Source organism: Neovison vison, chromosome 1 (assembly GCF_020171115.1).
Source record: "Neovison vison isolate M4711 chromosome 1, ASM_NN_V1, whole genome shotgun sequence".
NCBI lineage: Eukaryota > Metazoa > Chordata > Mammalia > Carnivora > Mustelidae > Neogale > Neogale vison.
Window position 1 is genome coordinate 298776646 of NC_058091.1, and position 72089 is coordinate 298848734.

Here is a 72089-nt window from a genome sequence, read left to right on the forward strand (position 1 = left end):
TGGATAAATAATTAAAATATGTTTAGAGATAATGAAATAGATGATAAAGACTTTAGTTATGTTTACATAGAATCCTCATGCCAAATTATTTCCTTGGTGATAAACTATTTAATACCCCTTAGAAGAAGCAGTCACTTAAATCCTTTAATATTTTCATACTGTAAGTCCTGTATCTTCCACAGAAGTTCAAAAATAGGTATCAGTGTTTACATCAAAGACAAAATAAGTAGGTAACATATTTATTTAATTATCTCTTAACAAGATATATATTTGTCATATATATGTCATAAAAGCATAAATTTTTTAAAGATTTTATTTAAAAGACTTTATTTGAGAGAGAGAGAGAGAGTTAGAGAGCCCAAGTGGGGGAGAAGAAGCAGGCTCCCCCTCAGAGTAGGGAGGCTGACATGGGGCTCAATCCCAGGAACCTGGGATCATGACCTGAGCGGACGATGAGCCACCCAGTGCCCCAAAACACAAAAATTTAAAATTAAAAAAATTGATATATCCAAAGAAAACCACAACTATGGTCTGTAGTATTTCTTCCTTCATACTTGAGAAAGCACTGAATAGTACATTTTAATCCTTTTGTTTTAATTTTAGATTATAAAAAGTTTTATGGTATATATTTTATAATGTTTCTAAAACATTTAAAAAATTGTTCAACTCCTGAAAGTGTTGTCATTTTTCCTCATTGTCTTCCAAATTGCATAGCTAAAATTTGTCCCAAAAGAGCATGATTTATCACATTATTTGTAAGCTTAATAGTGATACTATATCTGCTTTTTCTATTATATAAATATGTTAGTTCAAAATTTATAGATTTTTATGCACTTATGAATCATACTTAAGCTTTATTTTATATGAAAAAATTATGGAAAGGCACAGAATAAAACAATACTTGTGTTTTTTGTTGATTTTTACAGCTTCTTTCTAAAAGTACAAACTATGTGCAGTTAAATTTATTTTTTAAAATAATACATCTTATTACTTTTAGAGTATTTCCTGTAAAAAGATCCTCACAGAGTGGCAGGTGCCATGTCTGGCCAGGAGAGTGACAAGAAGAAATCCCTGAGTCAGCCTAAGAAGAAGTCCAAGGAGATGGATGAAAGAGAGAAGACATTCAAGCAGAAACAGAAAAAGGGACAGAAGAAACTCAAGGAGCTAAAAGTAAAGGTCATGGCGAAGGGCTTCCCATAGTGTTATTAAGAAATGTGGCAAGAAAACAAGCTGTTTCTTGTGCTTGAGGCAATGATGATCCTTAATTCCATTCGTGTTTAAACATTTGGCTTTCCTGTCAGAGCATCTACTGCCATCTATAGCTAGAATGAAGGGTTGTCTTAGATCTTATTGCACAATTAAGAATAAAGTCTTTTAAGAAAATTAAAATATAAATAAATAAATAAAAATAATAGAATTTTATACTCTCTCTGTACGTAGTTCTACTATTCTCAAATTCTTGTAGAAAATCAGATTTGCATCCCAGAACCATTGGAGACAGCCTTTTGATTTGTGTGGCTGATGCCATGCAATTTAGCCATAGTAAAATGACTTTCTTCGACTCTCTAACTTCGGAAAATATTCCACTGACATCCTTTTGTTCTGTTAAAAAAGGATTGGCAATGCTTGTATTATTTGAAATTAATAGCTCAAACCTGCCATCATAGAAGAAAAAGTAGTAGATGCCCTTTGAATATTTGGCCCTAGATGTCCATCACAGGAGGCCATTAATTTAGTTGCATTGTTACTATACTCAATTCTTGGTCTTTCTGCGGAGGCAGCTCGACAAAGATTTTAATTAGTGCCAGTCAAAATGGTGATTTTGTGGTATGAGCATTTTGAGGACTAAAATGTATTTAAATATAAATTTATACTACATCAGTTTCAAAAATATCTAGCAGATGGCAACTTGAATTGAATATCCAATTGACCTAGACTTGGGCCGCATGCCAAAGACTTATATTTTTTCAAAATGTACTAACAATTTAGGCAAATTCAGCCTTTCCCTCCCCCAATATTTTTTTTTTGTCATGCTATATATTTCTAGGTTATATTGATGTATTTTGAAGAAGTTTGCTTTACAAACTTGTTATCTTCTCTTTTATAAATAATATTAGATTGTTCATTGAGACTTTGTTTCTGTGTAGGAATCACTGAAACTAACCAACATCACTTGAAATGTTGATGCTATATCCAGTGGAGTTTAACACACTAGTGTGTCTGAACTTACATGTATATACACAGAAACATGGACATACTGGTAAAATGTTTCCTTTTTTTAAAAAAAAATACCCATTGTTTATTTCCATTATTTTCACATCTCTATAAGGTTCATAATAATAGTTTGTACATCTTCAATACAAGTTTGTTTTCAATTTCACATAGCATGGTTGTTTCAAGGGGAAATCCATTTGTAAACTATTCAGCATAACCTTCAAGTAAGTGTGCACCATATGAATTTGATACTAAGTATTAGGAATAATTTTGAGACACCTTTGATCCAGGATCATCTTAGGCAGAGAAACTAAATTCCAAACAGAAATGACATTTGTATAGTTTCAGTAAGAATAGTGTCACATGCAAAAGAAAATGCTACCTAAATTAGAAAATAATTGTGAAAGTTTTGAGAAAGAGACAGAGGGAGAAAAGGAGAGATGGAGAAAAAAGAGGAGAGGGAGAAAAAAGAAGAGAGAGAGAGAGAAATATATATATATATATATATATATATATATATTTTTTTTTTTTTTGAAAGAGATGGAGGAGCAGGAAAATAGGGGAGGGCCAGAGTGAGAAGGAGAGGGGGAGAGACAATTTTAATCAGGCTTCATGCCCAGTGCATGGCCCTATAAAGACACAGGGCTCCATTTAAGGTCCCTGAGGTCATGACCTGAGCTGAAATCAAGAGTCAGACGCTTAACTAAATGAGCCACTCAAGTGTCCCTCTCCCCAAAAACAAGATTTTTAAAAGAGTTTAAAAAGTGTTTAAAGAGATGGCCTAGAATGAAGAGAACCTATGTTATAGTCCTACTTTTCTGACCTATAAGCCTGGGGCCTGTAGTAGAAAAATGCCTCCCCTAGGATGTTAATATGCTAATACCTGAGAAAGACTCTAGCCATTTCCTAGTTTTGAAAGAAACTAGTCCTGACCTATAAGGGTTCTCACACTCTCCTCAAAACAAAGAAAAAACTGAAGGAACTGTAAATCAACAGCTTTTGTCAGATCTATAAGAAAACTGAGGTCAAAGATAAGCCACTATTAACAAATTGCTGAAGGCTCAATGTAGACTACTTGAGATTTAAAAACACCAGGGGCACCTGTACTCGAGATGTCAGTAATACATTATATGTTAACAAAATTAAAAACAACAAACAAACAAACAAACAAAACACCTGGGGCCAAGTTTGAGAGACAGGGCATACATTCGTGAGTTACGTTTCTTCTGATCTTCTCAAGGTGAAGATCAGAAGAGAGGCAAAGTAATCATTTTGAAATACTCCAGACCATTTTCTTCTCGTTATAAAGGACTACCCTCAAGCTCAGTGGGTTGGGCCGCTGCCTTCGGCTCGGGTCATGATCTCAGGGTCCTGGGATCGAGTCCCGCATCGGGCTCTCTGCTCAGCAAGGAGCCTGCTTCCCTATCTCTCTCTCTCTGGCTGCCTCTCCGTCTACTTGTGATTTCTGTCAAATTAATAAATAAAAAATCTTAAAAAAAAAAAAAAAAAAAGAAACTATTTTCACCAGAGCTTAAAACTATGGGAAAGGGAAATTCCCCACCTGTGAAGGTCACAGCCCTGGAACACTGGTTCAGTAGAAGACAGAAAGCGAATCATAGGATTAAGGAATGCACCTTCTTCCCCACATCGGATCAATAGTCTAGAAATAGTGAGATAGCTGATAGGTGAAAAGAAACTTACCAGACTGAGAAACAAGAAAAAGAATGAAAATAACCACAAAATATTCAAGAACAATGGGACAATTATAAACAGTGTGATATGTGTGTAACGAGAAGAGAATAGCAGAAGAATAGAGGAAAGAACGGAAAGACTATCTGGATAATTAACAACTGAGAATTTTCCAAAATTAATGAAACAAAAATTCATAGATTCAGCAAGCTCAGAAGAGAGTACGCAGAATAAATAAGAACATATTCGTAGGAAGGCATATGAATTCAAACTGCAAAAAACAAATACAAGAAAAAGTCTTGGAAGAAGCTAGAAGGGGAAAACTCACGACTTACCTACAGATAAACAAGGAATAGAATTACATAGGACTTGTTTTCGGAAACCATGCAAACGAGATATCAAAATATTGAAAGAAAAAAAGCACACACACACACACACACCAATTTATATTTCTTTATTCAGCAAAATTATTATTCAGAGAAGAGAAGAAATGAAGATTTTCTCTGATTAATTGGATCTAGATAAAGAAAAAAACGGTAAAGAAAAATTTAAAAGTTAATCATAAGATATTGTTAATCTAACAGGTAAATTATTTGAAAAAAAAATCATAGAAATGTCTTTGGTTATTGGAGCACCTGGGTGGCTCTCTTGGTTTAGCGCCTACTCAATTTCAACTCGGGTCTTGATCTCAGGGTTATGAGATGGAGCTCCCTGTCTGGCTTGTGCAGGGAGTGGAGCCTGCTTGGGATTCTCTCTCCCTTGTCCCTCTCCCTCTGCCTCTTCCCTACTGCTCGTTCTCCTTCTCTCAAAAAATTTTTTTTAAAAAATGTATTTTGTTATTATAGATTAGATAGATAGATAGGTAAAGTAAAATGAACAATGATATTATAAGGGACTGAAGGAAGAAATTGGGACCACACCATGAAATGCTACAGTATTATTTTGTACTCCAATTATTTATAAATATATGTTGCAAACTCTATGCCAAACAATCACACACACACACACACACACACACACAAAGGTGGAAGGCATCCACAAACTTTGGACCTATAGAAGCTAGAAAGTTCAAAGAAATGGATTCTCCTCCAAAAACAAACTACCAAAACTTTGATTTTTAGCCCATGAGGACCCATGTTGGAATTCTGACCTAAAGAACTATGAGACAATAAATTTGTGTTGTTTTAAGCACTGAGTTTGAGGTAATTTGTTGCATAAGACACTAATATATGACCTTTGTCAAATTACTTAGCATCTTTAATACAATTCTCTTCTTTTGCAGAGTAGGTAGTTATACACATTCATATCAATTTCCTATAATTCTTGCAGATTATTGCTGTATACAAAAGACTCCCCTTGAAAAGAATTTTTTTTTGTTTTCCTCTCTTCATCTTTTACATTCTATTGTCCTTCACACATTTCCTTCTAAGACTTAAGCATTCCTATGTAAGATATTGTACTTGAGATTTAAAAACAACCATGCTTCAGAATATTAAGATATAATAAAAGTCAGACAAAAGCAACTATATATAACCTTATAGTTACATTATAAAAGTGCAGTCAAAAGATATGGTGGTAACAGAGGGGAAAAAATTTAAGTCAATATTGCAAAATTATATCATTTTCCCAAAAAAGCATTTTGAATTAAAAAAGAAAACATCGGGGTTAGAATAATATGAAAGATTAAATTGAATAGACCATCTTTCCAATCTTCTTTTAGCTTTAAATGAGTAAAATTGGGAATACAGATTTCTTTATTTTTCAACCTTAATGGCAAAGGGGGAAAAATTGACAGAAGAAGATATTTCACAATCACTACACAACTGAGAAGATGAGAAGAAAGAGACAAGACCACTCTGTAGAAGTTCTGCCCAATAGAACTTTCTGTAATAATGGTAATATCTTATGCTTGTGCTATTGAATACAGTTTCCACAGTCACTGAGGCTGTCAAGTTTTCAAAATGTGGCTTGGATAACTGAGGAACTAAATTCTTCAATTTATCTATCTTTATTTAAAACTTAAGTAGCTACCTATGACAAGTGACAACCATAACAGTTCAATTCAAAACTAATATAATGATTAATATAATGATTAACTTGATCATAATATAATATATAATATAATGAGTAACTTGATCGTAAAACTAAAATCTCAAACAATGACTCTTCAGATGATTATAATCTAGATGAATTTTCTAAAAATTGAAATATTGATTTAGCAATATATTTCTAAAGAAAAATGACATATGATAGTCTTCTTCAGTTAGTCACTCAACAGGAAGATCCAGACAACCAGGTTTTGCTAAAGAGATACCTGATGGTATTCTTTCATCTTCTGCGATGATTCAGAGCCAGGATTTATGTGATGCAAGGTTGTTTCCCCTATTTTCTTTTGAAAAATTTGAATCATTTTTCATTATGTTTGTCATTATTTTTTTACTGTTTCATTATATTTATCATTTCTTCTAAAAATCTATTTATAATATGACTTGGGTTTTTAAAAAATTGTAAGTGTCCATTGGCTCAAGGCAGAAAATGGTAATGACCACTTCCATGGGTATATTGTGGTTTAACACTCTGTTTTTTTTCAAGTATTTTGGTAGAGTACCTAATGATGAGTAGCAATTTACAATTTTATTGTAGTTTATAATTTTTATATAAGTATTAGATAATCATAAAAAGTATTAGATAATCACTAAAATATAAAATGACACATTATTCTCTACAATAAATATTTAAAATTCATGATATTGCTTTCATAAATGTCCTTTCTTATGTATCATCAGTTTCTCTCATTATAGATGAAAGGGATATTACTCTAGGCTATTGGCTATAAATAATTAGAAATAATGGCATGTAATTTATGCTAAGAGAAAAAAAACACACCAAATTTCCCCACAATTCTGTTAATTTATGATTGTCAATTAAGTGAGTGAAAATAATTTCAAATGATCAACTGAAGCCATTGAATGATGACATTGGAATCAATTATTGGAATTCTATGCCATCTTCTAGAGCCCCTATGCAATAGTGACAAAGGTAAAGATATTTAACCCCAAATTCCCAAGCTTTTGACCTTAAAGTTTATTCTACAAAAAAGGTGGTATTAGTGTTCAGTGAACTAAATTTTAGGAAGTTTGATTCTGGTTTCACTATGCTTGCAAGAAAGTAATATTTAAAGCAGCACTCAGTATGTATTTCCACCACGCTAAACCAATCAATCCGGTCAAAAGAGGTGACAGAGTAATTAGGTTCTCACAATTACCAATATATTCATTTTTATGTCTATTTATTGTGCACCCAGTATGTGCAAGTGTTAAGTAGAAGCACACAAATAATGTTGGGAGAATTCTCTTGATACATTTTGAGAAATAAAAATTACTTTTTAAAAAAATAACTAAAAATATTAATTATAAAATAAATTAAAAATTATTCCTTGGGGGGCCTCTGGGTGTCTCAGTCATAAGCGTCTGCCTTCGGCTCAGTTCATGATCCCAGGATCCTGGGATCAAGCCCCACATTGGGCTCCCTGCTCAGCCAGGAGTCTGCTTCTTCTTTTCCCACTCCCCCTGTTTGGGTTCCCTCTCTCACTGTGTCTCTCTCTTTCTGTCAAATAAATAAATAAATAAAATCTTTTAAAAAAATAAAATTTCCCTTGGCTCACTTTTGAAATGTTTGATTGTCATGTGCCTAGCATTCCTCTCATATGCAGACTTATAATATATGGAGAGATCAGAATATTCCTCCTTCCAAACATCATGATGGCCAGTGAATCCATTCCTGCTAGTCTATTATTCTATGCACTTCATAAGTGAGAATCCCTAAGCCCATGGGTGGGACATTTGGCTAAACATGACAGTATGAAGGTTGGTGTATAGGTAATCAGTGGATCATCCCTAATGATAGTTATCACTGTGTATGCCACTAAATTTATGAATTCTGTAGAGTTTTCTTTTAAGAGAATATTAAAATAGAGAAGAATAAAAATAAATCAATAAAAGTGGAGATAAACTTCCTTTAATTAAATCAGCAGAAGCCACACCTCCAAAATACTATCCATCTTCCAAATGCATCAACGCCATTAATGTCAGATGTGAGAGAGAAAAGTAGAAAAAATTGTTCCACCAGTAATAAGTTTCTCACACACAGGGGAGATAGCGCAAAGATGTCATTTTTACTGTCTATGATCCCAAATAAGAGAGACAGAAACAGAAAGAAAAAGAGAAAGAGTGTTGAGGGGAGAGGAAGAATGTCCCTTGGGATTAAGATCAAGGACAAGGACTGGGCATCTAGTTGGCCCAGTTAGTTAAACATCCAACTCTTCATATCCTCCGAGGTCATGAACTCAGGATGGTGGAGTCCAGCCCCGTGTCCGGCTTTGCCTTCAGTGCGGAGTCTCTCATTAAGACTCCCTCACCCTCTCTCTCTGCTCTTCCCAGTACTCTCTCATGCTCTCTCTCAAATAAATAAATAAATAAATAAATAAATAAATGTTATTTAAAAATCTCAAGGACAAGGACAAAAGAAGGAAAAGAAACAGAAATAGCATGCATCCCAGCAGCTGCACACAGAGGGAGCTGAGCAGACATAAATATATATTAAAGCCCTATAATAACTTTGAGAAAATAGGTTATTACTACAAGTTAGTCCGAGCTCCTGTCCCCAGAGGGCAAGAGAGAAAGGTTGCTGGATGTGTACCCAAGACACAAGCTTCAACATCTTTAGACACAAATTCATTCGCAGTTACTGTATTATCATTTAACTAATGCACAGTTATTGAGAAAACAGGTATATATTATTATATTCCTTCATTGTGACTATGAGCATTTTAAATTATATTTTTATTATGTCTTGATTCAGAATCAAAGTTTTCTTATTTCTCAATGTAGATACAGATATAGATATAAATATAGATTTTAATTTTATAATTTGGAAGCCTTAAACCAGTTTTTTATGCTTTCAAACTACATATTTAATATATGCTCACTCTGGATTCTGCATTAGATGATTATATAATCATATAATATATAGATATATAGACAAATCTATCTCTATCAAATGTAAAGATAAATCTATACATAATCATAGGTGCAAAATCTTGATCTATCTAATTGGATCATATAAATAAAGTAATAAATAAATAAATGTCAGAACTTAAATGATGAGGAATAGCAAAGTACATAAATTTAAAAAGAATGAGCTACTTTCTTTTAAAGATTTAATTTATTTATTTAACAGAGAGAGAGTTCACAAATAGGCAGAGAGGCAGGCAGAGAGAGAAGAAGGAAAGCAGGCTCCTTGCTGAGCAGAGAGCTTGATGCAGGCCTTGATTCCAGGACCCTGAGATCATGACCTGAGCCGAAGGCAGAGGCTTAACCCACTGAGCCACCCAGGCACCCAAGAGTGAGCTACTTTTGAAATGAATAGCTGATAAGGTCAATCCAAGTTTTAATGCAATAGAAATAATAATAGAAATGCAATAGAATAATGCAAAGAAATGGTATTACATTGAAGAGAAAATGCACAACGAAAATTTGCAGTGTATCACTCTGCTAATAATAATATATTGGTGGTATATAAAATCTATCAAACTATATAAAGTAAAATCTCATAAAATGTAATAAACTATCAAAATAAATACAATATACTAGTATCATAAGTGTATATATATTAACCCATGAAAGATTTTGTAAAAAAGAGAACCAGTTATATAAGATGATGACAGAAAGTTCAATATATACACAGAGATCTACATATGTACACACACTCATGCTCTCACATACTCAGTAGTCACGTGTTATTTTGAAGTAGAACACATCACTAAATGCCCCCAAATAAGAATAGAATAAACTGAATTCCTTGTTCACTAAGAAATAATAAAGGAAATATTAAAAACAAGATAGCATCATTTAAACCTTCTCATTCTAAAAGAATAAAGAAAGGATGAAAAAAAAAACAAAAGAAAGAAATGAACAGAAGAGGGAGAAAGAAAAGTGAGAGACAAGGAAGGAAGAAAGGGAAGAAGGAAGGAAAGGGAAAAGATGGAATGACATGATCAATGAGGAAATTTAAGAAAATAAACAGAATAACAAAGAAAATAAAGGTGTTAACTAAAAAAGGCGATTTTTAACTAAAATATTAGAAAACAATATTTAAAAATCATGATTTTCTGATAAATAGGAGCGATGATGAATAGATTCTTTGAAAAGAAAAAAAATACCAGAAGCCAATCTATTCAAGAAAAAGAGGACAAAATAAAAAACTAAATACACAAAATTATAAATGAGAAAACATTTCCAAATACAGAGAAAATTTAAATAATTATAAGTCACTACTGAACCACATGTCAACAATTTTGAAATAAGGATTCCACTACTGAAGCAAATTTTTAATTTCAAAAAAAAAAAAAAAAGACAAAAAACTACACTGAAGCCAAATTATTATGCCCTGGGTAAACATGAAGATAAGTTGTCAAAGAAGTTGAACTGCAGAAACATCAATACCTCAAGCACAAAACCAATTTTGAGGCCACTTAAACCCTGCGTACATGCTGCCGCCACAGTGGGGACGATGCCCCACCTTCCGTGGTCACCCTCGTAACTAGCAAACAGGAGCCAGACTAGCGCGCACAGCCCCCAACGCAACCCTGCCACGTTCAGAACTTCTCAACTTTCTGTGCTCGTTTCACAGATAATAAAACATGAGATCCAAATTATTACTTCTTCAAATGACTTCTCTCAAAAATGAAAAGCAGCTATTGTTTTCCCCATTTCACAGGAAGTAAAGTGAAATTGTAATTGTTACGAGATTGCTGACAATATAGTCCCTCACCGTGAAGGTTTCAGGGAAGGTTATGTCCTCTTCAGGCTGGGAATTTTGCCTCCACCTTCCAGCTGAAAGAAGCGGGATTCACACTGGGATCTCTCCAACCCCACAAAGCCTTTGTTCCATCTGCTTTAAAGAAAAGGGGTTTATTCATAAACAAGTTGTGGAACAATAGTTTCTTTTCTCCCTGCCCTCGCATTACCCCAACGTGATAAACTAGTTTGCTGGAAGAACTCTACAGGCTTGATTTGCTTTGTTTTGGGGTATTCATAAAAGTAAGTGTATGACATCTGGAGGGAAAAGAAGTAAGGTCTACTGAAACATCATCACTAATTTGTCCCAATAAAACAACAACAACAAAACCCCCAAAACATGATGGGGCACCCACATGGCTCCGTCAGTTAAGCAGCTGACTCTTGATTTCGGCTCAGGTCAGGATCTCAGGATCAAGCCCTGAATCTGGCTCCTCTCTGAGCGAGAAGTCTGCCTGAGATTCTCTCCTCCCTGATTTCTTCATGCAACTCTCTCTCCCTAAAGTAAATAAAATATTTTTTAAAAGGTTGGTTATTTTTTTCTGAAATACCTTAAGTATATACTTGTACAACAAAAGACAGTGGGGCAGAATATAGGGAGAAAAGCAGAGTCTTACCTTTCAAAAATGCATTTTTTAAATCTAAATTTTAACTACTGTTATAATGTTGAGAGTCTACGATTGTGGATGATGAATGACAAATGGTCTTTTTTTTTTTTTTTTTTAAGGAAAGGGTTGGAAAAGTATCTTTCTCGCTTAAACTTTAATATAAATGATTATAATGTTAACAATCTCACAACAATTACAATTATTTTCCTTTAGGCTGAAAACCCCTTAAAATGTCACACATCCACTCAATATTTATGTAGTAGAAAATCTAAATAGTGTTAGAACTTCACTTATCTATGTTTTTCTCTATTCACTGCGTATCCTCTTTATGTTCAACTTATTGACTATAGAGCATGAACGCTTTTTTCCACCAAAGTTATTGCTTTCATCTCAGGAATAAGTTGTTTCTTTCCTTGAATTAGACACAGAGTTCAATCTAGATATGCCACCAATTACGGTGCCCTAACTTCATATTTGCTGCAATGTTCAAGGTTGTTTTCTTCATTCTTCCACTGTTAGTGTTTACAGAGAGAGAGTTTGTTCCCAAAGTGAAGACATTCCTTGTATTTTAAATTTGTTACAATCCATGAAGCATTATCATCTAAATGCCATTTCCTTTCCTTGTTGATTATATTTTCTTTTAAATGACTGTTCTATGATGAGGTTCACATATGGAAGTGGTTTTGTTTTGTTTTGTTGATAATTTGCATGAAAAAGAATTCTGAAACATTGATGTTAATTGGTTAACTCTAGTGACTGTAACTAGCTCACGCCCATCCTGTAGCTTTATTATACAGCAAGTACTCTGTCCTTTTATGAAGGAGTATAGTGATATTTGTCTTAAAATGAAAAATGCAAACCCTTAACCAGGTTTATATCATCATGTGGTAATATTTAAATCAATGTTACATATTTGTTGATGTTTTATTTTCATGAACAATGAGCCTAGCCAGAGCTGATAATATCCATTTGGCAACTAAAAATGAGTAACTCTCCAGGTCCTCCTAAAACTGCCAACTTTAGGGGTGCCTGGGTGGCTCAGTGGGTTAAGCCTCTGCCTTTCGCTCAGGTCATGATCTCAGGGTCCTGGGATCTAGCCTTGCATCGGGCTCTCTGCTCTGTGGGGAGCCTGCTTTCCTGCCCCCTGCCCCCTGCCTGCCTCTCTACTTGTGATCGCTCTATCTGTCAAATAAATAAATACAATAAATTAAAAAAAAAAAACTGCCAAGTTTATCATTTTTTAACTTTATGACTCAGTTTACATACATCACTGAAATGTAACCTCAGGCCATGCAGTCAAGACTTTTTCTTTTGATCACTGTTAACATCGCAGCTGCCCAGTGGCTTTGGTCATGTTGGAGTTAATACGTGTTTAGTTCAGACTTGCTATATTGGTTAACTGTGTACAACATTAGTCAGTTTGGATTAAAATTCAATAAATTGTTTGTTTGACTATAGAGTAGAAACTTTGTAAGGACAAAGATATGAATTGACGTATATGGAACATTTCAAGTCATTCCATTAATTCTGTACAATTTGCTATGTCACATTTGTGGTTTCAACTTATTTCTTTTTTTTTTTTTTTTATAAAGATTTTATTTATTTATTTGACAGAGCGAGATCACAAGCAGGCAGAGAGGCAGGCAGAGAGAGAGGAGGAAGCAGGCTCCCTGCTGAGCAGAGAGCCCGATGTGGGCCTCGATCCCAGGACCCTGAGATCATGACCTGAGCCGAAGGCAGCGGCTTAACCCACTGAGCCACCCAGGCGCCCTCAACTTATTTCAAATAGTATTTTCTGTTCAGTACCATATGTTCTGAATTTCTAACATTAGCATATGAATTATATTTATTACTGTCCCTGAAATACAAGGTAATAAAAACTAAAAAAATCTCAAAAAATTTGAAAGTGTTTCTTGAAGGTTTACTTGAAATCGCCTGTAGCAACTCTCTAAAAACTTTCCTAGGGAAATAATGATAGTTATCTGTCACAGGTTTATAATCAAAGTGTTTCCAAATTAAGTGTAATCAATAATTTTTTAATTCTCCATGGAATGCATTGTTGAATACCCTCAGATTCCAGAAAGTCTCCTTCTATTATGTTTATAATACCATATTCTTGAATGATTGAATAATGTTACTTTACTTCAAATTTATGACTTGTTCCCTAACCATGTGTGATTACTATTAACGATAGTTGGTGTTGAATATTGAAAAGAGAATGACAATTGGGGTTAGATAAGCCTAGGATAAAATCCTTGCTCTACTAATATCTCATTGAGTGAACCTCTATCAAGTTCTGCAGTTTTTGAATTACCTAATGTGCATGGGTTATTCCCAGGATTAAATTATCGAGGTTTTTAAGGTTCATAAAACCAATGCAGTACATATTTAAGCTCAATATTTTTAAAATCCAATCATAGTTCTTCTTTTTTTTTTAAAGATTTTATTTATTTATTTGACAGACAGAGATCACAAGTAGGCAGAGAGGCAGGCAGAGAGAGAGGAGGAAGCAGGCTCCCTGCTGAGCAGAGAGCCCAATGTGGAACTCGATCCCAAGACCCTGAGATCATGACCTGAGCCAAAGGCAGCGGCTCAACCCACTGAGCCACGCAGGCGCCCCCAATCATAGTTCTTCTTATTCTCCTCTAATTGGTATTACTCTGCTTCGCCTATATTGTCCAGTTCTTGAATTACTTTCTTTCCAATGTCTACTCTTCCTAAGGCCTCGCTGCCTCTACTCTTACTGCCTGCGTCTTTGTAACTGACCTTTTACCAGGTGATTATCATAGATAAGCAAGTTGGCCTAAATACCTCAATACAAAAAGTAAATATTTTATCAAGTCCTCAAGTGAAAAAAAAAAGTGTTAAAATAAACACATACATTCCCTAGAGGTATGGATATGGATGGGAAAACACTCTAAGAAATCTCAAATACTGCCATTTCTCCAGAAAGACTATTTTATGTTCCAGAAAATAGCTGCCATATATTAACATCATCACTTCAACAATTATTGTCTTATTGGACTGTCATCCCTATTTCTGAAATTCTGGTCCTTGAGGGGAGGGGCTAACTGCAGGGCTCCGATACACTCACTAATTTGTCTGTTAAAAAGTTCACTTTCTCTTAGCATGCCTACACAGCCTCTCTATTTACTGTGTAAGGCATTTTCTATGTAAGTTCACATCCCACCAAAAAAAAAAAGGTCTTGGCTATATTTAAATATTAACTGTACTAACTGTGTTTATGACCACATTCATAAGTAAGTAAACCAAAATCTTGCACTCCATTCTTTAAATTAGTCTGAAGTGATAGGAATGCTCAATTCTGCAAGTTTGTTGAAGATCCATTTCGTAACAATCTTGTGAACTACACAGGGTGGGAATCGGGCTGTAAAAACTGCCATGTTTTTTTTTTTTCTTATGAATCCAAATTAGTTTCAGAGCAGGTGATGAACAGGCATAAAGAGGAAAGTCCTTCTCCATCAGCAAACGTCTCTAGATAGTCAAACATAATGAGAAATCATGTAAGTACAGCAATTAAGGCAAGTGAGTGGTTTTAATGCTTAATGACTGGTTTTATTTCTAATTGAAGCCAAGGCAGAGTTATTGCTGTCGTATATGCTCCTGGATGACTTTTGACAGAAAGATTATGCTATGCTCTTTTTCTGACAAAATCTGCAGAACATCTTAAGTAATTGTTAGATAGAAGGGTGAGAGAAACAGTTTGGTTGGTGATCTATATAAGAACAAAGCATTTACTTCCCATGACAACTCAATGAGGTCATACTCATAATTATCATCATCATCAACATCATCGTCATCGCTCCACTATTCCATTAAAAAGATTTGATCTGGGGCGCCTGGTGGCTCAGTCAGTTAAGTGTCTGTCTTCAACTCATGTCTTGATTCTAGTGTCCTGGATCAGCCTGTGCTGGGCTTTCTGCTTGCTGGAGAATCTGCTTCTTCCTCTCCTTCTCTCCCTCACACCTTGTGCTTTCTCACTAGCTCACTCTCAAATAAATAGGTGGAATCATTTAAAAATATTTTTTTTTCGATACAGAAAATTATATAGCTATGTAGGGTCAAATATTTTCACTTTCCTTTGATTATGGCAAATGTTCATGTCTGTCTATCTAAAATGCATGTTCAAAGGAAAGTTTTTGTTTCCTCATTGAGAATGGCAAAGGGGCCTAACATTAGACTGTTGGTCTTTGTGCTGTGCTAGAATTCTCCCTGGTTTCCTTATTAGTGTCCTTGTTTTGCCTGAAGCCATAGTTCATCTTGTTTACTTTATGACCTCTGTTAGAGGATATCCTTTATTCTTACAGTGGAAGTCATTTGGTGATACACATTGACTCTTAACATTCAGTTGCCATCTATGTTTGCTCTCTGAGAACAAGGATGTTTTGAATTTTACCACGCTGTATAGTTGTTGCTGGAGATATATTATCTCTGTATCTCCTGTTTCTTTAGTGTAGGCTATTCAGTCTTTCCAGAAATGTTTATGGAATGCTTTCTACCGGTTGGCATTTGTCATATACATTTGGCCAATATAAATGAATACTATGTCTTATCTTTCTCTGAAGCTCATGCCTCATGTTTGTTTGGGGTTGCACTGATTTTGGGGTCACTTGTATAAATTTTTTTAATTCTACAAATATTTGTGTGATTCTTTGATGCTGGAGATAGAGCAGTGAAATAACACAGACAGAGTTAACATTCCAGTTTTTTAATGGGGAATTGGTGGCAGACAATTGGCATAAAAATATAGTTAAATATGCAAAATATAGTAAAATATAGTAAAAAGAGATAATTTAAGCTAATTATAAATAATATGTTGAAGATAAAACAATGGGCAAATTATTGTAAAAACAGAGTATGACAGTGTAAGAAAAGTGTAATCGGCAAGACAGTTTAAGACCCTACCCAGGAAGTTAGCAAAAACCTTGTTCGTGAGAAAAAGATACCCATAAAATACCTTAGGCAGAAAATTAGAGCCCAAGGAATAGCCAGAGCCATAAGAAAAACTGCAACATATTTTAAAAAATACCTTTGGCTATGGTGTGAAGAATTGATTAGGAGAAGCCACGCATAAAGCAGGGAGGTTGGTTAAGAGGTTCTTCTACTGGTCCAGAAGACAGGGTGGTCACAGGGACAAGTGTGGTGAGAATGGGAATGAAGCAGAGAAGAGATCGTGATTTTTTTTTTTTAAGAGTACATTTATTATTTGAGAAAGAGAGAGAGAACATGAGGAGGGAGGAGGAACAGAAGCAGGCTCCCCAATGAGCAAGGAACCCAATGCAGCTAAATCCCAGGGTCCTGGGATCACCATCTGAGCTGAAGGCAGTTGCTTAAGCAACTGAGCCACCCAGGTGCCCCAAGATCATGATGATTTTTATGGTGAAATCAGGACCTTTTGGTAGATTAGAAGTTGTATAGGGTGTTGGAGGAAAAAAAGCAACTAAAGATAGTTCCTTTGAGTCTTAATTTGCGTGTGTGTGTGTGTGTGTGTGTGCCTCTGTGTGTGTGTGTGTGTGTGTGTGTGTGTGAGAGAGAGAGAGAGAGAGAGAGAGATGTTAGTAGTTTCTTGAAATGGGGAATATCAATGATAAAATATTTTAAGGATAAAGTTAATTATCTAGTTTTGAACATATTTATTTTGAGATTCTGCTTAGACTTTTGTGGGAAGATAAGTAGATGTGTAATGTACCTGTCTTTCAGGAAAAAAAATATTGCTATAGAAATGTAAATTTCACAGTTATCCACACATAGATGGTCGCTATGGGATCAGAAGTGATCATCACCTCAGGAGAGATTTAAGTGAGAGAAAGAAACAAAGAAATGTCTTCTTGAGAATTTGAGAAATCCAAAAGTGAGATATAAAGTAAAGAAGTGGATGTCTACCTATAATCTTCAAATGGCTTCTTCATTAACTACGTGGTGAATTTCAAATATGTAACTATAAAATACAATATCCATGACAACATGGTCTACTTGATTTTTGAAGTTTCCACACCATATTCCACCAACCTGGACAATGGCTTAGTTATGGTAATCTCTTTTACCCTGTCAAATCTTCTGTCCATGATACCACAGAACCTGGAATTTTCTCCTCAAAACCTTCACTTGGAACTGCCTTCTTATTTTTCAAGATCAAGTTCAAATGCAATGTTTCCATGAAATTTGCATGACCATCACCAGTTATTATAATTGCACAATTTTGTTTTAATATATGTAACAGAGAATTTATAAAGTGTAGTTATAATTAGTTATTTTTATTTATTTCCCTAATAAAATATGCTCTGCTAAAATGAAGTGACTCTGTCTTATTCCTCTTTGATCCACAGAATGCAGATTAGTACTGGTACACTGCAGGTACCTTGTGTGAGAAATTATGGAGCAGATAGCAGTAACATTTTAAGTGGTTCATGTTCTTTACGTTCATCTTTAGTATTGAATATATGTTCTCATTATTTACCAAATGATTTTATTGTGTGTCAACACCTGACTTATCCCAAAGCTATTACTATGTAGTGGCTCTTTTAAAATTCTAATATATTTCATTTCATATATCATAGGATTCAATTGAAATTATTAAGCTTCAATGATTAAAAAATTATAGAAGAACTCATTTTCATCATTGAACAGAATTAAATAAATTTAAATATAACTTGGATTGATAATGTGCTTTAAAGCAATGAGAATGCAAATGAAGGTCACCAAATGCTGAGCAGATGAAATATAATAATCCTGGAGAAGCCTGATCTGAGTTAATAAGCATTTCTAACTATATAATACTTTATATCCTGTAACTATTATCTTCTGGTATATAAATAGTTTTATGACTGTCAACTACTTGCAGATATTTGATGACTAGTAGATAAAAATGATCAGAACAACTGGTTTTATAAAAATATGGGTTCCCAACATGTTTTAGGGTTTGAAAACTACTTTGCCTAATTCTGTACTTTAAAAAATAACTTTTTGTAAAGATTTATTTGTTTATTTGAGAGGAGGGGGCAGAGAAAGAGGGAGAATCTCAAGCAGACTCCCTGCTGAGCATGGAGCCCAGTGCAGGGCTGGATGTCATGACCCTGAGATCATGACCTGAGCCCAGGCCAAGAGCTGGATGCTCAACCAACTCAGCGACCAGGCCCCCCAAAAATACTCTTGATGTAAACCATTTGATATGATTCATTATTCCAGTAAGCTTAAATGAAGAGAAGAAAAAGATCACAGTAACTCAGCAAGTCATTATAAAATCTACATTATGCAAATTCTGATTAATGTGATTCAAATCAGTGGCATCACAAACAACCACAAAGGAGCTATACAATTTTTACAATTGTCTTATTTTCTTGTTTTATATTCCAAAGTGTCAAATAAATATATCAGTTACAGATATCTCCACCTTAAATATTAATTAATATTTTCTTGTAATAATGTAGGAAACATGGAAATAAACACCCAAGTAATCCTGATGACAATGATGGTAATGTTGATGACGAATGACCATTACAATGAGGACGATGGCTACCATGATGTTAAGAAACAACTCTCTAGCTCTTACAAGAACTAAAGACAAGTAATTGGATGCAGGTAGATTATTTGAGAAAAAGTAAGAGTAAGGAAGCAGAGATGTTGTGGAAGGAGGGATGATAAGACAAAGAAGGAAGAAAGGTCATTGCAGGTGTATTACTAAACTATGGCCAGCAGAGGTTCAATCCTACTGTGGGCTTTGTGAGGAACTGGGTAGACTACACCAGATAATTGGACTTCCAGAGTCGGAAAGGTGAAGTTGCACCAGAGACTGACCTCTTTACCCCTAGATCACCCCAGCCCTATCACCTGAGTCTTCCTTGAGTGTAGCACATCTAAACCAGCTTCCTTTCCTAAGGAAAAGCACAGAGACAGGAAAAACTGAGAGTTTTAACAGGCCCATGATATGAGACACTAACAGAAAGACTGGGAACTCTCTACCATAAATGGAGCTGAAATATGTGATAGGTCCAAGGCACATGGAATAGGGCACACATATTATGTGTTATATTTAACTATTAAGGACGATGATGATGATGGTGAAGATGATGTAGATGATGCTATTGATAATGACATATACGATTTGTGGAAACTAAATTTATGGAAAGCTTAGTAACTTGGTTAAGTTTGTAGAACTAGAAAATTGTGGATCAGGGATTCAACCTCTCATAAATTTCAAAAGCCAGTGTCTCTAGCTATAACGCTATGCATGTTTTGTTTTGATTTGTTTTGTTTTGTTTTAATGTGTAATGAGGACAAAGAGAGATGAAAATGGCAATAGTTGAGCCAACATGGCACTAATTTCTACAGTCTTAAATCAATGTAATTAATCACTTAAAACTAACCAGGATATATGTCAATAATTATTCACTATGTTGGTGGCTCTGTATTTTCTGGATTCCAGTATTTCCCAAATACAGAAAATTAGTTCTGATCATCATTATTTCCCCCAGGAATGTCGCCTGCTGGGGATTTATTTAGTGTCCTAAATTGAAGCTCAGGACATACTGAGATAATTGATAAGATAGACTCCACATAGCAGAATATTATGATTTCTCCATTGCAATTCGTAACTCCAGTATGTGAGCTAATGAGCCATTCAGAGGTTAAGTACGTCTTGTTTAACTTGACAAAACTTTTCTAAATGCATATGTCTTGATACTGTATCATTAAATACTGAAATTCTAATTCTCCCCTATATTCTACTCTTTGTTTATATAAAGCTAGTTTCAATAAAATATGGTATTAATAATAGTACAAATCACTATAAAATTGAAATCAGATATAGAATTATATTGCAGTAGTGGAAAAGAAATATGTTTTGAGAAGCTTTATTTCAGCTATGCTGATTTATTAAACCTTTGAAATTAGGATGGTTAACCTAGAAGGAAATATAAAATTCCTCTTTTGCACCTTCAAGTTAAAGTTAATGCAAATCCCTTGACAACCTTTAACATTTGGCTCTTCTCTTTCTCTGGAGGCAAAAAGTTACTATAAGATTCTCTTTCTTTTCTTCCTTCCTTCCTTCCTCCCTTTCTTCCTTCCCTCTTTTTCTCTCTTTCTCTCTCTTTCTTTTCTTCATTCATTCCTGAATACATAATCAGGATTACAAGAGGGATACAGAAAGTCTGGCATGAAAAAAAAAGAAAATAAATAAAAAAGGATATATGCTTCAGCATCCCCGAAATGCTCATTGTTTAAAACAGAATCTAAAATAGAAACATGAACAGTTAATCCAGTTCCAAAAGCTCTGAACTTCTATTTTTTATGCTCTTTCCTCCTTGGGTATAGGATCATGATAGCTAAATTGAGAGTGTGGTAGAAGAGGAAAGGAGATGCGTCTTCGCTTTTTTCTCTGGCTAAATTCTAATTTTGTGTACTCCTAGTCCTTTACCACTTCCTATGAGGCTACAGGATTCATTGTTAAATTTTACATATTTGTTTAACAAATTGGTTCTTTCTTCATCTTTTCCCATTCTTATTGCCAAATCCAGACGAAGTTATTCACATGAATGAGTAGAAGCCCAACTTTTCTGCTGATACAGTTACTTCAGACAAACTGAATAGGAAATCTCAGAAATTGTGATTCGGGTGGCAGCTGCTAGACACCAAACAGGATACTACTTATCTTTTTTAAAAATTTAGAAAATAAGTTAATTTTAGATACTGTGATATATGGAAAGTGTAAGAATATGTCTGACACACACACACACACACACGCACACAATCTAACTTAGCTCCTAATAATTGTTTTGTGTGTGTGCTAGACCAGCAATAAGAATAAATAAATGAGCAGAAGAAAACATTTATTTGATCCTATTCATTAAAGATGCTCCATGGAGCTTCATCAAATGCAGCGAAGAGAATCCCTAAGAATGGAATTAAAGCAAAAGAATCAAATGTATCTTTTTTTGATCTTGCAGTGTCCAATAAGGGCAGTCAGAGTGCTTTGCTCATGGTGAGTGCCCAGTACCTACTGGCTTTTAATCTATTTGAATTATATCTGATTATATGATATTCGTTCACTGACTATTTGTCCTGCCCCTTTGCATGGCTCCAAGATACTTATAAAAAAGTAAGAATTGGGTGCCTCAGTGGGTTAAAAGCCTCTGCCTTTGGCTCAGGTCATAATCCCAGGGTCGTGGGATGGAGCCCCACATCAGGCTCTCTGCTCCGTAGGGAGCCTGCTTTCTCCTCTCTCTCTCTGCCTGCCTCTCTGCGTACTTGTGATCTCTGTCTGTCAAATAAATAAATAAAATCTTAAAAAAAAAAAAAGGTAAGAATTGAAGACTCTTTAGCAAATGAAGATAATAGACTTTCTTAGCTTAATAAGACAAATGGATAGAGTAAAGCATCTATTAAAAAAACCCAGTTGAACCAAAGGCCATAGGTGTGATCTAGATATAAAGACATCCTAGATGTAGAGACATAAAGATAGCTTAAGTTGTAAACTGATACACTGAGTTTGTGATTATTACCTCCAAGCATTTCTTTATACTTTAACTTATAGATTTAGATATGGATATGCTGCTATGGATTTAATTTTTGTGTTGCCTCAAGTTTCATATCAAATTTCATATGCTGAAGCCTTAATCCACGGTGTGATGGTGCTTAGAGGTAGGCCTTTTGGGAGGTAATTAAGTTTGGATGAGGTCATGAGGACCAGGCCTCTATGATGGGATTAATATCCTTACAGGAAGAGGAAAAAGGCCAGAGATTTCTCCCCCATGTACTCCCCAAGGAAAAGTCATATGAGGACAGGTGAAGACAGATGTCTACGAACAAGGAATCTACTTTGATCTTGGACTTTCCAGCCTCCAAAAACTGTGAGAAATGAACGTTTGTTGTTTAGGCCACACAGTCTATGGTATTTTGAAATAACAGCCAGAACTGACAAATATAGAAGTTGGCACTGAGAAGTAGAGTGCTAGTTAACAAATAGATAAAAACGTGGAAGTAGCTTTAGAACTGGGTAATGCGTAGAGGCTCAAAGAATTTCAAGGTGAATGTTAGAACTCAGATTGCAATTAATAATGATGCCAGTGAGAGCTCAGAAATCAGAGAAGAGAGCAGTAGAGAAAATGTCCATCTTCTGAGAGAACAGGTAAATAATCATGTACAGAATATAGGTAGAAACAGGGACCCTATGGATTATTCTGATTAGAGATCTCAGATGGAAATGAGGAAAAATTTATTGGACAATGGATGAAAGTCAATCCTCATCATAAAGTGGCAATTAATTTGGCTTAATTGTGTTTTAGTGTTGCAAAGAAGATACAATTTGCAAGAGATGAAATTGATTATTTTACTGAGAAGAATTCTAAGCAAAGTTTTGAAGGAGTGGCTTAGCCTCCTGACTGCTTAAATGCCAGAAACTGGAAATGAATTGAAGAAGGAATTTTTAAGTAAAAAGAACTTAAAGATTTGGAAATTCTCAGCCTGTCCTACTGAAGAAGAAAGAGGAGGAGGAGCTGGAGCGGGAGGGGGAGGGGGCAGAGGAGGGGAAAGAGGAAGAGGAGGAGAAGAAGGGGAAGAAGGGGAAGAGAAGGATGAAGAAGAAGAAAGAAAAAAAATGAGAGAGTGTGTTCTGAGGAGAACACTGAGGTGTGATCTAGTAACCACTGGATAAGGAGATGAGTCTGGTGTGCAGCGTGGACTGATTCAGCCCCTTGTGAGGGAGCATTGCCAATTTGAATTGAAGGGGGTGGAGATTCCCTGTAAGGAAGAAAGCTGTTGGACTTAGATTCTGCAGGACCCAAGGATAAACTATTTTTCTGCTGCAGGTTGTGCTGTTTTTCAAGAAAAGGAAGGAACGCATGCAAGGCAATTGGAGATGATCCACCATTTCTGTTAAAAGGCCAAATGGATTCCAAACAAATTTAGGGGCTGGGCTAACCTCACTGCAGATTACCCAGATCTTCAATTGAGTCTTTGGAATTGAGACTTTAGAGTTGATACTGGAACAAGTTAAGACTTGTACGGCTATTGGGATGAAATGAATGTATTTTGCAGGTAAAAAGAATGTGAGCTGTGGAGAGAGAGGCAGGGGTAGAATGCTGTGGTTTGAATGTATGCCCAAATATTTATATTCCAAAGCCCTAATCTCCATTGTGATGGTAACTTGGACAGGGAGTAGGGTAGGGTGGGGGGCTGGGACATAATTTGGTTTAGATGTGATCAGGAAATTGAGAATCTCTCATGAGATTAGTGTCCTTCTAAGGACACTCTTCTCTTCCACATAAGAATACAGCAAAAAGGCATCCATAACCTGGAAGAGGATTCTCATCAGAATCCACTGGTATCTTGATCTTGGGCTTCCAAGCCACCAGAAGTGAGAAATAAATCTCTATTGTTTAAGCTACGGAGTTTATAGTATTTTGCATAGCAGCCTAGCCTGTGCTATATGGTTTTCCTTACTTGTGGAACATAAGGAATAACATGGAGGACATTAGGAGAAGGAAAGGAAAAGTGAATTGGGGGAAATCAGAGGGGGAGACAAACCCTAGAAGACTGTGGACTCAAGAGATGAACTGAGGGTTTTAGAGGGGAGGTCTGGGGGGGATGGTTTAGCCTGATGATGGGTATTAAGGAGGGCATGTATTGCATGAGTACTGGGTGTTGTACCTAAACAATGAAGGTTGGAACACTGCATCAGAAACTAATGATGTATTTAATGGTGAGTAACATAACATTATAAAGAAAAAACGAGAGAGAAAAAGAAATATACCTAAAATATAGAGTTTGATTTGCATGTCTAAAATTTTATTTAAGTGGTAGAACACTCTATATCAATACTGTTCCATAGAAATTTTGTGATAATAAAAAAATTCTATATTTTCACTGTCTAGTATGGTAGTCACTGGTCACATGTGCCTATTGAGAATTTTGAAATGTAGCTCGTGAAATTGATGAGCTGAATTTCAGATTGTATTTCCTTCGGGTAAATTATATATGTTTAAATTATGTGACTAGTGGTCAACCACAGTGAACAACACAGTTTGCATACCCCTAAGCAGTTTTGTTTTTTTTTTAATTTTAAAGATTTTATTTATTTATTTGACAGACAGAGACCACAAGCATTCAGAGAGGCAAGCAGAGAGTGAGAGGCAGGGAAGCAGGCTCCCCACTAAGCAGAGAGCCTGATACAGGACTCCATCCCGGGACCCTGAGATCATGACCTGAGCCGAAGGCAGAGGTTTAACCAACTGAGCCACCCAGGGGCCCTCTTTTTTTTTTTTTTTTTTTTTTTTTTAGTTTTAATCTTGGGAGAAGAAATATGTCTTATTTGTCATAACTGCAATGTCTTCCAGCTTGTAATTGGTCCCACACAACAGATAACTTCAATTAATATCCCCCTTAGTAGTATGCTTATTTCATATTCTAATTTGGACCAAGTCTTTCATATTTGGGCCATACCTTTTTTTAATCTTCCTATGCCCTCGAGACAACTTATTATTCTTATATTCTATGCATACTAGTCCGTAGTCTGAAGTGAGCCAGACTCTCAGGAATGCTCTCTATTTTAGGAACTTCATTGATTTCTGGCAACCTGCTTACTGAAATATATATCCTCCTGTTCAAGGACTTCAGTGGAGTTGTTATTCTGGGCTTCTCTTTGACTGGTTTGCTGAGTTGTTTATACTGTTTCTGAATACTATGTCATCTTCTTGGTTTACTCTCTTATTTTTATTATTATTATTTCTTTTTTTATTTTTTTGCTACATATATCATCCTAGTTTATTCTCTTAGTTTGCTACATGTATCCTCAAATACTTTTCTAGGTAAACTGTGGGTAAATTTTCTGAACTATAAAGTGAAAAACTTGTCTTTTTTTTCCTTTCCCATATTTGGTTAACATTTTGACTCATTAGGAGTCTTGTCCCTTCCCACCTTGAAAGATGTTGCTTCATGGTCTTCAGCCATGAAAGCTGAGCATATTTAATCTCTCTGATCCCAGTCTGATACTTGTCCATTTGTTGGGAAACTCTTTACTTTCTAGAAGACTTTAGGATATTTCTTTATCTAATTTTCTGAAATTTCACCTGGAGTTTACCTATCTATACCTATCTACACCCATTTTATCTAACCTTACCATGTTCTTTCAATTTGAGGCCTTGAAATTTTCTTCAACTCAGGAAATTTTTCTGGTACTAGCATGTAACATTTTCTGCTTTTTATTTATTTATTTTTTTAAATTCATATGTACTCTCCTGCAAATTGCTTCAAGGCCACCTCTCTTTTCTTTATCTTAGTATTTTTTTAAAATTTTACATTTCAGAATTTCTCAAATATCAGGAAATTCTCATGAATCCATTTATTTTTAAGAACAAAGAGAGAAGAGAGATGACTATATTCTACATATGTCACCAGATCTTGTCAGCTTTCAGACTTCCTTTTAGGATAATAGTCAGAGACTGACCACTATGCTTGGACACAGAGTGACAAGCAGGTTGTTTATAGGTACACCCACATTAGTTTTTCCAGTCCCCTACAGAAAATTATTTTATGTTTTATTTATTTGGGGGGGGGATAAACAACTTGAATTTTCCTTTAGAATCAAGTGCTAATTGTCAGACTTGTCTATGTGGAGACTCTATCAAAGGTAGGCACAGCAGTTGTCACAACTCAGTAGGTAGTCTTTCTACTAAATTGTCCTGTGTTGCTCTTTCACTTTAGAGCAGTGCCAGAAGAATGAGAACAGGCATATGTTTTTAGGTTTCAGCAAAGGAATACAGATACATGACTCAATACGGAGAGATCCTTCTTTAATTCAAGAGGGTATCAACCTAGGCCAAGTTCAACATCCAGAGCAATGCAATTTATAGTAAACAAGAAAGTAGGTAAAAGCTACTCAGATTAACCCTTTTCCAGACTGGTGAAGATTATGGGAGTAAGTTTTCTGTTGTTGTTATTATTTGTAAGTAGGCTCCACATGGAGCCCAACGCAGTGTTTGAACTCACATTCCCAAGATGAAGACCCAAGTTGAGATCAAGAGTCGGAAGCTCAACCGACCGAGTCACCCAGACACCGCCGGTGAGTACTTTTGAACAGGGAGGAGTCATTTCTTATATACCATAATGGGGAGAAATCTCTCAGAGACAGAATAAAAGTAAAGTGAGGCATTGCAGAGTGCTGTGGGTGGAGTCCAGATGACCAAGAATTGAGTAGAGAATATTACTCTGAGAAAAACGGCACAACAACCACACACATTTTCTTTCCTCCCTTCCTGAAAAGCAAAAATTTACACAAGGCACTCACTGACTTTGGGAAGGAGTGGATATCAGCACACAAAGATTTAGACAGATTATTGATGGATGAATGGCAGATGTAATCATAGTGACAGATGCAGGAGCTCAGGGTTTAGAGAAGAGAATGTTGAAATGGCTATGTGAGCTGTTCATTCTTCATACTGAAGCCTTATATTCGTGTTCTATATCCCTCAATCCCTCCCTTCTGCATAGTGGCCTAGATAAAACAAGAGCAAGTGTGAGGAAAGTGTTACTAATTAGGTTCATAGACTACATGATTAATCTTGCCACAGTTGAGTAGACTGGTCAACTCTACCCAATTTTCCCATAATTCTATGTGCAGTAGGGGATTTGCTTCAAAATAAAAATTTTTAAAGTGTATATTTAATTTGTCCAGCCCTGAGCCCCCCAAAGGATAAGTGATATTCCTTGAATAAAACTGTTTTTATTTTGACAGGGAAAGGAGTGATTACTTATCTTACACATATTCCTCTAATATATCCTAAAGTGAATTCCCCTTGAAACATTCTCACCAGAAATTAGACAGCAGTAAAGTCAGAGAATACTTGAGAAAACAAACTATCTAATTAATATGACTTGTATATAGTTATAATCACAAAGTAAAATAAAGCAAAATATCAGAGTCTACAAATAGAATAAAAAACACAGAGGAAAAAATTATCCAAGACCTATACAAGAAAGTAGTAAATCAATGACTATCTTTAATCAGATCTTATTTGCTTTTATAATATAATACAGGCTAAGGAAAAAAATAGGACAAAAAACAGAAATTAAGTGATAATTGATAAAAGAAAGTACTCCATACAAACTCAACAAAAGATAAAGAAGACATTCCCAAAGGGAGAAAGGGGGAAAAAAAGGAAGAAAAAAAAATCTGAAAAATAAAACTAAATAGATATTGCAGATTAATGCAGCAGAGCCAAAACAAAGCAAAACAAAATCATATAATTTCCTAGTAGTAGAAAATACTTTATAATGGAGAGAAAAGCACATTATCAAAAACAAACAAACAAAGAACTGGGTAGCTCAATTGGTGAAGGGTCTTCCTTCAGCTCAGGTCATGAAACCAGGATCCTGGGATGGAGCCCTGCATCAGACCCCCTGCTCACTGGGGAGTCTGCTTCTCCCTCTCCCTCTGCCCTTCCCCCCTCCTTCTCTCTCACACAAGTGCTCTCTGTCTTTCTCAAATAGAGAAATAAAATCTTAAAACAAAACAAAACAAAAACTGAGGATAAAGAAAAATTAATGGAGTGAAAAAATTTACCCAAGACCAGCTTCAATGAATGAAGAAATCCTCATGGTATTCCCTGAGATTTACGATAAAGAGAGGATTGCAAAAGTCCCCAGAAATCATGAATTTAGTATATTAATTACTTGATTGTCAGAATAACTTGAACCTATTCACCAAAAAAAGAATATTAAACTTAAGTTTATAGAATCTTTTTAAATAATTATCAGAACATTATTTGAAATATAGAATAATATAATGATCCAATATAGCAATATAGTATAATGATAAAAAGAAGACTTTTTTATTATGGGAAAACTCAATGACTCTCACAATTTTGTGAAAAGTTGCCTGAGAATTTACTGAAAAAAATTAAAAAAAAAAAAAAAAAAAACAAATCATGGAGGAAGAAGCTTAGATTCCAAGAAGAACGGAACTAACCCTAATGTGCAATGAAAACTATGTTCTTTTGACCACAGAGAGTCCAGACCTAGGTTCAAAATTTGGGGGGATCTATGTCATCTCTTGACAAGAGTAATTAAAAAATTCACATAACATCATTGATACAGGTTGGGGTGAAGAATTGGGAAGATTTCTCATATGTACTGGGGAAAAGTTTAGAAAATCTAAAAATACATAAATATATCCATTGGGAGCAGTATGAAAACATTTATTTATAGATGCAGATATGTGCATATGGATATCCTATGTAATAAACTGTTCTGTAGATACTAAAAACTGGGGAAAAGTTATGGGTAGTGGAATTGTGCTGAATTTCCTTCCTTTCAAAATAAGTCAATATATTTCCTTCCTTTCAAAATAAGTCAAATAAGTAAAGTTTGCCATATTAAGAAATAGGATTATGAAGAGATTATTTAAACCTATCTAGATTAGATATCTAGACACATATACGATACATTTTAAAATGCAGAAAATTTCCTCTGAGGTGGACATGGAAGGAAGGGAAAATGGGAAGCTTAGATTTTATGTATGATACAGTACTGTATTATTTGAATAATTTGTCTTTGTGTATGGACAGGCACAATAATGACTTTTGCAAAATAAGCATTTTTTTTTTTTTTAAACAGAGACAGTGGGTGTATACAATGTGTTTGCAAATATGAGATTCTATCCTATATGGTAGGGAAGCAGTAGAACTGTGGCTTAAGGGGCAGCTGGGTCAAGGCAATCCTGTTTCCAGCTGAGAAATACTTTCTCCCTCCCCAAATGGCATATTCATGAGATTGCATATGTATTGTCTGTTCCTACTCATTATATTTCACTTACGTGTGCTACAAGATGCTGGGCGTTTTTATAGATATTCATAAGGGGCATGTTGTGTAATTTTCCTTCTCATTGCTTTTGGCACTCTATTCGTCTGTTCTGTTGTGGGACAAAAGGCGACGAATGCTCTGTTCCCCATTTTGGTGGATTCCCGTTGTATTCAAAGGAGAAATAAGCAGACAGCAACTGGGATAGACTGTATTAAATTCTGAAATATAAAACCTTTTACTGAATCTAACATTCTCAGGTTTTATCTTTTTGGAACACACACCCTTGCGACTTTCTTATCTGATGGAATTCCTGATATCAACGTAGCAGGCTTGATTTGATAATGCCCTCGAAGCATGTCTTTCTTACACTTTTTCAAGTAATTGTAGTTTCTTAGGTGTTTATATGTTTTGTTATTCTTTAAAAGCCTGGGGACATTAGAAGTATTGGATATTGTATACCTTTCTTATCAGATGTAAAATTACATTGTTTGGGAAAAGCTTTAAGAATTGAAAACATCACAAAATTAAGTCAAGGAGGTGGTATAAAAGATTCAAAAATGTCATGTGACACAAATCCCATTCTTTCTAATATACGTCACTGATTCATGACATCTAAAATAAAGATACTCTTTCTTCTCTATTGATTACTGTTAGGGTACTTTCCACTTTTTTTTTTTTTTTTTAACAGATTTCATTTATTTGACAGAGAGAGAGGGAATACAAGCAAGGGGAGTAGAAGAGGGAGAAGCAGTTTTCCCGCAGAGCAAGCTTGATCCCAGAACCCTGGGATCATGACCTGAGCCCAAGGCAGACATTTAAGGACTGAGGCACCTCCCCAAATTGTTATTTTAGCTTCTTTACTTCACTCTTCATAACCCTGGGGACTCTACCTCATGGCTAAAAGTGTACAATTTTTCTTTCTCTTTTTTTTTTTTTAAAGGTTTTATTTATTTATTTGACACACAGAGATCACAAGTAGGTAGAGAGGCAGGCAGAGAGAGAGAGAGGAGGAAGCAGGCTCCCTGCTGAGCAGAGAGCCTGATGCGGGGCTCAATCCCAGGACCCTGGGATCATGACCCGAGCCAAAGGCAGAGGCTTTAACCCACTGAGCCACCCAGGCGCCCCCAATTTTTCTGTTTATAAAAAAGCATTAAACATAATAATTAACCAGATTTCTCCTGCAGAAGCATGGTAGCTCACTGTTCCAGGCTGAACTGTGTCCCCTGCAAAATTCCTGTGTTGAAACCCTAACCCTCAGAGCCTGGGAATGTGAAATTAAAGAAATGATTAAGTTAAAGTGAAATCTTTAGGGTGGGCCCTAATCCAACTGACTAGTGTTCTTACAAGACAAAATGTGGATGCCCAGAGCCATGGGAGAGACGAGGACACAGAGGAAGGACCATCAGAGACACAGTGAGAACATGGGCATGTCCAAGTCAAGGCGAGAGACCTCAACAAGAAATCAAACTTATTGACACCTTCATCTCTAACTTCTAGTCTTCGGCATTGGAAGAAAAAAAATCTCCGCTGTTTAAAATACCCAGTCTGTGTTGTTTTGTTACAGCAGCTGTAGCAAGTAATACACTCACCAGTGGGAAATCCACCTGTGGTTTTTGTTATTGTTGTTGTTGTTTTAAAGATTTTATTTATTTATTTGACAGAAATCACAAGTGGGTGGAGAGAGAGTGGGAGGGAAGCAGGCTTCCCCAGTACACAGAGAGCCCGATGTGGGGCTCGATCCCAGGACCCTGAGATCATGACCTGAGCTGAAGGCAGAGGTTCAACCCACTGAACCACCCAGGTGCCCCAATCCACCTGTTTTTACTTTCTTAAGGCCCTGTGCAGAGGATACGTACAGCCCAATGTGGCCAGCATATAGTTGCCTGGCTGCTAGAGATTTGCTTGGCTAAAAAATGAGAAGGAACTTGGAAAGAAAAAATGCCAAAAACAATCCTTCTCATTTGTGTGGGAAATAGGTGTTAAGAAAACAAAAATAAGCTTACTTATCCTTTGTACCTTTACCTTGGTTTCTGGAATAGGAGGTTTTACTTGCATTTTTGTGCTGACTGTAAATAAATTCCCACATCTCATCAGGAGTTTTAGAACTTTGGGTAATGATCAAATATCTATTTTAAGCTACATTTCACATGAGAGGTTTATTTTTCTTTCTCCCAACATAGCTTTAGGCCTCGATTATAACATAAGCTGCTTTTGTTTTTATTTATTTATTTATTTATTTAAGATTTTATTTATTCAATTGACAGACAGAGATCACAAGTAGGCAGAGAAGCAGGCAGAGAGAGAGGGGGAAGCGGAGCAGAGAGCCCGATGTGGGGCTCGATCCCAGGGTCCTGGGATCATGACCTGAGCCCAAGGCAGAGGTTTAACCCACTGAGCCACCCAGGTGTCCCCCATTAACCCCTTTAAACTGTACAATTTATTCATATATTTACAGAATGACCATCATGACCATTGTTCATACATGAACCCCTAATTCTGTTTATTAATTTCATTTCCTTGTTTTCTAGAAAAATTCATCTCATATATATATATATTTTTTAAAGATTTTATTTATTTATTTGACAAGAGAAATCACAAGTAGACGGAGAGGCAGGCAGAGAGAGAGAGAGAGAGAGAGAGAGAAGCAGGCTCCCTGCTGAGCAGAGAGCCCGATGCGGGACTCGATCCCACGACCCTGAGATCATGACCTGAGCTGAAGGCAGCAGCTTAACCCACTGAGCCACCCAGGCTCCCTCATCATATATTTTTTAAAAGATTTTACTTATTTATTTGACAGACAGAGATCACAAGTAGGCAGAGAGGCAGGCAGAGAGAGAGGGGAAAGCAGAGCAGAGAACCAGATGCAGGGCTTGATCCCAGGACCCTGGGATCATGACCTGAGCTGAAGGCAGAGGCTTTAACCCACTGAGCCACCCAGGTGCCCCTGTTTTTATCTTTCAACTTTAAAAAATGAAGTAATGAAAAAAGGACAATATTCAGGGTCACTGAAAGATTTTCTTTTGCTAAAAATGTGCTGGTGATGCTCCAGATAAATACATGGTCCTGGGGGTGTGGAGGAGTCACCAAACGTCCAAGCTCCCAATCCTATTGCGATGGTAAGGGGGTACAATGGAAAATTTTCTTTGCATCCCGCAACAGCTCTCCAGGAGGCACAGCTAAATTATTTGTTGGTTTGTAAGAGCAGGAAAAAAAAAAATCTACTAATAATAATCAGTGGCTGTTAGCACACAAACACGCACATCATAAGCAGCACAAGGCAGCCAAATAACAATGAACAGGGAATAAGTCATAAACTATTCTGCTTTCAGATATTTGTTCTGTAATTCCTTGGATCCACTGTTTGGTTTTGAGCTAAAATCGCTCCTCTCCTGATAATCTTTCTGAAATTTCTCATTGTTTTTTAGAGTAAATTACTTTCTGTAGCCCGCAGCTGTTTTCCGTGCTGAAGAATTAATAATGGTATTGGCATAGGTGAGTCTGGATTTTACCAATTATATGACCCAAAATACTTTTGCTGTTCAGGTGTGCAGTGCTTGTAGGTCAGATTCTATTTCCTTATTTTTGTTAATAATATTGATATAATAAATTATATCTGTAAGAAGACAGAATAGATTATATATCAATTCAGTTTAAGGGACATTTATTGAGCACTGATTAAAAGCCTACGTGCTAAATATATATATATATATATATATATATATATATATATATATATGCTTCTGCTTTTAAAGATTCTCAACTGAAAGGTGTAACTAAAATCTATTAGGGCAATGACCAATTATCCAGTATTTGTAAAGTTTTGGAGAAGAGCTAAACTGGTTTTTATCTTTGCTTGCTGTATATTTCACCAGAAAAAAATATTAGTCTCATACAAATCTATTTGGGCATGTGAATTTTAAAAATATGTAAAGATAAACCACAATTTTCAAGCAGATATTTCAAGTTGGTTGCAGATATTTCTTTATACATAACCTATGAATCAAAGACATAGAGATAAACCTTAATAGTCTTCCATACACTCCCTGTACCTCTTAGAACAGTCTTCAGTGAATGATTGGATTAATTAGTTCCCTATGGCCATTTTCACGCCAAGTGTTAGCCTTCTTTGAGTCACTGTGAGTACTCAGGATAAACAGATTTGATTCTCCAAGACCATTAGATAAAACTCCAATCCACTCTGAGTCTCTTCTAAATTTCTTATCAAGTTGTCATCTAGGTGATGCTTGAGACTATCCCATATCAGGAACTCTTCAAGCAGATCATTAAATTAATGAACAACTCTAACATTGGGAAGTTTCTCCTTAACTGAGCTGAAAACTGCCTCCTCTTCATTTCCAACTCTGGTTCCCAGTTCTGCCGTATAAAGCAGTTGTTTCTTCTGAATGCTAGCCTTTCATATTGACAGCTATCAAGCCCTTATTTTGCCTCCTCTAATTCAGGTTCCTCATTCCATGTGTCTTTTTCTCGTTCTTCTTTAAATTATTCCACACTCCTTCCTAGTCTGGATACAGTCTGGCTTGTCCCTTATTGACATGCAAAAGGCGTGACCATGCACCAATACCAGTAAGGTTTGCTGTGAATATTTTAAAATCAGAGAAACATTGAAAAGCACACCATCGCTCAAGCTCTCAATTACCCACAAAAAGGAGAGCCTGGGTCAAGCTTCAGGAAAGCGTTCCAGCAGAGCACAATTTTATATGGAAGTTGAAATTATTTCAGAGACTCACCCATAAGTTCCGCAAAAAAAATGGTGTTTTCTGATCCAGGATATTCCTTTTTTGTTTGGAGCCTAGCTAAAGAGCATCACGTGTCAGTACTGTTGGAATCAATTGGGAGACTTTGCTCTCTTCTATGGGGCTAACTCAGTCTTCCACCAACTTTCTATTAAATGCCCTCTAGCCACCAGTGCCATTCAGGAGACCAATGGCTTGCTGTTCTTAGTTTCCCTAGGTTTGAACAGATATTCCAAATTAGGTCCAAATAAAGAGATCAATCCCTGTGATTTAGAAATCATTTTACCCACTAATTCTACATTAACTAATTTTTAGCCTCTATGTCCTTCTGCTGTTTCAAATTGAGATTTGCCTATTCTGAAGAGACCTTACATTTATTGGCACCTTCATTTTACATATATAATTTTAGGATAAGTGCAACTATCTAACGTAAAGGAAAATGTTTTTAAAATAACATAAGCTTGCTTTCAGAAATTTACAATTTAGTTGTTTCACCAACATAGTACATATTTGTGGGTTTTACTCTTTTTCTATATCTGTTCCATTCCTTCCATCAGATTTTATCAGGAACTTCTTATTTCTCTGGCATTGAGAAATAGTGTTGCCCTTGACTTACACTGGAGCATTTACCTATACCTACTATTATGAACTGAATTATGTGTCCCCCAGTACTCAAATGTTGAGGCTTAACCACCATGTGACTGTACTTAGAGATAAGGCCGCCTAGGAGGTGACTCTAGTTAAATGAGGTCATAAGAGTAGAGCCCTAACCCAATAGCACTGGTGTCCTTAAAAGAAGAGAAGAGGACACAAGATCTCCGTCTTCCCTCTCTCCCTCTCTGAGAGGGCACAGAAAAGAGGCCATGTGAAGACACTGTGGAAAGGAGACCACTGCAAACCGGAAAAAAGCCCACCTGGCTGGCACCTTAACCTCAGACTTTAAGGCTTCTGTACTGTGAGAAAATGAATTTCTGTCATTTAAATCACCCACCCACTCAGTACTATTCTCTTTTCTCAGCCCGAACAGACTAACATACCTATCAACACACACACACAGTATTTACTATGGAGATTCTTGGAGAGATAACCTTACAACGTGCTATAAAAATGAGATAAAGAAAGGAAAATACAGAGAAGATACTGCACACTCTAAAAAAGAGCACTTTTTCTCAAGTATCACAAATAATGCATCGAACTTAGGAAACTGATTGTATTTCGCTGGGATTCCAAGTACACATCTTAAAGAGAACTCGATAGTAGATAACACTCCTTGTGTTGCTTAGATATTATATTTGCCTCATTTGGAGGAGGATTACAAAATTTAAATAAAGTCAGAATTAGCAATACTAGGAAGTTGGGCATTATTCAAAGTTGGAAAAACAGTTAAATTATTTTTTTGATCTAAACTGAAAAGATATTCCAGGCCAAACCTTCTTTTTCTCTCCACATTCAACTAGAATCGGTGATGTTTTCTGTTTGAAAGTTTATCCACCCAGTTGCTCCTTAGGGACTGGCCTGGATTTACAGCATGCTTAATGTTTTAGACTAGATTAACTCCATTTACCAAAGACCAGAATTCAGTGTATCTGAGATCATGGAGTCTGGATGTATTTCTCTATGAATATATGTTCCAAGAATAAGGAAAGCAGAAAGAAAGAAGGGAAGGAGGGAAGGAAGGGAGGGAGGGAGAGAGGAAGGGAAGAAGGGAGGAAGGAAGGAAAGAAGGAAGGAAAGAGAAGAGACTGGAAGGGAAGGGAAAGAAGGAGAAAAAGAGAGAAAGGGAGAAAGAGAGAAGAAAGGGAGGGAGAAAAGGAAGGAGAGAGAGAGGGAAGAAAAGAGGAAGGGAGGGAGAGAGGAAGGAAGGAAGAGAGGGAAGGGAAGAGAAGAGAAGGGAAGGGAAAGAGAGAGAAAGGATGGAAAGAAGGAGAAAAAGAGAGACAGAGAGGGAAAAAGGGAAGAAAGAGAGAAAGAGAAAGAGAGAGAGGGAGAAGGAGGGAGAGAGGAAGGCAGGAAGGGAGGGAGGGAGGGAGGGAGGAAGGAAGGTAGGTCCATCTGCTTTCTATGCAGGCAAACAATCTGAATAGACATTTTTCCTAAGACTTACAGATGGCTAATAGATACATGAAGGATGCTCAAAATCATGAATCATCAGGGAAATATAAATGAAAATCACAATGAAATATCACCTTACACTTGTTAGAATGGTTAAAACCCAAAAGACAAGAAATATAAAGTTTTGGTGATTGGGTGCCTGTGTGGCTCAGTTGATTAGGCATCCAACTTTTGATTTCCACTTTGGTCATGATATCAGGGTTGTGAGATCAAGCCCTGTATTGGGCAGCGTGGAGACTGCTTAAGATTTTCTTTCCCTCTGACCTCTCCCTGCCCCCTTCGTGATGCTGTGGAGAAAAATGAACACTTGTACACTGCTAGAGGGAATGTAAATTGGTACAGCCACTGTGGAAAACAGTATGGAGGCTCCTTAAAAGCTTAAAAATGGAAATACCATATGATCCAATAATTTCATTACTCGGTATTTAAACAAAGAAAACAAGAACATTAGTTCAAAAAGATATATGCAGTCCTGTGTTTACTGTAGCACTTTGCAACAGCCAAGGTATGGAAGTGCTCTAGTGTCCGTCTATTGAGAAATGGATAAGGACACACACACACACACACACACACACACACGTAATACGCATTCTACACAGCCATAAAAAAGGATGAGATCATGGTATTTTCAAGAACATGGATGGACCTCGTGGGTGTTCTGTGAAATAAGTCAGACTGAAAAAGGCAAATACCATATGATTTCACTCACCTGTGGAATCTAAATAAAAATGACTAAAAAATAAACAAAAAGCAGAATCAGACCTATAAATAAAAGAACAAACTGCTAGTTGCCAGGGAAGTCAGGGGATGGGCAAATGGATAAAGAGGAGTGGGAGATACAGGCTCCCAGTTATCAAACAAGTCATAGGAGTGAAAGGCACAGCATAAGGAATGTAATCTATATTGTATGGTGACCGTTGGTAACTATACTTGTGATCATAGCATAATGTAAAAATTTGTCAAATCACTATGTTTTATACCTAAAACTAATACAATTTTGTCAGCCATATTCAAATAAAAAAAATAAAAAAAAAATGGATCTGCCCTCAAAGTGTAACGCAGCTTCCCTCCAACCACTCTTGTGCCTTCCTTCCCGCACACCAACAGTCAGGTTAATTTTAGGTGACCCTCGTTTAGAGTCACACCATAAGGAAATGGCTGTAACACACTAGGGAGTCCAGGAACCTGGGCTCAATACAGTGCACATGTAAAGTAAGAAGGCTGTGAATGTAGTAGTAATTGGTGGTCTAGAATGAACTTTTTCCAGATGATGGGTTACTGTAACCTAGTGCCCACCAGTGTTTACTATTTTGATACGAAGTATCCTGTGCTTGTAATGAAATTTTAAAGCAATAGCACACAGTATCTCTAGAGGTTATTGGTATTTCAGTACCCAAGCTCCAGAACCTCTAACATGATCCTTAATTCTTATGAATACACCTAACTGTTACACCAACAGATTTAAGGAAACCAATATTGAAACAGCCTTGTTACCTCATATAAAGTGATCCATTTCTTGCTAAAGGCTAATAGATTTCCTATCAGTTAAGAAAGTCTGCTCCTTTCTACTAAGTTTTGAAAGGTTAACTCCCTTTGGTTCCCTGTTGTATTCCACATGGAAATAGAAATCTTTTTTTTTTTTTTTTTTAAGATTTAATTTATTTATTTGACTCAGAGAGATCACAAGTAGGCAGAGAGGCAAGGAGGGGGAGGTGAGGGAGGGAGCAGAGAACCCAGCAGGGCTTGATCTCAGGACCCTAAGATAAGGACCCAAGTGAAGGCAGAGGCCTAACCCACTGAGCCACCCAGGCGCCCCTGGATATAGAAATCTTTGGCCATAGGTCCCTGTGTTATTCGGAATTACTGACTGAGCTTCCCATTCTAGTTAAATCAGGTGGTGGAAATCTCTAGTGATTTCACCCTTCAATTGTAAAATGTGTTTCATAGGCAAACAAAGTCTCCAGAAAAACCATTCAATTGACCTGCTTTTCTAGTCAGAAGAGTAACTATCATCTCCAATAATTGCATCATATTATCCTTCTCAGCAGACACAGATTAATAGCATCAGAAACCATGATTACATCCAAGAGTCACAGAACTTTCACCTGGAAAGTCTTTCAGAGCCCAATAATCTCTCTCTTCCTCTCATGGCACTCTTTTTCTGGAATTTAAGACAATTATTATTCTTCCTTCCATCCCTTCTTTGTTTAAAAGAGAAAATTTTTTGTTTTTATCTTTGTTCCATCAAATACAATAGTGTAATACAGTCTTCTTAAGCACTTATAAAAAAAGAACTCTCCAGAATAAGTAGTAGCACAAGCCTCAATGAATTCATGCGACGTATGTTCTGTAGAAGTTTAACAATGCACTCTTAAAAGTCCAGTGACTCAGCAAAGAAATCATAAGAAGAATTAGAAAATAATGTGAGATGGGTTAAAATGAAAACACAAAATATAAAAACTGAGAGGATGCAAGTAAAGCAGCATTTAAAGAGAAATTTAGGTAGTGACCATTTATATTAAAGTTTTTTATTTGTTTGCTTATTTAAGAGAAGGAGAGAGAGATGGGGAATGGAAGAGGGAGAGAGAGAATAAGAATCTTAAGCAGGCTCCATGACCAGAGCAGAGCCCAAAATGGGGCTTCATCTCACAACCCTGAGATAGGTATGTGAGCCAAATCAAGAGTGGGATGCTTGGGCGCCTGGGTGGCTCAGTGGGTTAAGACTCTGCCTTGGCTCAGGTCATGCACTCAGGGCCCTGGGATCTAGTCTTGCATCAGGCTCTCTCTCCAGCAGGGAGCCTGCTTCCTGCCTCTCTGCCTACTTGTGATCTCTCTCTCTCTCTCTCTCTGTGTCAAATAAGTAAATAAAATCTTATATATATTAAAAAAAAAAAAAGTTGGATGCTTAACCTACTGAGCCACCCAGGCACTCCTAAAGAAGAAAAACTTCATAAATCAATACCACAATCTTCCACTATATGCAACTAGGGGGAAAGAAAGCGAACTTTTAAAATTAGCATGCTACCTTAACACGCAACCCCATGCATGCAAAGCAACACAATTATTAAGATTAGATCAGAAATTAGTGAATTAGAGAATAGAAAACGGTCAATAAGACCAAACATTGGTTTTATGAAAGGGTCAACAAAGTTTATAAATCTTTAGATAGGATGAAATAAGGGACATCACCGTTGATGATATACAAGTAAAAATAATGACAGAATAAGACAGCTGTAGGCCAACCATAACCCAACAAATTAGATAACTGAGGTGGCATGAACTCATTTACAGAAATACACATGCTATTGAAACTGCCTCAAGGAGAATTAGAAAATCTGGGCAGAACATAGAAAATCTGAACAGGCCTCAAATAAGTAAACAGATTGAGTTAGTAATTATTTTTTTAAAAAATCCCTGCAAAAGACAGTCCAAGCCCAGATGGTTCCTTTGGTAAATTCTACCAAACCTTTGAACAAGAATTAATAACAGTATTTTTGCAAATCTTTCAAAAATATCAGAGGGGGTAACACTTTTTGACTCACTCTATATATCTAGTAGGACTCATACCAAAACCAGACATATGAACATGAAACAAAAGTAAAGGCCAATGGACACAGAAATGCTCAAATTCAGAAATCCAGAGCAACATATAAAAAGGATTATATACCAAATGGAATTTATCTGAAAAATGAAAGATTGTTTTAGCATGTGGAAATCCATAATGTAACATGCAACAGCAATAAAATAAAGGGGAAATAAGTGAAGGAAAAGCATTTCACCTAATATAATAGCTCTTTATGATTAAACGCAATTAGAAATAAGGGAAAAAATAAATAGAAGAAAATATCCTCAACTTAAGAAGGGACATTTATGAAAAACTTGCTAATACCACACTCAACGTGAAAGCCTAAATGCTTTCTCTCTGACTACCATAGTAAGGCAAAGATGGGTCCCCTGACAACTTCTAATCAACATTGTACTAGAGATCTTAGCTAGGACAGGCAGGTAAGACAAAGTACTTAAGTCATCCAGATTGGACAGGAAGATGCAAATCTATGTCTATTTTGAGATGACATGATCTTGCATATAGAAAATCCCAAGGAGGTGCGCCTGGGTGGCTCAGTGGGTTAAGCCGCTGCCTTCGGCTCAGGTCATGATCTCAGGGTCCTGGGATCGAGTCCCGCATCGGGCTCTCTGCTCAGCAGGGAGCCTGCTTCCTCCTCTCTCTCTGCCTGCCTCTCTGCCTACTTGTGATCTCTCTCTGTCAAATAAATAAATAAAATCTTTAAAAAAAAAAAAAAAAGAAAGAAAATCCCAAGGATATCCTATAAAAATCATTGCAACTAATAAACGAATTCAGTCAGATTTCAGGGTACACAACAGTTTGAACTGATCTGCAGATGAAATGTACAACCCATCAAAAGTACACTGGATTTTTTTTTCCAGAATTCAACAAGTAGATTCTAATAATGATAGGGACAAGCAGGGTGCCCTGAAGAGCCAAATTAACTCTGAAAAAGAACAAAGTTGAAAAACATGCACTTGCTGACTTCAAACTTTATGATAACACTGCAGTATTGACAGTTTGGTGCTGGTAGGAGGCTAGACATAGAGATCAAAAAGTAGAATTGAGAGTCAAGAAATAAGTCTTACATGTATTGTCAATTGATTTTTGACGAGGATGCTGCACAATTCAATGGGTAAGAATAATTTTTCAACCAATGATGTGGGACATCTGGATATCCACATGCAAAAGAATCCTGATAGGCATTCAAAAAATTCTTTCACAGCATACACAAAAACAAAGTCAAAATGGATATATACCTCAAAGTAAAGTGCAAAACAATAAACCTCTTAGAAGAAAATGCAGTAATAACTCTGTGATCTTGGGTTAGGCAATGAGACTTATTAGATATGACACTAAAATTAGCTGTAAAATAAAAAGGGGAGAGAAAGATAAACTGTCAAAATTAAAATTTTTGTACTTGAACGGACACTGTTAAGAAAGTAAAAGGACAGGGCACCTGTTAAGTGTTTGCCTTTAGCTCAGGTCCTGATCTCAGGGTCCTGGAATCGAGCCCCACATCAGGCTCCCTGCTCGGTGGGAAGCCTGCTTCTCCCTCTCCCACTTGCCCTGCTTGTATTCCCTGTCTCGCTGTCCCTCTCCCTGTGTCAAATAAATAAATATAATCTTTAAAAAAGGAAGGAAGTCAAAGGACAACTCATGGAATCAGAAAAAGCATGCCTCCACAGTTGGTATGTAAATAGCCAATAAATGTGAAACATAGTCCGATATCATTAGAGGTCAAGACAAGGCAAACCAGAGCCCAGTGAAATAGCATTTTATGCCCACCAGGATGGCTATAAACAAAAGAAGAAGTATGGGTGAGGATGCAGAGCAATTGCAAAGTTCGTACACAACTGGTGGGTATGTAAACTGGTTCAGCTCCTTTGTAACACAATTTGGCAGTTCCTCAGAATGTTGTTAATAAAGTTACCATATGACCCAGAAATACTCAAATATACATCATCACAAAATTGTGCCTAGAAATGTTCATAGTAGTATCGATGATACTCACCAAAAAGTAGAAATAACCCAGTTCCTATCAGTGTAGCATATTCTTACAGTGGACTATTACTTAGCATTACCAAAAATGGGGCACTTCTACATCTGAACTTTAATATCATTACGTTAAGGAAGAGAAACCAATTACAAAACAAACAAACAAACAAACAAAAAAAACCACTGCACTGTATGATTCAATTTACATGAAACATCCAGAATAGGTAAATCTACAAAGACAGAGAGTGGATTAGTGATCACTGGTTGCCTAGGCATTGGAACACTCAGGAAATAATGGGTAAAGGCTACAAATTGGCATGAGGATCTTTGGGGGTGATGAAATAATTTAAAATGGTTGTAATGTTTGCAGAACTCTATAAATATATGAATAAATTGTACAGTTTAAATGGGTTAATGGGGGATACCTGGGTGGCTCAGTGGGTTAAGCCTCTGCCTTCTGCTCAGGTCATAATCTCAGGGTCCTGGGATCGAGCCCTACTCAGCAGGGAGCCTGCTTCCCCCCCCCTCTCTCTCTGCCTACCTCTCTGACTACTTGTGATCTCTGTCAAATAAATAAATATAATCTTAAAAAAAACCCAAACAGACGTAAATTCCATTTATCCAGGGTGCCTGGGTGGCTCAGTGAATTAATTGTTTGCCTTTGGCTCAGGTCATGATCCCAGAGTTCTGAGGTCAGAGTCCCACATTGGGGTCCCTGCTAATTGAGGAGCCTGCTTCTTCCTCTCCCTCTGCCCCTTCCCCATGAGCACTGCTCATGCTCTCTCTCTCTCTCTCTCTCTCTCTCAAATAAATAAATAAACTGGTTTACCTAATAACAAATAATATTTATGAGTTTTATTGACTCAATGAAATGTGCGGTTATAAGACAAATAAGAAAGCATGAAGAGAATTACAAAAGAGTAATGAAAAGGAGTGTTATTTTGATTTCTTGCTATTAAAGATCATTATTTATGCTGTTTTAAGATAAGGACTTTCTAGGTATTTATGGTGAAGATTAAAACTTTCATGATATATTTTTACATGTTGGCTTTTTGATGTATTGCTGTGATCATAATTGTATATACGGTACTATTGGTAATTCAGTTTTTTTGGAGCGTAGTGTCCAAATATTCAAAATACACATGATTTATTACATGTATGGGAATGAATTGAAATTTCTTTTAAAAATTAATGCTTCAAAATAGGTTTTGTGGGGTGCCTAGGTGGCTCAGTGGGTTAAGCCTCTGCCTTCGGCTCAGGTCATGATCTCAGGGTCCTGGGATCAAGCCCCGCATCGGACACTTTGCTTACTGGGGAGCCTGCTTCCCCCTCTCTCTCTGCCTGCCTCTCTGCCTACTTGTGATCTCTCTCTGCATCAGGTAAATAAATAAATAAATAAATAAATAAATTCTTAAATTGGATTTTGTGAGGTACAGAAAAGATTTAACGTAGCTGACTTGATTGTTTTTTGATGGTCTTTCTTACAAGTTTGGTCCCTGGCTGGTTCCTGGGGGCTTGTACTTCTGAGGGTTCTAAATCATTCCCAGAACAGATAAGAAAGACTTAGTGTGACTACATGGTCTATCAAACACTACAAATGATACTGAACATTTGTTCTCCTGCTGGGAGTCTGGAAAGTAGGTACATCTATGGTACATGTGGTCAACCCCTGGTGAAAACCCTGGGAACTGAGCCTCAGTGTGCTTTCTGGGTGTACAAGGTTTCACACTGTTGCCTCTACTCCTCATTGCTCCTTGCAGTTGGGGAAATGAAGAGTGTGCTATGTGACTTCGCTGCAAAATGACCTTTGGAAGCTTATGACTGATTTCTTCTGGAGTGCACCCTATATGCCTTTCCCCTTTGCTCATTTTCCTTTGTTGTTGTTGTTTTTTAACTGTAGAAAACATAGCCATGAGTACAATAATATGTTGAGTACTAAGTCCTCTTATGAAATCATCAAAAGTAGGGATGGTCTTGATGACCCCTCATTATAACTATATAACTACATAACTTTGGTACCTTGACTTGTGCCAACTTTAAGTAATATTTTTGGGGTACTTGGGTGACTCAGTAAGTTACACATCTGCCTTTAACTCAGGTCATGATCCCAGGGTCCTGGAATTGAGCCCCACCTGAGCTCCTTGCTCAGCAGGGAGCCACATTCTCTTTCTTCCCCTCCCTCTGCTTGTGCTCTCTCTTGGTGTCCCTGTTTCTCTCAAATTAATAAATAAGTAAAAATCTTTAAAATAAATAAATAAAAATAAATTATATTTTTGTACATATTTGGTGCATGAAAATACAGTTTAATATATTTTCAATATATTTTCATTGGGGATAGTTCTTGAGCTACCAATATTGTACAATATGTACAATTCTTATATTTTTTCATACCACAAAATTGTGTGGGACTTACTAATACATGTGTTGTATTTGTCCCTGGCTGTATACTGATTTGATATTGATTTTTAGAGTTTATGTTTTTGCAGACAGTAGATTATGGCTGTATATTCAAAACTTCTAGAGCAGAGTCCGGTCTGTGATGCATTATATTTACATGAAAAAGTTTCCCTTGGAGGGAAAAAAAATGAATTGTTCATTTTTTTCCTCAAAAAATATCCTTGAAAAATAGAGAAATACCATAGTACACTTGTTTATCTTATTCACAAGATAATATGGCACAATACTCCTTCTTTTTCCTTTTGTATTTATATAGAAAAAAGCTTCTAGGTGATTATTAAAACTCGGAAGTAAGGATAGGGACACCTGGATAGCTCAGTCAGTTAAATGGCTGCTTTGACCCCAGGTCATGATCCCAGGGTCCTGGGATCGATTCCCACATTGGGCTCCTTGCTCATCAGGAAGCCTGTTTCTCCCTCTGCCTGCCGCTCCCCCTGCTCATGCTCTCTTTCACTCTGTCCTTCATGTTTCTCTCTCTCTCTGACAAATAAATAAATAAATCTTAAAAATAAAATGTGAAAAATAAAAATAACACTCAGAAGTAAGGAGATTCTAATGGTGTCTCCTCTGTTCTTTCTCATCTGAGGTCAGGATAAAACAAGCATCACATCTGGGTGGCTCAGTGGGTTAAAGCCTCTGCCTTCAGCTCAGGTCATGATCCCAGCCCCACGTTGGGCTCCCAGCTCAGCAGGGAGCCTTCTTCCTCCTCTCTCTCTGCCTGCCTCTCTGCCTACTTGTGATCTCTGTCAAATAAATTAAAAAACAAAACAAAAAAACCAAGTGTCACAGAGTCTTTGTTTTGTTTTTTGTTTATTCGAAAGTCACTCAATCTGTATATCCAATCTTACTTCCTTTTCAATTCCTATAATAAATATATTCCTGATACACTGTTATAACTTATTTTTGTTTTAAATAGAAATTATAATTTTGTATATCAATTTAATATTTGATAAAGGGAACTAGTAGCAAAACAATTATTTTCTATTTATATGTGCAATATTGTGATTTATAAAAAATATATACACATATATCTATACATTTGATCACTCCAATGACCAAATATATATTTTGCATATCCAAATATATACTTCACAAATATAGACCAAATATTTGGTCTTCTTCTATGGTTCCTGGCTCACAACTCTCAATTCCTTAGAAATTTCTTAAGGGAAAAGAGTGTTAAAAAGTGTCCTTTTGTTATATTAATGAGGTGACCTTTAGAAAAGCACCTAAGGGTTGTGGCTGATTACCAGTGGAGCCAACCCTGTGATGAGAGGGTTGGAACTTTAGTCCCGCCCTGTGATCTCTGGTGAAGGCTAGAAAGGCAATAGGTTGAATCAAAGTCCCATGGCCCAAGAATGAATCAGCTCTGCCGAAGTACTGAGGGCTTCACACAACCCAGAAGGACAGGGCTCATAGAGCCTTTGTGTTGAGCCTGTGGAAATCCAGGGGATGGTGGAACAGCTAGAACTGTCATGGAAGCATCCTACCCTTTTCCCATACTTGGCCTTATGCATTTCCTCCATCTGGCTGTTCCTGAGTTATATATGTTAGGTCCATCAATAATGGGTCCATGATTAAAGGATGAGACTGATACAAAGAGAAGGTCAAGCAAAACTTTATTTTGAGCCAAGCATTAAGAATCAAACTGAAAGTTTGGGGCCACGCCTCTTACAAGAGAGGGCGACCTCTCTCTGCTTCACAGACTAGCTTTTAAGGGCAAAGGCCATGCGGTTGGGCCTGGCCACGCACAGGTGGCCAATAAAATTGTAACATACAGAGAAAGCTGCACAGTCATGCTAGGTGACCAATTGAATTACAATTTACCCTAGTAGATATTTGAATTAGCCTATCACCTTGGTCAGAATTGGCACCCAAAAAGCTCCCAAAGGGTGGGGCCCATACTCCTTGGTAACTAGGGAGACAGTAGAGCGCCCCTCCCCATTGAATGTCTCCACCCGGCCTGACCCACCCTTGTATTTGGGCTTTGTTACCTGGGGCTGGTTTATGGGACTTTTTTTTTAAGTAAGTCCCCTGGGGGAAGGGGAGCAGGGACAGTTTAAGGGTTAAACAACAAGGTTATTGTTTAACCTGGATGGAAGTACTCTGGCTAAAATAGGTCCTTACATATATCCTATTATAGTAAATTGGTAGTCCAATAAACAAAATATTTCTTTGAGTTCTGTGAGCTGCTGTTGCAAATTAACAGAACCCCAGGAGGCGGTGGTGGGAGCTCTGATTTATAGCCTTTCAGTCAGAAGCTAGGGGAACAACCTGGGCTTTTGACTGGCAAAGGCCGGCAGGGGGCGGCAACTTGGAAGACAGAACCCTTGACCTGGGGAATCTAATGCTATTTTCAGGTATATAATGTAAGAATTGAGTTGAATTCTCAGATATGTTGCTGGTATCCAAGAATTGTTTGGTATTGCATGGGAAGCCCCCTGACACACACATTGAAATTGGGTCCAAGAACCCAAAAGAGTTTTTTTTTTAAGATTTTACTTATTCACTTAGAAAGAGAGAGCATCTGGGAGGGAAGAGGCTGAGGGAGACGGAGAGAAAGAATCCCCAGGAGAATCCCTGCTGAGCACAAAGCCTACCAGGGGCTCCATTCTACCACCTTGAGATCATGACCTGAGCCAACATCCAGAGTCAGACATTCATCCCACTGTGTCCCAGGGCACCCCAGGAGCCCAAAAGAGTATTATATAAGTTACCACGTTAAAGATCACCATTATCTTTCATCCTCAGATAAAATATATTTTTTTTCTAGGATATCCCCAACAGAATTTCCCTGATATCTCATTGATTCTATCTGTGTTACCCTCCTATCAACTATGGAACAATTGGGTAAAGTAAAGAACTGACAGGTGATTGACAGGTCAGTCATTATTGATGGAGACACAACATGATACCATACTCACTGTATATGACTTGGGCACACAGTCAACCCAGACAAAATAAGGGATCTTTGGGGCGCTTGGGTGGCTCAGTCATTAACTCTCTGCCTTCAGCTCAGGTCATGATCCCAAGGTCCTGGGATCGAGCACCATATTGGGCTCCCTGCTCAGGGAGAAGCCTGCTTCTCCCTCACTAGCTTCCTCCTGCTTGTGTTCCCTCTCTCGCTATCTCTCTCTGTCATGAATTAATAAAATCTTAAGAAAAAAAAATGAGGGATCTTTAAGCATGAACTTTGGTTAATAAATATCAGGTGACAATCATACTTCCAATATATGATATCCAAAGTTACAATCTTATTAAATCTCGGTCCACACTTTGACAGAGGCAAGGTGGCTATTGCACAGCACGTAACATGAACTGAATCAGTTTACTCTCTTTACTCAGAGAAAACCTTCCCTCCTATGCCTGATTGTTCATCTGACCCACTTTTTAAACTTTCTGGAAAAATTTGTGGGGGAAATTCATGATAAAAACACAACTGTTTGAGGCTCTCTATCATAACACAGGAGAGAAGAGAGTTCAGAAAACAAACACTACATTTTTAAAAAACATGGACTCTTTCCTAGGACTCTTAGAAAAAAGAATAAATCTCTTATTTTGAAGCATAGTGAGAGTATAATATTAATATGCCTAATTAGCAACTGGTGATAGTTTTCAACAATATTATAAAAGCATGTTGTTTTTCTTTTTAACGTAATAATCCCTTTTGGACCATTCCTGGCATGGGTATTAAGTAAGTCATTTGGTTATAATAAAATTTGTCCCTTTTAAGATCCACATTTTAATATTCACCTAATGCTGTTGGGGTTAATGTAAAGTATGAAGTCATCCATAACGCCTGGCTTGCTAAAATGAGGCCTCTGAAGGCAGGGAATGTTTCAGGAGAAGGGCTTAGGCCTTTGGAATGTGGAAGCCTGGGGGACTGCTCTGCCCTTGGAATGCCCTAGAGAGCTGCCTTCCCCTAGACTTTCTTAGCCCAAACAGCCACCCTGTGATCTAAGAGATGTAAGCATTGTCCCTTAGGCTATTTAGCAGAACAGGTAGACGGCACTGATTAGCATAGTGTATCTTTCCCATGAGCAGATTCTCCTAGTTCCAGTAAGATCCCTTGTCACGGATCACGCGCTTGAGAAACAGTGATAAGGATTTGTGCCTATCCTCAAGGACCAATAAAAGCAGGAGCAAAGAAGACAAAGGGGTCTTCATCTCTGAGCATTGACCTCCTTGCCTTCTCCTCTCTTCCACAGCAAATCTGGAGTAGTCTTTCATCCGTCGGTGCAGGGATTGCTGGCTGTTCCTGGCATAATGCAGTGCTTATGTTTCACTGGGAGAAAAATGGGTATCTTTGAGTCTTACAGATGATTTAAAAAGGCAGACCAGGGGGATGATAGAATTATTGCCTCTGGAGTTTGGAAAATCTGATTGATTTTAATTTATAAACAAGTAGAACTTTGATCATTCTTCAAGGGCAAAGAATGTATCTTGGAGGCAAAATTTCATTTACATCTTTGATGCCTGCTAAAATCCCAAAATATTTAAGTTGAAAGATTTGATAGTCCACAGAGAAAAGAGGATTGTATTGCTGCCATCCTTAATGAAATTTGGAATCTTAAGTTACCTTGAGCAATCAGTGTATACAAAGCATGATGATTTGCCATGCTCTAGGCAATATTTGTACAGATTTGAGGGAAAAAGACTTACTTTATGTGCACTATATTCTGTCCATATCTTCTCCACCTCCCCTCAAAAACTTTACGCTGTTTCTCCACAGTTGATCATAGGGAATGAGACTCTGTCAGATGAATAGAACAACTTAATCATTTTCAAGTGATATGTGACATTCTTAACCTTCTCTTTAAGGCACAGTAAACATCAGCAGTGGGACATTTAAAAGTCTGTGTGGGTCTCCATCAATCTTTAATGCATAGTTCTTGTATATACATCTCCCCTTGCCTGTGCTGGAGCTGATCATTTGTTTTATTTGTCTCGGGGATTTGCTTGATTTAGAAGTTGGAGATATACATCTGTACTATTGAAAAGAGCCTATTCATAAAACGTGGAGATTTTGCCATACATTCCAGTGGAAAGTCAATGTGGCAAAGCTAAGTGCAAAATTATTTCTGTCGTGGTGTTATTTTTGAGTCATATATCTCTGCCTTTTTATGAACAGCAGGCATATTTGGAAGAATTATGTCTGAGTCATAAATCCCGATTTGCCTGGGACATGACTAATAGGTGTCTTTAACGTAGTAAGGGGGTATTACTGTCTTATCTTGCAAAAAAATTTTTAAACTCTCAATCACAAAGAGGGCAGGTCAAGATTTAAATGACAAGTATTAATGCTTGCCTCATCAGGAAATAAGTTACCATTGCCTATCCTAGACCACTTTGTGTAAACACACACACACACACACACACACAATTTCATTTTGTTGTTATTTACTAAACAAAACTGTAAGTATATAGATCTTTTCAGAAGGCTATGTAAGGAATAAACTCAGCAGCTGAATTAAGAAACAAAGATGATTGGTTGATTCCTGTTTCAAACATGCAGAAATATAAATTCTACTTAATTGAATACTGGTGCAAAGTGGTTCTATTTCACCATAAATTTTCAATGACACAAACTATTTGTTTAAAATTCTTTCCCTCTATCAGCTGGTTTTCTGGAATAGGTTATAAATATAGAGGAGAAATCTGAAAATATTGAAAAGGCATGACATCATAGGGGAGGGTTTATGTTAATGAATGAAACAGACAATAGACTTTTGACTGCAATCTGTCGAATATGAAAACTAAACATTTAGTCGGATTTGCAATTTTGATTGTGGGGTTCCCCAGGACCTTGAAATTCAGTCATGTTGTAGAAAAATATTGGAGTCAGAGTGTGAATTCATGGCATATTCTGAGTGGAGTATCTTTGACTAGAGACCACTAAAGGAAAAGAGAGTAAAAAAAAAAAAAAAAAAAAAGTGCTGCAGAGATTTTTCTGGCTGAGTAAAAATCTACTGAAATGGAGCACAGAAGGAGAGAAAATTCTGAGACTTATTTTGGGATCCCATGCTTGAGGAACAGAATTTGGAGCTTTACTTTTAAATATACATTTTTCTATCAAAGAAAGTTACGAGGTAGTTTTTAATTTTGCTTTGTTTGTTTATTTGTTTTCTTATTGTTACCTTTGAGTCTATAAAAATATGTTTTCCAATGTGTGTCCTGTGATAGGTACCTTGTGTGAGTTTCAAGCTCTGGGAAAGAAGATTGTGTCAATATTGAAGTCACTAATAGAATAACTATGGAACAAAACTGAAGTGACAGATATATACAGATATAATATCTGATATTATGCTACTAGAATCTGAAAATCACTTGTTTTCTCCATTATCTTTAGAATTTTTTTCTACTTCTCCCTTTACCTCCAAACACAAACGTGCACACACACACACACACACAAATACACACACACACACCTCTTTTAGAAACAATAATAGGCACTGGGTTACTTCTTGAATAAGAACCATTAATTCAAATATGTTACACATCTGGCAAGCTGGAAGAATGTTTTTGTCAAGAAAAGCCTGCTAAGAATCAGGTCATTTCTTTAAATAATTGAAACACAAAGAATTCAGGAAATAGTTTTGGGGAAACTGGTCAGTCATAAACCAAGTGCTTTCTTGTGAAGTAAAGACATTTAGCAAAGATCACTTTTGACATAATCCAGTCAACTCTTTGTCACATGCTTCCCTATCAATTGGCCCTCATTTTCCATATAGTCCTCTGTCACTCCTGTCCTTTGAAATACTGTTAAGATCTTGTCTATTCTTTCATTTGCCAGTTTAGACATGAAGCCATGCTAAATCAAAGTAAAAGCTCCTTCGTGGGGAAAAAAAAGATGGTAAAATTGCACTTATTTTGCATTTCTTGGTTTTATTTCTCATGACTATGCAACTACAATCACTTACCAGCCATGTCACATCTTAACCTTACATTATCAATATAGGCGTCACTTTTCCTCCTCTTTGCCATGAAAATAGTTTTAAATGTATTGCCACTGTTTCTAACTGAATATATGCAAATAAGGAATAAACAAGATGTGACTCTAAATTACATTGAATTGATTTTAACCTGAAACTTCTCTTTGGAGATTCAATAGTAATCAGTCTTTATCTTTCCTTGGTACAGTTGATTTTTGAAATTGGACAAATAAATTCTAGCCAATTTTGGATAATGAGATGTGTCATTAAGCTGGGTAATAGTGTTTTCTGCCCCAAATGTAGCTTTACTACAAAGTAGTGAAATGGATTTTCTTGAGTGGTTCACAAATTGATTCTATTTTCAATTCCAGATTAGGAGTCCCAAATTTGTTCTGAGCTATGGCTATTGTGAAAATAGACTCACGTCCATATGTATACTACTCAAATGACTCGTGTCAAGAACATGGAAAATTTCTAATATCTAGTTGTCTTTGACATTCTTTATTTCATATTCTTGCTTTCCATAGTAATAAGTATCCTTTAATACAGGGGTAGTTAATTAACCATTTAATGCAAACCATGACTCATTGTTCCTGTATCTGTTTTTTTAAATAAAGTTTTATTGGAACACAATCATTTCCTTTCATTCACATATAGTGTATGGATGTTTTTATCCTTCAATAGCAGAGCTGAGTAGTTGAGACAGAGACAATCTGGAATAGAACCTAAAATACTTACTATTTTTAAACTTTTATATATAAAGTTTGCTCATCCTTGCTTTAAAAAATACTAAATAGGTAAGAATACCCTTTTAGAGGATACATAAACCAAATATTATCTTGTTATACAATAATGCTTTCCTGACGTAGGTTAAGAGTCATGGGCCCCACTGGTAAGCTGGATAGTTCTTATGAAAATTCTAGGGAAGTCTGCTCCATTGCATGTACTTAGTCACTAAGGTTAAAAAAAAAATAGTGTCCTAGATAGGGGAGAACAATCTCCCCTATTCACTATTCTTTCCCCTATTCTCCCATTCTTTCACTCATGTCCATGTATTATAAACCAATTGGTGATCTGATTAAAAGAAAATACATGCACTATTTTTTATCATTCAAGCCGTGGACTCTTTTGCAGATTGATCAGCACCAGAACACTGATTCACCTTCACCTCAAACTCATTAGACTCTTTCCTATGAACCTATTTGATTCATGCTTTTGAAAAATTGAGTTATTGTCAATATAGTATAAAAATTTTGGAGGAGAGAGGAAGATTTTATCTATGTATATATACATAGATAAAATCATGTAATATATAAATATATAATAAATATATAAAATAAACATATATAATTATGTAATATAATATATAAATATATATTAAATATATATATATTTAAAACCTTAAAATGAAAAAAAATTAAGAGTTTTACAACTCAGACCCTTCAATGCTTTTTTTTTAATGGCCTCATTCCAAGGAACATTAAAGAAAGCTTTTATAAAAACATATAGTAACATGTAACATATTAAAATTAAAATTCAAGTTAATGTGGAGACAACAGTAGAAGAATAAGAAAAGGCTTATGATAAAATTAGCACACGGAAATGTATTATTTAAAGTTGTAAGAACTAAGTGATGAATTTGGATATGGAGCTTCATTGCTACCAATATAAAGAAAAGCAATGATTGTTTATATGATTTACCTTGTCTTCATTGTGGTATGCCTGCCCATATCACTTTAGCAATTAGAAACAGTGTACTTTTGTTTGTTTGTTTTGGGGGGATTTTAAGAAACAATGTTTTTAATTAGAATTTGATATTGGGGGAGCCTGGGTGGCTCAGTGAGTTAAAGCCTCTGCCTTCAGCTCAGGTCGCCCCTGATCCCAGGGTCCTGGGATCGAGTCCTGCATTGGGCTCTCTGCTCAGCTGGGAGCCTGCTTCCCTTCCTCTCTCTGTCTGCCTCTCTGCCTACTTGTGATTTCTCTGTCTGTCAAATAAATAAATAAAATCTTAAAAAAAAAAAGAATTTGATATTGTGCCCATGAAGACTGTCCAAACAATCTGTGAGGTACAATGAAAATGAAAATTCAGGTCAAAATTATTGGTCAAATTTATTAATCTCAAGGCAGTGACAGCAGAGCATTATACCAATGATGACCATTCTAAGGGCAGGGCTCTGTATGATTCAACAAGTTGCACATCCACAAAGCAGATCCTGATGCCCACAACTTACTTTGAGGGAAGTCACCAGAACTTGTCATATTCATCTCAAAAAATACCATCATCATCATCATCGTCGTCATCATTGTCATCATGGCAGATATTTATTGAATGTCCATTTTGTGTAGTTACTACCGTACTCAACTCATATTAAATGATTTTATTCTACCTTCAAGCCAATAAGATAGGTAATATTAGTTCAATGTTATGAGGCAAGGAATCATTGCAGAACATGCCCATTTGATCATATAGAATTTTTTTTTAATAAATGAAAACCCTCAGAAAAAAAAAAAAAAAAAAGGATGTTTTAGAGAGCTAAACATGCCTGGGGCAAGAATTCAAACATATCCTAGATGCAAAATTTTATGTATGATCTTATCAACATTACTGATTATCTACAATGTGGTGATATGTTTTCTAGGAACGACACTGTAGATATTATGTTCTCAGTACTCCATTTGCTATTGGCTAACTGGTGATGAATAAGACAAAGCTCCTTAGAGCTTAGGGTCTAAAGGAGGCTGGGGTAGGTAGATTAGAACAAAATTAGCAAACAAATAACTAAGTTACAATTATGGTAACTGCTTTGAAGAAAATGAATAGAATGTGTGATTGTGGTTAATCTGAGGAATTTTAGATAGAGTGGTTAGGAAATGAATCTCTGAAGGACTACTTTTTTAAACTGAGTTCCAAAGGATGCTAAGAAGCCATCAATCCTAAACTCTAGGACAGGAGTTTTACAGTCGGTAGAAGAGCTTGTGCAAATACCCTGAAGTATTCCAGAAACCGAAAGACTCACAACATGGCTGGGCTAATCGTGAGCAGTCAAACTGGACAGAATCATGTTAGAATTGTGTGTGTGCGTGGGGGGGAAATCACATAGGACCACATAGGTCATAGCAGGAGAGTTTTGTTTCATTATAAATTCAGCCACAGAAATGTTTTATTTAGTTGGCTGACATAATGAGATATATATTTACTACATATGATTCAAGCTACTACATATTGATGAGTTGGGAGTAGAGAAAAGAGTACTGGAATGAGGTAGGTATATTAGTACATTAGGCAAGAGAGGACATGGGCACAGGGGAATAGAAGAGAGAAGAAGGAAAATGATCTGATTTGAGGAAAGTTTAGGATGTAAATCAAGGATTTTCTGATCAATCATTTCAGGAGGATAGAAGAGATGAAAGGTAGCAAATGGGGGTGCTCAGGTGGCTCAATGGGTTAAAGCCTCTGCCTTCGGCTCAGGTCATGATCCTAGGGTCCTGGGATGGAGCCCCACATGGGGCTTTCTGCCCAGCAGGGAGCCTGCTTCCTTTCCTCTCTCTCTGCCTGCCTCTCTGCCTACTTGTGATCTCTGTCTGTCAAAAAAATAAATAAAATCTTTAAAAAAAAAAAGAAAGAAAGAAAGAGAAAGAAAGAAAGAAATGGTAGCAAATTTTCCCTCCAAGAAGAGGAGACCAGAAAGATCATGGTTTTGAAATGGGGACGTGAAGAGACTGACTCAGGGATCAAATATTTTTTCCTTGGAACATATTCTTTTGGATATTGCTATGGTACTTCCAAGAATAGATATTAAGAAACCAGTATGTATGTTTCATGCTCACAGAAAAGATGTACCCCAGAAATACAAACTGAATGGGTAAAGGGGCTCGGTAGGGAATGGAATCTAGGTAGAAAAGAATCCAGCCCTGGATGAAGCCCTGGAAATCTTCACTTTTCAGAGTGTGATCCAGTGGGATATTCCAACAAACTAGATATGCTACGATAAACCAGCAAAATAGATAAAGAACAAATAACCAATAAAGTGGGAGGAAGTTTTAGTAGAGTATGGAGTCTTAGAATCCAGAAGGAAACAGGACACTTAACTGTGGCAACTGTATTAAAAAATAAAAAGAAGTCTGTATTCTCAGCAGCCTGGGTATTTGTTGCCAAATCTAGTGCTCCATTGTTACGGTGATTCAGCTGCCTTCTGATGTACCCTTCTCACCCTCTTAATAGGCTTCACTTATCTCATGATTTATCACTTTACTTATAATGTACTTATTGATTACCTACTTCCTAAGAACTTGCCATATTTTGTGTTTTTCCATCCTTGTAACGATACCTAATGCCGACTTTCTATGTATATATCTCACTCAGTTCAAATGATGAGACACGTAATGTGATACTTTCAGTTTACATTATTTAGTATAATCACAACCTTTCAAATTTCTCATACCAAGCCACCTTATTTGAAGAAAGAACGGTGGGATTCTAAGGTGAAAAGCTTTTTGATGCAAAAGGAAATACTTAGAAAACAAACCAACTAACAACAACAACCGAAAACCTCTTCTAAAAATGCTTCAGAAAATGCAATATGAATTATGGCTTTGGTTGTGTGAAATTTGGATAGAGGAAGCTAATGAAAGTGGCAAGAAGGATATTTTGAACAGAGTGATTAATGTGAATTGGAGAACAAAAGAAATGTTGAGGGGTTTGTGTTTATGACCTCTTTGAGGAGAGCCTTGAGTAAGAGGAAATTGAGTTTCATTTTGACAGTGAGTATATTATTACTGATACATTAGTAACAGACTGTGTCATGCAACAGTTTGAAGGTGTGAATGATTGGTCCTTTTGGTTTCTACTGGAGCAGTGAAGTCCTCATTGGATTCAGTTCTAAGTATGAGTGCCCTCTGGTGTTCATGTTCATTATCTCTTATAAAAAGTAAACATTTTAAAATTGGATCTTGATATCCTCTATGGGTTAACAGATCTCAACACAGAGTGCGGAAAACAAGTATTTCCATGGTAAATGCACACTGAGTTTGATTTAAATTCTAACTATGTTTTAACAGAATAATAGCTTCAATTTTTTAACTCAGTAAAAATGACAACAAAAATTTTAACATTACTTAGGAAATAGACCAATTGGCCATTGGTCGATTTCCATGCATTTTTTTTTTTAATCCCATCTGATCTCTATAGGGAATAGAATGGCAACATAACCATTCTTTCATCTACATACATTAATGTGGTAAATACAGAAATCGCCATTGAAATTTAGAAGTGTCACAATTTGGTCCTGGCCTAGTTCCAAGTGTTCAGGAGAGTTACCTAAGTGGTAGATTCATTTGATATTTTTGGTCATAAATATAATCATTGGTAAACTGGATTAGTCTAATAGGGTAACTTAATCAAACAAATATTTGTAGATTATATTAACTCATGAAGTATTCATTATAGAGGCCCTAGATTCCTAGCTTTGGAGAATTCATCCAACCCACCTTCTCTGACTGCATATTTGCAAAAGCTACAGTAGAACTCCCGACAAACATAAGATACAAAGAAACTATATTGATACCACCAACTCTATGTATATATGTATGTAGTATCCTCCTACTTGATTTTTGTCCTCACAAAAATCCTATGAAAAAAAATCTAATTATCCCTATTATATAGATGGAGAAATTAAGGCACAGAATGATTAAATAGTCTGTCTTTTCATATTACTAGTAAGTAAAAGTGCAGCGATTCCATTTTCTTTCCAGTAACTACAACACTGGAATTGCAAAACAACACAGCAATGATCTAGAACCAGGTCATGGTGCAGAATAAAGTCTTCACTGTTACAGAAGACAATTGTGCCTAATAACTAAAATGTGCAATATTAATGTTGTAGATAAATAATTGACTTGAAATAATCATTTTGAGAAAAACTAGAGAGCCTAAAGTAAACAAGAGAGGAGTAGAACAAAGAAAAGTTATCCACAGGTCACGTTAAATGATTTTGACATAGAAATCACAATGGTTCCTCAAAGAAGACGTACACTCGCTCGTATTCCCATCACTGTTCTCTCACTCACATACAGGGTTATATTTGGGAGGAGTCCTTAGTGTGGCTGGGATACTCACTACATGGCTCATAGGACAATTTAGAGTGATTGGACACTAATAGTATTTGACATATACCCTTTGAGAAACCTGAGTCGAGATACCTAAAGCAGGGTATCCTAGCCTCACACTGAAATAGAAAAGGGCAGTAGATTTCAGGATCCCTGAGATTAGCTCATCATGCTGAGGTGCCCAGTATCATGTTTCTCGATTCTATCCTTAAAGTACCTTCAGGGATATTAGGATTCCTCCAGAGTAAAGTATCTGGATTTTAAAAGACATTTAACAGCCATAGGAAGCATTTCAGATGGGTAGATGCTTGAGCTGCTTTAAACTGTATCATCTTGTGTCTTTATAAATATACACATTAGATGCTCCGTTAATGAAATGCAGCTTGATTTACACAGTTTTCTTGCAATGTCTCAATGTAAAGAACAATGTGCATTATTATTATCTTTAAAAACGTCCTCCTGATTTAGGAGCCCAGTGTAAGATACATTCAAGGATGTTTTAGAAACTCTGCTCTAGGTGTATAGTTTATGGTTCACATAAAAATTCTAGGGATCTCATTTCCTTAAACTGTTTCAAAAGTATCTTCATTTTAAAAAAGAGACTATCAACATATTTTCTGAATCCTAGTGAAGAAAAAAAATTCATAAACATGAGAAAATGGAAAATAAATAAATTGGTGAGTAGTGATTCTGAATATAAAGACAATATTCAATAGAGAAATAACTATGAGAAATGATGATTTGTTTTATTAATTCCTTTGACTATCTTGATTTTTTTTTTTTTTTTTAACCAGTGGCTGGTACTCACTTCAAAAGGGAGCACAGCTGTATTGTTCCTTCTGTAAACTGTAGTACATTTCAGGATTTATTTTAGATCGGGAGGTTTTTAACGCTAGAACTAAGGAGCCCAGAGCTTCAGCCTCCCTCTCACTCGGAGGAACACATGTTCTGTGGGTGGAAGGGAGAGTTGCCTCTGATTCCAGTTTTTCTAACGGAGAAATAAGAAACAGCACACTTCTCTGAAGAATCTGTGTCCTGCCAGCATGTTTCTCTCCCAATGTTGAAAAAGTGAAGGTCCAGAATCTACAAATTAATCTTTCTATACCAAATGTGCCCCAGGGTACAGGCTGCTCTTATCACCTCCTTCCTGATTTTCTACATCTCTGTTAAGGACCTTGGAGATACCAGAGGAGAGGCAATGCCTTGCTGCTCTAAGAGTGCTCGCAGACCAGCAGGACAGGCATCTCCTGAGAATATTCTAGGAATTCAGAATCTCAGGCCCAATTCATACCTAAAGAATCATAATCTGCATTTGAATGTGATTCCCAACTGATGGACAGTCAACTTAAAATGTGAGAAGCACTGTTAATATACCCATGGAACGAATACATTGAAATGTGAACTCTAATGCCGAAAGCTCACTGGAAGAATTCTTGTGTGCCCCTTTGTACCCTGATATTAATTAATTAGTTAATTAATTTATTTATTTATTTATTTATCAGAGAGAAAGCACAAGTTTAAGCAGGGGGAGCAGCAGGCATAGGGAGAAGGAGAAGCAGGCTCCCAGCCCACCAAGAAAGGAGCCCAATGTGGAACTTGATCTAAGGACCCTGGGATCATGACCTGAGCAGAGGGTTAACAGACTGAGCCAACCAGGCATGCCTGTACCCTAATCTCTTGCCCAACCTCTAATCTACCTTCAACCCTGTTCCCTCAAATTTATCTCTAGTCCAGGCTTCAAACCATTTCTTGATATACTGTTCCTTTTGGAAGATAAATCCCTTGAGCTGGATGCTAAAATTTGACTTTATTAGTTCTTACTTATTTTCCCACTTTTAATTCTCTCTTGCTGGGTTCAGCTTTGATCCCTGCCTCTCACCTCTTGATTATTTTTTTCCCTATGTTATTACCTCTTTTGTGTTTTAATTCTTTTTCCCAGCAATGATCCTATACAGGAATGATTCACTTTAGGAACAAAGCTGTCAAGCATCTGTCCTGACAATGTTTAGCCATTTATCAGCCACCAAAAGCTGACTCCAATCCAGAGTCTAACACATGAAGGCAGATGCTTTCAGCAGAAAGACCAGAGGGACAAAGGTATTCTGTTCTGATGTGCTAAATCCACTTTCATAACAGCTTTTAAAAATTTTGTGACAGTAACAGGAAAAAAAAGCATTAAGAATACATAGTCTTTATATTGAACTGGAACTTGAATTAATATGAGTATTTAGACACCAAACAAGGCATGAAGTATGAACTTATAGACTCACTAAAAACATTGACATAATTTGTCCATGCTCTAGGCTGATATTAAATTAAAAAAAAAAATCAAGCAAGCAATCTTCTATGGTTTGTATGGAATAATTGATGTAATGAAATAAGGTATCAAAATATGTTATATTTTTTAAAGAACCTGAGAATCAGGAAAAATCTATGAAATACATGCCTTAAAAAGGAAATAAAACTAGAATATATTTTAGGTGAAAATATAATGAGTTTCCACCACTTATCATCCAAAACAAAAAATTTTAAATGGTGCTCTGAGAAAGTATATTTCCAAATAAATTAATTAAAAAACAAGGATGAGCTATACTAATAATTTAAATTGGAAAAGGTCAACAATAAATTTGAAAACAGAAGCAAGAAAAAAATAAATGAAAGGATACAACAGAAATCAATACAATAAACAAACAAGCTAGCAAAGAACACTAAAGTTGTTGATTAGTACAATCAATTGTAGTTCTTTGAAGTATTAATGAATGACAACATATTAAAGAATGATCATGGAAAAAAGTCTGAGAAAGGACAAAAATAAACATATGAATAATATTAGCAGTGATAATAACAGTGCAAGGGCTTCGTAATGATGCTTAGGGGTTTAAAAAATAAAATTTGATTTATAATTTGATTTCAATAAATATATGTCAACTAAACAAGGAGGATAATGCCTAAAAATTGTAAAATTGAATAGGAGCAAATGTCCCAGCTTCCCAAAAGGAAGCAAGCACCAGAATTATAAGAACATTCTTTACAAGGTTGAAGGATACTTCTAACCCCTATTAGTCAGTTGGAACTGTCATAATGCAGTACAACAGACCGGGTAGCTTAAACAACAGAAATTTACCTCATAGTTCTGAAGACTGGAAAGTCTGAGATCAGGGTGTAGGATAGTCAGTTTCTGGTGAGAGCTCTCTTCCTATCTTGCAGATGGATACCTTCTTACTGTATCTTCACATGGCATTTCATGGGTACACGCACATGGAGAGAGAGCAAGACAGTTCTCTTGTGCCTCCTCTTATGAAACCAAGCTTATGGCCTCGTGTAACTTTTATTACCTCCTTAAAGGTCCTGTCTCCAAATACAGTCACACTGGGTGTTAAGGTTTCAATATATGAACTTAGGGGGACACTATCTGGTCCATGGCATTCATCCCTGCCCCCTAAATTCATACCCTCAAGTGCAAAAATTGATCCATTCCTCCCAACAGCTCCAAATATCTCAACCCATTCCAGCATCAACTCTACAGTCCGGAGTCAACATCCACCTAAACATCTTCTAAATCAGACCTGGGTGAGATTTGAGGTTTTATACCTTCTGAGGAAAAATCCCTTTCCAAATATGAACCCCTAAAACCAGACAAGTTATGTATTTACAAAATGTAATGATGAACAGACGTAGGATAGATATTTCCTTTCCAGAAAGGAGAAACTAAAAGGAAGAAAGTGGTAATGGGTCCTAAACAAGTCCAAAACCTGGCAAGGCAAATTCCATTACTTCTGAGGGTTGGAGAATAATCCTGTTTGGTGTAATGTTCTGCCTTCCAGATCCAATATGGTGGCCCTGGGTTACTGTTTCACCGCCCTGGGTTGTGCAGGGCGGCCATGCCTATGGGGCTCACTGCAAGGGTCCTGTCATTCACTGAAATCTAAGCCTAGACCCCTGGGCCTGTGGTGGGAGTGACAGCCTCGTTGGTCCCTAAATCACCTTTGGGGTCAACTTTCCCCTTTTCTGAAGGATGAGGCATGTTTGCAACCAAACAACTCTACCATTTTGTCCTGTTCCCTTTGATCCAAACTGGCAGAGTCTCTATTGCTGAGGTTCAGAGTGGTGGTATTTTGGTACAATCCCATCTTTATTCCTGGTTTCTGGTGACATAGCTGATGAAATTCATAGTTCACTCTCTCACTAACCTCTTTACCAAACGGTTGTCTAGTTACACCCGTAGTGCTGTCTTCAGCATAAGTTTTCCCAGTTTTTTTGCAACATGACTATGCTGAGAATTCTCTAGATCTTCAAGTTCTGGTTGCCTTCCATTTAATAACTTCTTTTCAATTTGTCTTTTTCCTCTCATATTTTGCTAATAGCAGTGAGGAAGACACAGGCTATACCTTTAAACTTTCACTTAGAAATCTTCTCAGCTAAGTATACCATTTCATTGTTCATAAGTTCTATCTTCCACAAAACATTAGAACACAAATAAACCAAGTTATTTGCCAAGTTCTTCTTTAAAACAGGGATCACCTTTACTCCATATTTCAATATCCTGTCCTTATTTTCATCTGAGACTTCACTATAATGAACTATAACTTCCATATTTCTACTAATATTACATTCATAATTATTTATAAATTATTTAAGAAATTGGGGACTTTCTCAATGCCTCAACCTCCCTCTCCCCAAGCCCTTTATTTTCTGAGCTCCCATTAGAACATGGATCTTTAACATCTGTATTCTACCTATAACCTCTTTGCGACAACCCAGATTTTGATTGGAGTGCACCACAAAACTCCTCCAGCCTCTACCTCTTCCTCAGCTACAAAATCACTTCCCCATTTTTAGGTATTTATTATAGTACCTCTACATTCCAAAATCTAGATTAGTCTCTTCAGGCAGCCATAACACAATTCCAAAGACTATGTGGCTTGAACAATAGAAATTAACTTTCTCACAGTTCTGAAAGCTGAAATTCTGAGATCAGGGTACCAGCTGGTTTCCAGTAAAAGCCCTTTTTCTGGTTTACAGATGTCCACCTTCTGATTCTGTGCTCATATGGCCCATCCTCAGTGTGTATACACACACACACACACACAAACACACACACACACACACCCCTATGCAAACACACAGCTTCCTCTGCCTCTCCTTGTAAGGAGATTAATTCTGTTGGATCAGGCCCCACCCTAGTAACCTCACTTAATTTTAATTACTTCCTTATAGGCCCAATCTCCAAATATAATCACACTGGGGGTTAGAGCTTCGATAACGAGGAGACACAATTCAGCCTATATTCCTATCTTATACAAACTTTTTTAAAGTATAGAAGAAAAGAGAATTACCCACCTCATTTTGTATGTATAGAATATCTATCATAACAAAACTGGAGAAGATGACTAGAGGTATGTATGCTTTATTTTTTAAAAGATTTTATTTATTTACATATTTGTGGGGGGAGGGAAAGAGAGAGAAGGAGAGAGAGAATGAGCTGGGGGAGGGGCAGAGGGAGAAGGAAAAGCAGACTTTCTGCTGAGTGCAAAGCCAGACACAGGGGTTTGATCCCAGGATCATAAGATCATAACCTGAACCTAAGTCAGAAGCTTAACCAACTGGGCCACCCAGGTGTCCCGAGGTATATATGTTTTTAAAAGATGGCAGAGTTTTTATAATTTTGGTAGCAGATAATGGGTATATAGTGGTTCTTTACTCCAGTTTATTTTGTATATGTTTCATATTTTCTATAATAAATCTATTAAATATGCAGGAAAGAAAACTAGAGCTGAACAACAAAGAAAATAAATATAGATCATTATTTTTGTTGTTAATTAGATTCCCCAGGAAATGACTCTGAAATGGTGTTTGGTTAGGAGGGAGTTTATTAGTGAATGATCTTGGGATCAGTGACTATGGGAGTGGAGAATTGGACAGAGAGGGAGGATGAGCTATGATGTACATGTGAACTAGAATCTTAGGTGAATTGATGGGGAGCTCTAGAACTAAAGATCTACCTCAGCTATCTTGTACTGTATTGGACTGAAATGCCTTGGTCTTTGGACACTGCCTCTAATAGTCACTGTGTTTGGATTGTCCAGGAAAGGCATGACCTGGGTGAAGTGGATTTGCGGTTGAGGAAATCCCTGAAGGTTTTGACAGCCAAAGGCTGTCTGTACTCCCAGCATCTGGGCAACATGTTTTTCCTTGAGAGAGTATTGGATGGCACATCTTCATTCCCATCATAGTCCTCCTATCTACGTAATTTTGAGGAGGAGCTCCTACACGACTCAAGTGGTCCTCCCTTTCCAAGATAAAGTTAGTAAATGGAAGATATTCCCACTGCTAGAGCTGATCTTGGCACTGCCACAGATGTTCACCATCTCCTTCCTCCACTACTAACCTAGATGGCCCATATCCTCAGATAATACATCTTCTGGTTTCTGTGTCCTACCTTCTAGACTGACCCAGAACTTCAGTTCCAAAGGATTGAGACTCATGCCATGACCTTGTTTTTCTGAGCATAAAGTAGCTACACAAGTCTGTTTACCATCACAATAAGAGAAGGAAGAGGAAAAAGTCCCCAAGTAGATTGTTTGTTTCAAATGTATTATCCTCATTTTTTTAATAGCAGTTCATTCTTTTTGTGATGATTAGGATCTATTCCAGATGTGAAGACAGTATTTTCTTATTTCCTACTTATCCTTAGACGTAAGGTGCCCAAAGCACCCTTGAGGCAGTTGTAGGTTAAATGGGTCTCTTTTGTCTCGTGGTAGAAGTATTTTTCCTTTTGTGGCCCATGACATCAAAACCTGTAAAGACCACAGTTGTGGGACAGAGAGGAAACATTCTCCAAGTGGATGATGGACAGGTACACTTAAGCAGGACACTCCTTCCATTTCTTGGTTCATGGAATTATATATTTTTCCTATGGAAGACATAAAATCTTACAAAGGTTTTTTATTCAATGTGTATACTGAATTCTGGAGGATGGCTCCTCATTGTTGTATCATTTCTGATACTTCTGAGCTGGTGGGTCAAATATGCTTTCAGTAAGATGTTCCAATCATCTATTAGACTGGCAGCTTCTTAGCAGTCGATATGCATTACAGCTAATGCATCCAATAGCATTGGACTAACTTCTATTCTTCCTTTTCTGAAAAGTGTGTTCTCTGATGTTAAGATGTGGTTCCAATGGAATTAACCCTTTGTAAACCCTCAAATAGTTGGATTTTGAAAAGAAATTCCATATTTGGAAAAGCTGTTAACTCTTTAGAGTAAACCCCTGGCCTTTCCAAGGAGAAAAGGATCCAATAGTCAACTTGCCCACCCTGTGGTCGATTACACCTCACAAAGGATGCTGTCATTTCAGGCTTCATTATTTGTCTCTGTTGCTGTAAATTGATCTGTCAGGGAGTTAACATTAATATCTGCATCCATGTATCGAGTCCCATTCTTATCCAACAGATTGTTGACTTTGGATAATCAACTTGCTTGGGGCTATAGTTTAACTCAAAAATAAGTCTTGAACCAAGTTCTCTATTTGCCTGCCTTCTCACTAGAGATTAGAGCCCATTTATACTGAAGAGACTTTTTGACTTTCATATTTGGTATGAAGTTGCTTGTTAATTACTCTGGCCTTTCATATTGTTTTCCTAGGATCAGTTCAATGTATTCAGGTCCATCCAATGCCATTATCTTTATTATTAACATATTCCCATATATGTTACATTCCTGTACGTCATTCTAGTTAAGGTATTTCCTCCCAAGCTATACTATCCAATTCTCCACTGGTAATGGGGTCTCCAGTTTCAGCTTGATATTGAGTGACCTAGGTCCCAGATCATATCTCATTACCTAATTTTGAGACAACTTCTGACATCAACTCCACAAATTGGATTTTCTGTAAAGCTGACCCTGAGTTGGAGATTACTCTGTGTGGAATGCTTACTAGCAGAGTAGCCTTGGAACCAATTCCAATGGAAAGAATGGGAAAGAAGTAGCAATGCAGAGGGAAAGGTTCAGCTATGAAGTATGTCTGAACAACAGTCTCAGACGAACCCAGTGGGGCAGTTTGGAATCCAAATGGTTTAGTTGAGTTTTTTCATATTGGTCTGAAATGGACTGGGTTTCTTACTCTTGCCACTGCCAGTCCCTGGAGGGTGTCAACCTTTAACACTGGAAGGATTCTATCCTTTTATGAGGTAACCACCGCTGAGGAACTCCACAAAGGGGCAGCTACTGACTGCTTTCATCACTCCCAGCATTAGGTCAAAGCAAAGGAGACTGAGTGTTATGTATTTGCATTCATGACAGTCATATATGCTTAGATACTGAATCCAGAAATTTCATATTACCAATAATAACTAATAAAACATAAGACAGATATCCTACAAATCTGTATTTCATATCTGGATTTTGAGGAAGTCAAGACAGCTCAATATTAGCAAACATATGATGTAATTTACCATTTTGATTAAAGGAGAAAACCAATGTGATCATCTCAATTGGTATCAAAAATAGTTTTTGACATACAGTATTTAGTCTGAATTCTAACAAGCAATCAAACAGATGACTATTAAAGACAAAAGTATAAGGATATTTATCAAAGTTGATAAACTATATATCCATGAGAAAAGTATGGCATGCATAATGTCTATTTGTGAAATAGCAAAAGCTTTTCCATTAAATTTTCAATGATATTCAATTTCTACTTGTGGCCTAGCCACTACAGTAAAGAATGAAAATAGTCAATAAGGTATTCACTATAGTGCCAAAATGGTAATATTACCATCTACCTAGAACTTGTAAGATTAAAAAGAACTAAAAAATGTATTAATTACTCCCAAAATATTCTATCAATTTCAGTGAAACCTATTGAATAGTTTCTATCATGAAATTATTCCAAAATCCATATGTAATAATAAATATAAAAGGACTGCTAGAAAATTATGGAAAATAAGGTCAGATAACATTATCTCCGTCAGAAATTAAAATATTAAAACAATATAATATTGTTACATCAATGTATTTATGTATCAGTAAAGACCAGAAGCCTAAGTATAGGGGCACCTGGGTGGCTCGGTGGGTTAAAGCCTCTGCCTTTGGCTCAGGTCATGATCTCAGGGTCCTGGTATTGAGCCCCACATCGGGCTCTCTGCTCAGTAGGGAACCTTCTTCCCCCACTCCCTGCCTGCCTCTCTGCCTACTTGTGATCTCTCTGTCTGTCAACCATAGCCTAAGTATAAGCAGAAATCAAGGAAATGATCAGAAACACATTTATCCTCACATACCCCTCATATACACATATTTACACATGGTCTACTGTAAGATGTGGGAACAAAATACTTAAGGAATAGTTGGATAAATGTTAAAACTTCAGAATTTAAAAGATTATATAAAGTTAAATATAAATGACAAACCAGAATAAGCTAAAGGTATTCTGTAAAGGTATCTAAAGATGGGTATCTAGAATATACAAAGATATGTATAAGTAATAATAAAAATAAACAAATACACCAAAGTAATTAAAAAGGACAATAATTATGAGCAAGCAAATCACAAAGAAGAAATAACTTGCAAACAAAGGAAATGTATTCGGTCTTATTAAAATAGGGAAATGCAAATTAAAACAATAGAAATAGTATTATTGCAATATCAGATAAAAATAATTAAGATGTTTGATAATATCAAATGTTAACAATGTGGTGGGAATTTGAGTATTCTCAAAAAGGAACTGGTGGCAGTGTATATATTTATAAGCCATACAGGAGGGTTACTAGGCTGCATTTATTCATATATAAATTGTACTTGATTAAAAGACCACTTCCTAGTTTATACCTTAGAGAAATATTTATACAGATAGTCTACTTGTACTGCCAAAACCTAAAATATATTGTAAGTGAGCAAGTACATTGCAGAATAATATGTATATCATGACACCATTTAAGGAAAACTAATGAAGAAGTCAGAAGTGTATTTTTTATAAGACCATATTGGAAAAAGATCAGCAATAAATGGGTCAGAAAATTGATAGTGTCTTAGGAATGGAGTGAATGAGATTTGCGAATTAGAGTAAATAGAATTGGTTGTAATTTTTTAAGACTATGGATGCATGTTTTATGTGTATAATTAAAAGAAATAAGACAACGTCTATAACAAGGAAGAAAGATACAAGGAAATAGACCTGGGATTTAAAAGAGCAGTAAATTTTAGGTCAATAATGAGAGCAATAAAATCTGGAGTAAGAAATAATTCCTTAAAAAGAATAAGAGAGGCCAAAGAAATTTATACTTAAAGAGAGGGAAGTAGAATTGCTAATAGGACACCAACTATGTTAAGACATGGGATATGGAAAGAATATTGGATTGTCAAGTGTCTAAATTTGGGGATATCTCCCAAAACATATCAAGGAGGAAAAAAAAAAAGCAAAAAGAAAAACTTCTAAAATACTCTGAGTCTTTTTGGTCTCATCTAACTAACCTGTAACTAAAAATGATTTTGATCTAAGTGTTGAAATCTCCTACATATATCTGAAACATTGAACATATTAGTGTCTGCCCTGGGTTGAAAGATGCCTGCTCTTCATTATTTGAAAGCTAAGCTGCACACTGTAAATGAGGGGCCTACCTTTCTCTAAATGCTACAGGAACCATTTAAGATAATACAAAGTTTAGTTCTACACTTCTGAGGTATGGAGAACAAATGACCTTTATGGTTTTGGCAATGTGGCAGAACTGAACAGAAAGAAACATGACTAAAGAATTTTAGTCATTAAATTGATATCCAACAATCACGTACAGCAAGTTATACCCTCATTTCTTTCTGGTGAATATGTATAGGTAACCTAAATTAATTTCCGTGTACATATAGATTTTGTGCTAAGTCATGACCGTAAAAAAAAAAAAAAAGAAGAAGAAGCCTCTTTTCCATCATCTATACTATAAGTAATGATATATTCAAAATATTAGCATCTATCAGTTGCTTTTCAGTTTCTCCCGTATCCCTTTTCTTATGGTGTGACACGAACTGCAATAGGAAAATAGTTAACAATTACTGATCTCACACATCACAGAAAAAATGAGAAACTCATTATTTTAGTTCTATTGAGCAGTATGTTATCTAACAAGTTTTTAGAAGAAAAGGTAATAACCTTGTTCTTCAAATATAGGAATTGAATTCATCTTTCTTTTTATCTGAGACTGCAAGGGGCAGGATTCTCAGCAAAGGGCACTTCATTAAGCAGAAATATCAATAGTGCTGTTTGGCTGTGATGTATTAAATTCCACGTGTGCTACCAACCCAGAGTGGAGGTAGAGGAACCTTCCAGCTAGCCAAGGGAGTACTCTTCAAACATTAGCCATTCTTATTTTATCTTCCTAAAATGAATGCAGAGGATTTTTGTCATTGTTATTTATTCTTTTATGCTCTCCCACGTGTATCTTTCCCTTCTCAGGACACAAAAGACATATATAGGTGTTCTGTTCCATTCCACACAATTTAACACGTATTACTCCTTAGCTGGTATACAGATTTTTGGTTTTGCCTAGCCATGCTCTCTTTAGGGTCAGAGATTGTAAATCTTTGATTTCACGTAGAACCTATGATTCTATGCTCAGTTCATGCTCAGAATAAATATGAAGAACAGCAGATTTTTTGGCCTGGGAAGGATTGTGAAATAAAGCCATCCAACTTCCCTCGTTTTCTCCAAGAAAAGACTGAGGGACCAAGTAAGTTTAAGGTATTTTCTCAAGATTAGTGAGTGTGTTTCCTGACTGATTATACTCTCCCCCAATAAAATTCAAATAAATTGTTCTTTCACTTAAGAACTTACCTACATACTTTAAAAAGAATTATTTCTAAAATGTCCAAAATTATGAAGCATCAATGAAACAAGGCATGAATGATACAGTGAAATATACATCATGTACCTCATGAAATATTTACTGAAACATCAGAATTTTCAAGAATTAAAGGTTTGAAACAAAATCCTCCAAGTAGCTCTCATTACATAGCTAATACTCAGAAACATTTTGACATTCATCTGTAATTATTATCATTATTATTAGTATAGTTGACATATCATGTTACATTAGTTTCAGGTGTACAACATTGTGATTCAACCTCTCTATACATTATGCTATGTTCACAACAAGTACAGCTATCATTTGTTACCATCCATCACTATTACTATTATAGCCATTGGCTATATTCCCTATGCTGTAACTTTCATCCCCATGACTTATTAATTTCATGACTGAATGCCTCTATCTCCCATTCCCCTTCACTCACTCTACCCATCCCCTCATTCCCCTCCCTTCTAGAAGGCAACTACCAATTTGTTCTCTGCATTTATGCATTTGCTTCTGCATTTTTGGTTTGTTCATTCGTTTCATTTTTTAGATTTCATAGATAAGTGAAATCATATAGTATTTGTCTTTGTCTATCTTATTTCACTTAGTATAATACCCTCTAGTTCTATTCATGTTGGCACCAATGGTAAAATCTCATCCTTTTTTAAGATTGTATTTATTTGACAGAGAGAGAGCACAGGCTGGGAGAGCAGCAGGCAGAAGGAGGAGCAGGTTCCCCACTGAGCAAGGAGTCTGATGTGGGACTAAATCCCAGGGCCCTGGGATCATGACCTGAGTGGAAGGCAGAGGCTTAACTGACTAAGTCACCCAGGCACCCCAGTTCTCATCCTTTTTTAAGACTGCATCATAAATATATATATATATGTGTGTGTGTGTATGTATATTTATATGTGTGTATATATTTATGCATATTTATGTGTTCATGTGTATATTTATGCATAAATATGCATAATATATATAATGCATTTATATATAATAAAATGATATATAATATAATAAATTATATATTACTATCTATAATAATATTATATATAAATGCAGGTATAATGGAATATAATGGAATATACACACATAGTACATGTATATAATACATACATATATAATGGAATTACTTAGCCATATATGTCTTAATGTAACAGTAATGACTACTTCTTGTAATATCACCTGGTAGAGAAATCCTCAATAAATTTTTTTTCAATTCCATTTGATCCTATCCTCATCAGTACATCTATGTCCCACCCACATTTATTTTTCCCTTTTCAGTACAAAAAAGACAAGTATAGATAGTCTGTTCCATAAATGTCTACGTCAGTGAGCTAAACAAAGCCCCCAAAACTCAATGGCATATAAATACACACACACACACACACACACACACACACACACATATTTTTTTTTTCCCCACACTCACAGATATCTGGGTAAGTTGGGGCATCTCGGCTTCAGGGGGTAAGTCTGCAAGTCAGTTGGGGATTCAGTTTCAAACTTGAGTCCTAATCTATATGTTACTTGTGATCAGTGAGCTACTACAAAAGAAAAATTACAAGATACTATTTAGCCAGACAAGGAAGACTTTCTTTAAGACCTCAACAATAGGAGAGAGAGAGAGTGAACTCAGCTACAGTGTAACAGGTACATCTGGGGATTTATAACCAACAGGCATGGTGAGAAGTCAATGGATGGAAACTTGCTAGTAAGAGAAACTTGGTTAAGTATCAAGGATGAGGGAGAGAGGGGTGCCTGGATGACTCAGTCATTAAGCATCTGCTTTTGGCTTGGGTCATGATCCGAGAGTCCTGGGATTGAGTCCTGCATTGGTCTCCCTCCTTGATGGGAGGCCGCCTTCTCCCTCTCCCACTCCCCCTGCTTGTATTCCCTCTATTGCTGTCTCTCTCTCTGTCAAATAAATACATAAAATCTTAAAAAAAAAAAATCAGGGAGAGAGAGAAACTTGATTGGATATCAAGGATGGGTGGGAGAATGGAAGAAGAGCTTAATTTGCTACCAAGGATGGAGGGATTCTTGGTCAGCTACCTTCTTGGGATTCTTTACTATAACTGGGATCCACAGGCCAGGGCCAGGGTTAAGGAGAAGGCCTAGTCAAAGGGAGGGCTGAGGAGAGGCTGGCTACAGTTTGGTCAAGGATGGAGTTTTCCTTAGGGCTCAAGAGGAGTCCTTGACTCAACTCAGAGTAGAAACAGTGGTAGAAACACAAGTGGACCAACTCATTACACAGACACATTGTAAGTCTTTGTTAAGTGGGGTTTACTAACACCTCAGTGTTCAAAGTCAGCCAAATGGCTAGTGTGGAAGGAAACAGAGGATGGAGAGAAATGAGTATTTACTAAACTCTAGTTCACACTATCAGTGGGTACACTTCTCCACTCTCTGCTCAGGGAAGCTTCCAAGTCTGAAGGCTTTTGATGATAGGGCAAATGAAGCATTCCATTCAGGAACAACTTGGCACTGATCCTTTCCATTTTCTCTCAGTTCTATCTCGCAAAAGACCCTCCTGATGCACCTTGTCATCTTCCAATCTGAGAATGGCCTACTCAGACGAAGTTTGACTTAGTATGCAGAATAGAAAAACTCACTTTTCAAATCCACTTCTTAATCACTCCATTCTGCTCTAAGTTGTTTTTTTAATTCTTCTTGTGTTTCAGTTTCTGCCATTGAAAGAAAAATCATCTCTAAGGCTTATTTTTGACAGCAAAGGAGAAGAAAAAATAGGAAGGAATATAGATTAATACACATCCGGATATAATGGGAAAATATATTTTAAAAATTTGGGGATCACAGCTTTGTAAGACAGCATGGTACTGGCATAAAAACAGACACATAGACCAGTGGAACAGAGTAGAGAGCCCTGATATGGACCCTCAACTCTATGGTCAATTAATCTTCGAAAAAACAGGAAAAAATATACAGTGGAAAAAAGACAGTCTCTTCAATAAATGGTGCTGGGAAAACTGGACAGCTATATGTAGAAGAATGAAACTCGACCATTCTCTTACACCGTACACAAAGATCAACTCAAAATGGATAAAAGACCTCAACGTGAGACAGGAATCTATCAGAATCTTAGAGGAGAACATAGGCAGTAATCTCTTCGATATCAGCCACAGCAAC